Raw genomic sequence first — 72,089 nt, 5'->3', positions numbered from 1 at the left:
TTCTTACTCCATTATGACTTGTGAGACTACGAGATTATATCTTAGAAGTTAAATAATCCTATCCCTATCAAGCAATTCTTTATCTACTTGATCAACCTTAGAAGAACTAGGCATATATTTTATAATCGTGGGAGGAGGTCGATCATAAGCTGCTTCAAAATGAGTCATTTTAGTAGAAGAATGATAAGTGGTATTGTATCACCACTCTGCCTACAGAAGCCATTTCATCCATTCCTTTGGTTTATCACTAGTAAAACATCTGAGATAGTTTTCTAGACATTTGTTCACCACTTTAGTCTGCTCATATATTTACGGGTGATAGGCAATACTTATATATACCTAGATACCCTGCAAGTAGAAGAGCTCATTCTAGAATATTCTAGTAAAATCTGTCTCGATCACTAACAATAGAATGTGGAACTCTAAACAACTTTACTATATTTTTAGTAAAAGTATGAGTAATACTTATAATGGTATAAGGATATTGTATAGCATAAAAATGAGCATATTTTATAAGACGCTCTACGATTACAAGGATGGTGGTTTTTCCTTATGATGGTGGAAGTCCATCAATAAAATCCATGGATATGTTAGTCCAAGCATCATTAGGAATAGAAAGAGGCTAAAGCAAACCAAGGTTAGAAACTGTCTCGTCTTTGTGGCACTAGTAAACATTGCATTCTGCAACAAATTTCTTAATGATTTTTTTCATACCTTTCTAATAAAAAAGTTGACAAATGTGTTTGTATATATAAAAAAATCCAATATGACCTGTAGTTGATGATAAATGAAACTCCTTCAAAATTATATTCTAGCAAGAAGAATTTGGTGCCAAAATAATTTTTCCCTTGTAGTGCAAATCTATGAAATCCCAATTATAATTAGGAATAAAAGCTAGATCTTCTTCTAGCTTTTTAATAACATCTTGAAATTTAGGATATCTAACCATTTGTTCCTTATAAGCTCTAGTATTTTGTAAGTAAAAATAGAAATAACCACTAGTTTAGCTTATTTTAGAAGGCAAGAAAGTGCATCTACAATTAAATTCTCACTCCTCTTCTTATAAATAATCTTGTAGTCAAAACCCAATAGCTCAGTGACCCATTTTTGTTACTTTAAATAATAAATTTTTTGCTCAAGAAAATATTTTAAGCTTTTATGATCAGTGCATATTTGAAACCGTTAACCAATTACATAAAGTCTCTACTTAGTGACTGCATTAACAATGACTAATATTTTCTTGTCATAAATAGATAAACTTAAATGAAACGAGAAAAGTGCCTTATCAGTATAAGCAATTGGATGACCTTCTTGCATTAGTACAGCTCTAATACTCGCTCTAGAAGCATCAAATTTAATCATGAATAACTTATTGAAATCTGGTAAAGTGAGAATTAGCAGAGTAGTTATTATATACTTTAAAGAAATAAAATCTTGAGTAGCTTCTTTTGTCTACTTAAATGCATCTTTTTTCAAAAGTGATGTCAAAGAAGTACTGATTTTGCTAAATTCTTCACAAACTTTTGATAATAACAGTAAGTCCTAAGAATTCTCTTAGATCCTTAATCAATTTTGGACTTAGTCAATCTTTCATTACCTATATTTTGGAAGTGTTGACTTCAACAGCCTCATGAAGAAGGGTAAAGACAATCTGTAAATTGATTAAATTTACATGGCCAAGATATTCTATCCCAAATTGTGCAAAGTTGTATTTCACTTTCTTGACAAAAAGACAATGCTCATTAAGAAGGGTAAAGACAATCTGTAAATATAATCAATAAATTTTTGTAGATGAACTATATATCAGAATATCATCAAAGAAAATTAGAATAAACTAACAAAGATGAACTCGAAAGATATCATTCATTCAAATCTAAAAAGTAAACGAAGCATTAGTTAATTTAAAATACATTACCAAAAATTCATAGTAGTTATCATGCATTCTAAAAGTGATTTTTCAAATATCATCTTCATGCTTATGAATTTGGTTATAGTTAGACCATAAATCCAGTTTAGTGAAAACTTATGCATCTCACAATTCATCAAGTAACTCATCCACCATTGTAATAGGATACTTGTCTTTCATTATAATATTATTAAGTACTCAATAATCTACATACATTCACTAAGAATCAATCTTTCTTTCTTACTAATAAGACCAGAAAGGAATTTGAACTAATACTAACCTTTATGACTCTTGCTTCAAGCATATCCTTGATTATTTTTTATATCTCTCTTTTGAAAGTATGAATATCGATAGGACTGAATATTAGTTGGTGTACTCTCGAGCAATAAAAGATTTCAGTTATTATGTGATTGAAGAGGTAGAAGTCCTTATAGTTCTATAAATATATGCATAAATTCCTTAAGTAATGATTGAACACTTTTATCTTGTTTAGAATGCTAGTCATAGGTGCCCAGCAAGCCAATCACGTGAGTGATGGCACGTGTGACTTGATACAGAATCTTTTTGCTTATTATATTTTGGCGTATATCACTTTATAACTATTACATAAATGCATATATATATTGTGATGTCCTTGGATTTGTGCAATGGGAATCGGATCGTGATGAGATCACGATAATGAGATCGATTCACCTTTAAACACATATCCTAAATAATCCCGGTCATAGGTTACTCGAGAGGGACATCATGATAATCGGATAGACTGGTGTGCTATATACTCGTCCATATGATGGATGCAGCTGGTCTCATAGCTGCTCGTGTAGGGACACTAGGGATACAGTACAGGTGCTCATTGGAGAATGAGTTCACTGATTGATCCGCTTACGGAATGCTGGATGGTTGATGATGCCTTATTGTCAGACAGCGATTCCGTAGTCCTAGTGGTGTATCTGGTCCTTAGACTTGAGACACCAAGGATGTCCTGTATGAGTGCTCCACTCTTTGATACCAGAGTTATAGGTTTGACTGTCCCAGATCTAGTACAGCTAGTCATTGGGAGTGGTAGTCGACCTTACGAGGGCTATTGAGTGTCGACAAAGGATCATCCACTCTCGGCGTCATGAGAGGAATATCCCATGTGTTCTTGCTCAGACAAATCCCTGGCCAGGGTCATTCGGGTTGAGAGAGAAAGAGTTCTCCGAGAGAATCTGATTAGAGCGAGACTTGAGTAGAAACCTTATGGGTCTGATAGCACCATGCTCGATATACGGTCTCTGGGATATTAGATGGATGAGTGAATATAGGTATATGGTAACTGACGACAGACATGTCCAATGGATTGGATTCCCCTATATTGTCTGGGGACTACGGCGTAGTGGCCTAGTACGTCCGTAGTCGATGAGTCGAGTGAATTATTACAGAGATAATAATTCATTGAGTTAGAAGGAGTTCTGACAGGTATGACTCACGGCCAGCTCGATATTGGGCCTAGAGAGTCACACACATATGGTAGGCATTGCGATGAGTAGAGGTTCGGATATGAGATATCCGACGGAGCCCTTGTCTTATTGGATGCAGATCCAATACCCACTAGGGAAGGACCCATTAGGGTTAGACACGGGATCTCTATAAATAGGAGGGATTCACAGCCTCATAGGCTAGAGTCTTTGCTTGCCCTTCCTATTCTCCTCTCCCTCTCCACCTCAGAGTAGGCCTGGAGTTTTGAGGAGCGTCGTCGCAACCTTGCTGTGTGGATCACCGCTAGAGAGGAGGACGCTTGACCTCCTTCACCCTCTCCTAAGGATCTGCAAGGAAACAGGGATATACAATCTCCCTAGGTAACACAATCTCTATACGCAGTTTCATGTTTTGCGGATTTTTGCGCACCAATCTTCGCACGACGACGAACATCTTTTTGGGAATCGGGGATTTTTGTTTTCTTGTTCTTCCGCTGCGCATATGATGTCGCCCCCCATGATTTCCCAACATATAAGCTATAGTTTCATATTTAATACTCTGCAATTGTACTATAAATCCATGGTGTGCCTTTTGAAGAATCATTTCCATTTTATAGCTAGTAATAGTTGTGACCTTACAACTACGTTTTCCCTTTAGGATCACTTCCTTTCCACTAATAAATAAATTCATAATTAATTTAGAAAAAATTTAAGAGATATTACCTAGAATTAATAACCACTCAATTTTAAGCACAACCTCATAGACCTACAATGGTAGTAGGAAAAAAATCCATGAGTAATTCTTAGCCCTACATAATAAGTTTTACTTTGGAACACTTCCTATCACAATTTAAAATTCATCCATCAATAACCTTTATCTTGAATTTATCACAATGTTCAATGCGATAGGTCAATCGCGTAGTAATCTTACTACCCATAAAATTATTTGTGCTACTAATATCAATCAAAATAGTAACAAACTAATATTTCAAAAGTCTTTTAATTTTCATTGTTTGAGGATTAGAATAGTTGGCTAATGCATGAATAGTATATGTGATAGGTTTAATAATCTCATCATTATCAGTACCTTTATTATCAAAGTCTATAGTCTTAATCTTTGATTTCTCCTCAATTGATTCAATTATTAAAAGTTTTTCTTGTTTGTATTGATGCTCCCTACTCTACTTTTTATCACAATGCTAACACAAATCCTTTGTTATTCATTATTTAAGTTTCTCTTGAGTCAGTTTTCTAGTATTAGGATTTTGATTAGGAATGGTTGGAGTAGTTAACTTGCTAGTCACCTGTTTATTAGCACTCCTAGTTCAGGGATTTTCTAGATTAATTTTTTTTCTCATTAAATCATGCAAAAAAATTATAGCTATCATAGTGTGAGATTGGAAAGCCTTAACTTCACAACAAAGAGATTTATTATTTTCTCTTATAATTCTTTGAGGTTGGCGAGTCTTAACTTTAAATAGCTCATTATCTTGATTTCCCGGTATTCATGACTTGATATTTTTTTTATATGAATCAAGATCATTTACTTTTTGATCTCTTATCATTCTTTCTTTTTTGTTATTTATAAAAAAAGAGAATTGTCAAAATGAATCATGATCTTTCAATATTCATGACTTGAGATTTACTTCATATGACTCCTTTATAATAACCTATCATCAAATTGATGTCTCATGATTTGAACTTATCTTTGATATCTTTCATGTTATGATTGGAACATTGATATAAAAGAAAAAAAATTGCCTCATTATATCCTTCCCTTCGTTTTTTATAATGATAAAGGGGGAGAAAGAAGTGCTAACTTGCACATCTCAAAGAGAAGCAAAAACTTGCTAGCTTGCACATTTCAAAGAAAATCAAAAACTTGCTAGCTTGCATATTTCAAAGAGGAGTAAGAAATTTTACATATTTCTCCCTTTTGTTAATGACAAAGGGGGAGAAGTTGAATATACTCTTTGATGATTTTAAATTATGCATGTAATGATATCTTAACTCATATTATAATTTGGAATTGTGCATACAATAATATCTTAACTCATGATTTGATATTATGAAGCATGCAATGATATTTTAACTATAAAATGTTAGCATATGTCTTTTGCAAAGAAAGTCATTATCACTAAAATTGTTTCAACTTAAATTCAAATATTAGCATTAGAAGGTTATCATTTTCTGAATTTAAGTTTATATGGAAGGGGGAGTTTAGTTAAAACTTCGTCATCAATAGATTTCCATAAAAAAAGAAAAGGGAGAGATTATTGAATCTCGGATTTTGATAATGAAATCAATTGATAAGTCTGAATTAATGAGCATTTAAGAAAAATGATGCAAGACAAATTTTGATCATAGAAAGATAAATTATTAAAGCAAGAGAATTAGATATTAGGTCAAAGTTCATCATGTCAAAAATCGAGCATTGAGCTAGACGGATCGAACATTGTGCAAAGAAGATTAGATGTTGTAAGAGATCAACATGTCAATGGATCAAGTAATACACCGAAGGAAATGATGATGCGTCGGAAGTTTGAATGAAGTATCAGATGAACTAATGACTTGTCAAACAATATAGGCATCATGATTATAGTGTCAAGTCTTGATCGAAGTAGTTTAAGTGTCTAATTGAGTTAATTTTTAGGTGTAATCATGTCAACTTGATTAGGAGCCCATTGGGACATTATCAGGGTTGAATTGGGCCTATTGGAAGGCAAATTAAGTGATGGTACTACTTGTGAGTTGGAAAATATTAAATGTATTTGTTCGAAAAACCCGACGAGATATCGCTAGGGTCAATAATGGTCCTGCCCAGTGTCAAGTAGTGGTACTACCCATACTGATAGTGGTACTGCCAGAACATAGTCTCCTAGACTATGTTAGGCGACGGTACTACTAATATCCCAAGAACTCAAAAATTTAAATTTTGACACTATTTCTGAAGTCATTTGGGGCCTATAAATACCCTCTCATGCTTTCTTGACAAAGTTTGAAAATCTTATGATTTTAAAATATTATAAACTCTTAAAAAGTGTTAAATATCTTCCTCTTTGAGTCTAAAAGTTATTCTAAGAGAGTGAGAGTAATTTTGTAAAAGAGGAGTGTAAGGGTTCTCTCCTAAATTTATGAAAAGGAGAAAGAGTTGTAACAATGGTAATTGATCTTTGTCTATTGAAAGAAGATTGATGGTGAAAGTCAGTGACCTCGAAGGAAGAGGAATCGAGAGTGGATATAGGTTAAGATGATCGAACCACTATAAATCGGTTTATATTTCTTTTTTTTATCTTAATTTACTATTGTATATTGATTTACTTACTAAGCAATTCTTACTCGCACTTCTTGTTAATCATATTTTCGATATGGATTCAGTGATTGAACTTTCAAACCGAAATTTTTCGAAAGCACTAATTCACTCCCCCCCCAATGCATTTATGATCCTAACAGTTGGATTAAATTAGATCATATGAAATCAATATATATTGCTTAAATTAGAAATATCAAATCATATTTATAGAGATCATATAAATCATGAAAATTAAATCATATCCAAAGAGATCACAAATATCAAAGATATTCTTTCATATTTATGAAATGATTATTTACATATTAGTTGCTAATTCTTTACATTTATTCCTGATTATATCCATTAGTCTTTCATTGGTATCGTATCATATTATTGACTTTTATGTAAGTACAACATAGGTGAATGGTAACTCTTATGTTCTCCATGATTGTTTTTACATATTCCTAAGACATGGAGATATATTTTTTTATTTTTCTTGCATGACGTAGATGTAGAAGACGATCTAGTTTTGTTATGATTTGTGATTTTATCAAAACTAATATTGGTTTTAGATAAAATGATGTGGACTTTGTGATTGCATCATCACTAATATTATTTGTTGGACTAAATAAACATTGAAATGTGAAGCCTCAAATGTTAATTTTTTTATTATTTATATTGATTATTAAAAATTGATAGGTTGTTAAAAAAACACTATTGACATGATAGTTCGTAACTAATATTGTTTTTGTCTACATAATTATGAGTGATAAATTCCAGTAGTTATCATTAAAGTTTCTATATAACATTTTAGTGACCATCAATTCATCATTGAATTATCGTTATATTATTTCATCAATTTATTTATTTTCAATTATAAATTTTGAATATATTAGCCACAAAAATAAGTCGTCACTAAAATCTATAATTTAATGACATATGTGTCTTTTATTGTCTCTAAAACTTTTCATGGGACCTAGGCTAACAGAAGTTGGTGAACCTTGATGTTGTCATTTGTACAAAAAAAACCTTCTCATGTATGAGTCTCTTGGATACAAAGGCATTCATGTCTTTGAATCCATGACTTACATAATCATAGCTTAAGCCTTTAGGCATATAAGTTTATTGATATTCGAGTTATATGGTAAACTCTTCGACTTATTTTCATAATACTTCAATTTTTGTATCCTTTTCATTTTTTTATGATTGCATCATTTTTTCGCTACTTTGACGTTTACCCCTTTTAGTTGTTATAAGAAGGAAGTACTTTAAGAGTATAGTGAAACTTTGATACCGAATAGTGTAAATCAAGAGGAAGAGAAAAGAAGAAGGTGAGAAAATAAATAAGATATGGGAGAACAAAAGATAATTCTATCTTTTTTATGAGATAATTAAGAGTTGGTAGCTCAAAAATATAAAAGCTCAATAAGGTTTCAAAAGCTAGAATGCCACATCAATCTTTTTCCCCTCCCCTTTTATATATCTTTTATACATTAAATCATCAACCATCTCATTAATAAGTTATAATTTATTAAAAATTAAGTATAATTATAATATATAATTAATTCATTATGCTTTGTACTTGATGATTTGAAACTTCTAGTAAACACAAGGTGCAAATCATTTCTTGAAATTTAATGAACTTGAAAATTTATTATGTTAAAATTAGGAAACATTCGATGCTCACCATGCTGCAAGATGTTTGGAGTCTTAAAGTGCTCTTGCTTGGAAGTGGCTTCCACTAATATCTTCGACGTCGACTGTGGCATTTGCATTCCCTTTTCTTGGTACAAAATGTGTTTCCCGTTCCTTTAGATTATCGTAGTTATGTGACGCAGCTAACCGTGATCACCACGTACGGTGCTTCGCATGCAGCATTTGTTTTGATGCATATATTTATGTGCATGCTTCAGGATCCGTAGTCAAGTTAACGCCTTGTCTTGTTTTCTCCTTAAAGACCCTTCGTTGGGCAGCTCTTCAGGTTGGAGCTGCCATCCTCCATTTATTAGCTCTCCCTAACACGCACTGTGGCACAGACCACTAGTAACTCTCCATTTATGTGGTCTTTCCCTTGTCGTGTTCCAAACCACTCGATGTGTGACCAGGTAATTTGGTTTTCGTATTATTTGCGCCACCATATACTGTTTTTTCCCTCGAAAGTAACAAAGCAAGCAAAATGACTCCAGAAAAACATGTTTGATGGCGAACATAAAACAATGAATAATATGTTGTGCAGTAACCACGAGAGGAGGATGCTAAACCAGGAACCATAGTGCTAAGAACAACAAGGACAACATTGACACTCGTACCTATTCATTGTTCTTTCCACATTATAGATTGACAACTGCTTTAGGTTTTCTACTGTCTTTTCTGTCCACTGAATTATGTTTTCATCCATCTTCTGAGTCATATGTATAACCAAATGCTCATCCCTTGCAAGCTACTTCCTGAGTGTACTCCATTAGCTTTCATTTTCCCTGAAGATCGAGGAGAACCTGCACATACTTACATGACAGACACTGGTGCTCAGTTGACCTGAAGAAAGATCTGTAAGGGCTCAATAGCCTGCTGTCATTAGGGAAGAGCATGCCGCCAGCTATAATAATCCCATCACTCTTTGAAGTGATTGCTTTATCATTCCTGGGGAGGCAACACTGGTGCTTCTAAACTGTAGTGGAGACCAAAAGCAAATCAGTAACTAGAAAACACAGCAGGAAGCAATCCACTAATGAGGCTGTTGGATGTATCCAAACCTTGGATTTTATTGCCAGGGAAAGCAAGCCATCGACAGTGGAAGATTGCACCGATAGCAGATCCAATTGGAGGTTGCTTATGGATTCCACTATCTCGAACACCAAGCATTCCCTCCATGGACAGTGAATCTCTACCAAAACCTCTTTGTCCTTCATGGTGACGTTTACCTCGATTGGACCATCCTTGGTCAAGATCCAGAGGTGCTCGGCATTTGATCTATCGACGTCACATACTTTCCGCTTCTTTGCTAAAGATTTCTCGCCATTTACGATCTCTTTATTTCTGTAATTTTCAGATGATCGCTCTGCTACATCAGGATGCTTCCTGCTCTCTGCAATCTCAAGCTCCGCTGGCTCCTGGCTGGATTCCAACTCCAGCACTCTTCTCTCAAGATCTTTCAGATAATCTATGGTGTTACCAAGGACGGATGCCTTGTCGACCTGATGACAAAAAGAAAATTACAGCAAATTAAATTCTATAAACAAAGGTGATAGGTCAAAGATATATTTTCCCAAATAATAGGCAAAATATTTCTAGCTTATCACCAAAATTTTGGATTACGCAAAAATTGTCAGAAATTTCACATGAACAGAAATATATTGAGAAAACCATCTGATACCATTCTAGAAGTATATCTTCCCTCAGGAACTAATTCTACTACCTTGCTGATAGACGGAATAAGTGATCTCAAAACAAGAAATTTCTCCTTCAACTTCTCTCTTCTCCTCCTCTCTGATAAGACATGACGTACACCGGACTCTCCCTCTGGCTTGCAAGTTTTTTCCTGCATCCCATTTTCTTGATGACTCTGCAGGCGTCCGTCATGCAACCATGTTTTATCCACTAGAAGTTTCTTTAAGAGCTTCTGAGACATGCTAGTGAATGGTTTTGGTGGGTTCATATCAATTCTCCAGATTGCAAAACTGGATTTATGAGAAATCTTCGGGCAGCTTGAAACTGGTTTTACATGTTTTGAATTCTGTAAAATGACAGCAACTGTCTTTGCAGAGTGCGAATCATCACCATCAAGATCCAGTGGAACTATCCTGCTAAGGCTTCTCTGTTGAACACCGTCAAGAATCTGGTTGTCTTTTCTTCCTCCCTCAGTTCCAGAGACAACTCTCCGAGCATTAACGAAAGACATCGGTTCATGCACATCACAATCCAAATAGCCATGTAGGACATTGCTAAACTCATCATCCATAAACTGCCTACTCTGAGTCTGAGATATGTCATTTAGCCCATCAACTCCAAATGCATCTTCTACCTTTTGCGTGGGGCAGCCATCATTTAAACTACCATCTGAAGAACCTACAATTAGTTCTTCACGTATGCTTGTATGTAGCTCTTCGTCCCTGCATCGGACTGGTTCTGTTTGTTCGATAGAGGCATACAAATGAAATGGAATGTGTGTCGGACCATTGCCCAATTGGGTTTGAGGATCAGCGATCAGATTCTGGTCCTCCAAGCCGATACAGTCATCTATGTTATTATCAAGATTAGGGCATAAATTATCTTCGTCGTTCTCAGGCATTCGACGACCGGATATAGATTGCTCAGAGCAAATCGGATTTGGTAGCTCCCAGAGAGAACTTGTGATCTTCTCTATGATGGCAGGATCCTCCAAAATCTAAAGTCACATAAAATTAAAGGAGACATAGTTGTATGAGAAGTATAATAGTTCAGAATACCCTACTTGAAATCTTCATAAGAACAATAGAATAGAACTTACTAGATCATTTGTTCCGAGCTCTAGTACACCATCCATGATAGGGATGCACACCACAGTCTGCAAATAGACACCATGACAAATTATATTATAACTCGTCCAGACATATATTCACTTAAAGGTTGTCGAGAGAGACTGTCACGGTGTAATTGGTCAATTGAAACTAAGACCCTAACCATACCTGAATAGATGCACTCTAGATGATGTGTGACATGGTCCAAATTAAGCATTCCGCAAGTAACATATCAAAAATTAAAAAAGTCGCCAATTTTAGCTTCTTGTTCTAATTACATATTTAATTACAACATTAGAAAATCTAACTGGCTAGGTATACTACCTTTGCTAAAAGAGAGCGTGAAAACATCTTGCAATTTGCAAATTGAGCACCGTTCAACCAGATGTGTTGATTGTCCGCAAATGCTTTACCCGGCAATCTGAAGAATAATAGAAAATTAAGAGGTGTTAGAATTAAACTTATCAATGTGTCATAGAGAAGTTTATTATATCACATATTAAAGGTGTATTGAAGAATAAATCAAATTAACTATTGATTCTTTAAAGAGTATCTTGAAAAAAAGAGATTGATATTAAATATAATGAATATAATATGAAGAACAACATAAAACATTTAACTAAGATATGTTGGAATTAAGCTTATCAAGGCAGCACGAAGAAGTTTATTATATCAAGAGGTAAAACATAATAAGGGACCATAGAAGAATAAACCAAATTGATAACTATTAAAAGAGTCTCTTGAAAAATAAAAATTTATATTAAATATTATGAATGTAATGTATGTATGAGGAATATATAAGCCCCATGTATTGAGTCATGAAACATAGAGTGTTTTTAAGTGAAACATAGAATATTTTATCTTATCCTATTTTTTCTTTATATGATAGCTCTATCTCTTCTCCCTACATAGTTCAACATTTGGTATCATAAGAACAACAAAAAACAAAGTTGTGCTAGAATTAAACTTATCAAGATACCACAAAGAATTTTATTATATTAAGAAAAGAATAAATCAAATTGACTATTGATTCTTGAAATAATTTTTTGGAAAAAAAATCATATTAAATGTAATGAATGATATGTATCTATCGGAACTATATAAACCACATGTGTTAGCTCATGAGAGTTTTTGAATGAAACATAGAATATTTTATCTTGTCTTACTCTTTTTTTATATGATAATTTTATCTCTTCTCTTTACATATTTCAACATTTGGTATCTGAATTTAGATTAAGCTATGGCCTTTTCACCAAGCACTATCCAACTTAAAATCCCTATATTGACAAAAAAAAATTATGATATATAGTGTATCCAAATGAAGGTCTTTCTATACTCCCAAGATATATGAGAGCTTGTAGAAGATGGATTTATTGAACTAAATCTAATAGAAAATGGAATAATAAATATAGAAGCAAGAAAACAACTCAACGATAAAGGGAAAACGAGAAAAAAGCTTTGTTCATAATTTACCAAGAGCTTGATGATATAATGTTCGAGAATATCACTCCAATAAATACTTCAAAAAAGGTTTTAGAAATGATTCAAAAAGTATTTGATGATGTGGACAAGGTAAAAAAATTCATCTATAAGTTTTATGAGTTGAGTTTGAAAAAATACAATAATATACTTCTGAATTTATGTTTGTTTACTTCTCAAAATTTATTTCTATTATTTATCAAATGAGAATAAATGGTGAACAAATAAGTCATCAAAGAGCAATAAAAAAAAACTAAGATCTCTAGATTGATTTTATTACTATAGCAATTGAAGAGTCTAAAGATTTAAAACAAATATTTTTAGAACAATTAATATGTTTTCTTTTAAGTTCATAAATAAAGGCTTACAAGAAGAGAAGAAAAGTCTATTGAGCAAGCACTACTAACCAAGCTTACTCTTGAAAACAAAAATGAATCAAAATCTCAAAAGAGAAATAGGTCATGGACAAAAAGGAAAAGATGGCAAAAAATAAACCAATTAAGAATCTCAAAACAATGAAGGTGATAAAAAAAATTCTAGCCAAAGAAGCTAAGGTTATGGTCAAGGACATGGCCGAGGTCGTGGACATGGTAGAAATTCTAAATGGTCTGAGATATAATATTATGTTTGCAAAAGGTATATGTACTACTTTTTTAAATATTATTATAATATGAACAATCAAGGTAATAAGGCAAATTTTGTTGTAAAATAGAAAAATAAAAATCATATTTTGCTATTAATTTATGATAATTTGAAAGAATATCAATCAATGACGTGATATCTAGATAGCTTCAAATCACTTGTATGGCATCAAAGAATTATTTTCTAAAATAGATATAAGTTATTCTAGCAACATTGCATTTGGTGATATATCTTAAAAACTAGTAAAAGACAAAGGTAAAATTTTTCTTAGACTTAATAATGACAAAGAATTATACTTTTCAAATGTTTATTATGTTCCTTATATGAAAAATAATATTTTAAGCTTAGGACAATTACTTGAAAAAGTTTATAATATTAAGATAAAAGATATGCTTCTTTCAATTTATAATAAGAATAAAATATTAATCTAACATGTGAAAATGAGAACATAATGTTTTATCTAAATTTATATATTTTTTATTAGTTAGATTATTTTAAAACTAATATTAAAGATAATTCTATATTATGATATCTTAGATATGTTTACTTAAATTTTGAGACTTTAAAATTTTTAAAAAAGTATAATATAATAATATGATTACTAAGAATTGATCGTCCATCAAAATTATGTGAAGTATGTCTCATAAACAAGCAAAAAAGAAAGTCTTTTAAAATAACAAAACGAGCATGACAGACTTGATTTGATATGCTCAAATATTTATGGCCCTATTAATTCAATATCACTTCAATATCAATCGAAGGAAGTAATGTTTTCTTATCTTCACTAATGATTGTAGTAGTAAAACTTGGGTTTACATGTTAAAGAAAAAAAAAAGTTTTAAGTAAATTCAAATAATTTAATAATTTGATTAAGAGACAAAGTAGTTATAAGATTAAATATTTAAGAATAAATAGGGGTGATGAATACATATCAAATAAATTTAAAAATTATATAGAAATAATAGAATTTTACATTAATTCATCATGTTATATACATATCAATAAAATGGTGTTTTAAAAAAAAAAAAAAGACTATACTTAATATGGTTTGATGCATGTTAAAGGAAAGAAAAATTCTTAAAGAATTTTGAGAAGATACTATTGCTTATGTCGTTTATTTGGTTTCCGATAAGATAAATTAATAATGTTATACCAGAAGAAGTATGGAACTTATATAAACTAAGAATTGATCATTTAAGAATTTTTGAAAATATTATATTTGTCAAGATATCAAAAAAAATAAAATTTGAGGATAAAAATTAAAAATATATTTTGTTAAATTATACTGAAAATTTTAGTGGTTTCAAACTCTATAATATTATCATGACAAAATTATGATATAGGATTAAAGACTTAGTTCTTGAATCATATATACAAAGCCAACTTCTCACTCTAATGACATGTATATAAGATAAATTGCACTTGATAAAAAAAAAAAAAACTTGAAGTGTCTACGAGACAAAGATAAAATGACAGAGAAAGCTTTTAAGAAGAGAGAGTACCCTTGTCCTATATTGAATACGAAGGACATGCAAGTCAAGTAGTACCATTCTGCATCAGTCAAATCCTCTGGATACAATGCAGCACAAGCCCTTCTCATCTGCTGATTGCTATCACCCGATGAAAGTGATTCATACAATTCCCTCAGTTGCTCGCTCCTCTGAAGGCTCATTTGGTCAGCTTCAAGTTCTATTGGTTGAATCATCTTCCTTGTTTTTATTTGACCATTGTAAAATCCACCACACCATTCCAAGACGCTGACAAAACAAATTAACACGAAATTTGGGCAAAAAGCTCAAATCACATGAAACAATCAATTGATAAAATAGATTCACGAAGCAAAGACGAAAAGTAAATCTCACCAACCATATTATCTGGAGGATGGGACCAATGAAAGTTCCTCTTTGCTCTACCATTCGGTAGAAAGTCTGCACATCCTATTTTATTGATATTTGATAAGATGAGACATTTTATCTGTATAGTGTTATCTTGGCATAGGCCTCCTAAATGGCATTCGCCTGTACAGCAGTCTACGAAGAAAACAAGGTGAGGAATCTTATCTAATGTACTGTTCACTATCTTCGTTCTATGACAACCTGCTCTCGTTCCATCATTGCACACATTTAATGTAGTCGCTCGATGATTTTATCTAGAGAGAAAAGTATTAGGCTGACTACGAAAAGTATTAGGCAGACAGTCCACAAATTTAGTTCATAGTGAATTTTAATAATTTTTTTCTTATTTATTTTTAACTTAATCTTAAATCAAAGAGGTGTGGTGACTACGAAAATAAAGGAAAAAACTGTAACAATAAGATAGAAAATTATAGCATTATCTTGATTAAAAAAAAGGATAGAAAAATAAGAGAAAGAAAGGAAAAAAATAAGGATAATGCAAAGAGACTGTTCTCAATCATCTAGGTAATATTCTCATATCAGGTTATATCAGATCTATAGTAGATTCTTGCTGTGATTACTTGAGGAGAATTTGGATATTATATACTTGGGTTTTGGGCAAACAACTGAGATTTGTATATTCATTATTCTTATAGTGGATTATTTCTAGTTTGCCCCATGGTTTTTACCATTCATGTTAGAGGGGTTTTTCACGTAAATCTTGATATTCTATTTGATTGTGATTTCATTTAACTCCATTGCGTGTTACGACCTGCATGGATTTGTTCGTATATAAAAATTTGTTTCTCTTTTTATATCCCATCAATTGGTATCAGAGTAGAGTTTTGGTGATTTAATTTTTGCGTTTGAACATGGAGGCCGGTAATGTTTTTCTCATAATTAGCTTGAATGGAAATAATTGGATGATATGTAAATCAAGAATATAAAATCTCTTGTATTGCATAGACTTGTATGGACCTTTGCATGGGGATAGTACAAAGCTCATAACTATGACAAATGATAAGTAGAAGATATTAGATCGAAAAATAGTTAGGTTTATTCGATAGTGTCTTTCACCATGTTTCTACTGAAAGTTCTACATGTTCTGTTTGAAAAAAGTTGGAAGGTCTCTATCAAAGAAAAATAGTTGACAACAAAGTTTTCTTGATCAGAAAACTTATAAACTTGAAATATAAAGAGGGTGCTTCTATTGTTGAGTGTTTGAATAAAATGCAGAGTATCACTAACTAGTTATCCTCTATAAAAATATCTCTTGATGATGAGTTACAAGCATTGTTACTTTTAAGTTCATTACGAGAAAGTTAGGAGACATTGGTGGTTTTCCTCAATAATTCTACACCAGATGGTATTGTAACTATGAGTCAAGTAACAAGTAGTTTGTTGAATAAGGAGTTGAAAAGAAAGAACTCGGTAACATCTCATATTGATTCATAAGCACTTATATCAGAGAACGAAGGAAGGTTAAAGTCCAAGGATAGAAGCAGTTCATGCATGGGTAGAAGCAAGTCAAGATCAAGAAAAGATATTATTTGCTATAATTGTGGTGAGAAAGGTTATTACAAGAACCAATGCAAGAAATATAAGAAGAACAAAAAAAAGGAAAAAGAAGTGGAGTATATAAAGTCAAAAGATAATACTACAACTACTATGCATGGTGGTGATTATTTGATTTTATCTCCTTCTAATGATATTTTTTCTTGTGTGTGTCGGGATCTTGATTGGGTGACTGACATAGGTGCTTCTTATCATGCTACACCATAGAGGGAGTTTTTTGCTACCTATAGGTCTAGAAATTTTGATGTTGTCAATATAGGTGACTATGGCATGACAGACATCATTGGCATAGGTGATATCCATATAAAGACTAGCCTTTGCTGCAAGTTGATGCTTAAGGATGTGAGACATGTGGTTGACTTGAGGCTGAATTTAATTTTAATTGGAATTTTAGATGATGAAGACTATGATAGTAGATTTCACATAGGACAATGGAAGCTCAATAAGGGTTCTCTTATTATAGCTAGTGGAAAAATTATCACACCTTATATAGGCTGTAGGCCAAAGCTTGTGGTGAGTAACCGAATGCTACAAAGAAAGATTTCAGCATGGAGTTGTGGTATAGGCAATTAGGACACATGAGTGAGAAGAGGCTACAAGCTCTTTCCAAGAGAGAAGTATTGCTAGACCTTAAAGGTACACATCTGAACCCTTGTATTGATTGTTTGGTTGGTAAATAATATAGAGTTTCATTTGCTAGTCCTACTTTGTCTAGAAAAATACATATTTTAGATCGTGTTTATACAAATATATATGGTCCTTTGAGGACAAAAACTCATGGTGGATCTGTTAATATTCTTGGTATTAGTGGTGCACTTTATTTTGTCACTTTTATAGATGATTTTTTCAGAAAAGTTTGGGCCTATGCTATGAAGACCAATGATCAAATAATGGTAGTGAGTACATAGGATTGTTTAATGATTATTGCAGGTCACATGACATCTAACATGAGATGACAGTTCCTAGTACACCTCAGCATAATGTTATTACAAAGAGGATAAACCACATAATCATGACAAAGATCTAAGTGTATGCTTTCACAAGTCAAGCTACCCAAAAAGTTTTGGGATAAGGCTTTAAGGACCGTAGTTGATGATATTAACTTATTACCATGTACAGCCCTAGATGGTGATGTTACAGAGCATGTATGGTTAGAGAAAGATGTTTCCTACCAGCGTTTAAGAGTGTTTGGTTGTCGTACATTTGTACATATTCCAAATAATGAAAGGTCCAAGCTGGATAGTTAGACTAAAGAATGTATTTTTCTTGGCTACTTACATGATAAGTTTAGTTATAGGCTTTGAGATCCAGAAAAGCAAAAGGTGTTTAGAAGTAGAGATGTGATCTTCTTTGAGGATTTGAAGAAGAATGCATCAGCCATGACTTCTGCAAAAGGATTATCATATTGTGACCCAATTACTCCTTTAGTATATTAGGGTGATGGGGGAGATGTGTAGGAAGATGGTGTAGAGCCCAATATTGATATACCTGTAGGACATGTTGAGTAAGAAGAAGTTGGAGAGCAACTTTCCATAAAACCTCAATTGAGAAGATTTTCTAGACAACGTCAACCTTCTAGAAGATACTCTACAGATGAGTATGTGATGCTTACTAATGCAGGTGCACCAGAAGTTATCAGGAAGTAGTTGAAAGTGAATATAAAAAGAAGTGGTTAGTTGCTATACAGGAAGAGATGGATGCTCTTCAGAAGTACCACACATATGATTTGGTGCAACTACCAAAGGGAATAAAGGCATTGAAGAACAAGTGGGTTTTTAGGTTGAAGACTCAAGAATATTGTTCTCAACCAAAGTACAAAGCTAAATTGGTTGTGAAAGGCTTTGGTCAAAAGAAATGTATTGACTTTAAAGAGATTTTTTTACCTATTGTTAAAATGTCTTCTATTCGTGTTGCTCTTGGTATTGCTACTAGCCAGGACTTGGAGGTTGAGCAGTTAGATATGAAAACAGCTTTCCTTTATAGTGATTTGGAGGAAGAAACTTATATGGAGTAATTAGAAGGCTTTAAATTCAAAGGTAAAAAGAACTTTGTTTACAAGTTGAAGAAGAGCTTGTATGGGCTAAAGCAAGCTCCAAGACAGTGGTACAGAAAGTTTGATTCATTTATGATTGAGAATGGATACAAAAGAACAACTTCAGGTTATTGTGTGTATATCAAACGGTTTGGTAAGGATTTTATTATTCTCTTACTTTATGTTGATGACATGCTTATTCTTAGTAAAGATATGTCTACAATTAATAGGTTGAAGAAAGAACTGAGTGAGTCTTTTGTAATGAAGAACATAGGGCCACAAATCAAATACTAGACATGTAGATTTTCCGTGATATAAAAAATAAGAAGATTTAGTTATCACAGGAGAAATACATCGAGAAGGTATTGGAAAAGTTCTCCTCTTGCAGGTTACTTCAAGTTGTGCTCAAAACAAAGTCCGTCAAATGATGAGGAGAATAAGAAAATATAAAAGTTTCATTATGCTTCAGTAATTAAAAGTTTGATGTACGTGATAGTATGTATGAGGCAGGACATCACATATGCAATGGGTGTTACTAGCAGATTTCTTGCAAATCTAGGCAAAGAGCACTAGGTAGCAGTGAAGTGAATATTTAAATATCTCAAAAGGAGCTCTAAGGTTTGTTTAAGCTTTGAAGATGGACGACTTGTGTTGACAGGTTACACAGATATGACAAAAGATATTGATACGAGGAAGTCCACATCATGTTTTGTACTTACTTTTGCAGGGAGAGTTGTGTCATGACAATCCAGACTATAAATGTGTATTGCTCTCTCCACCACATAGGCATAATATATTGTTGCTACAGAGGTTTGCAAAGAAATATTATAGATGAAAGAATTCTTACAAGAATTGTGGCTGAAACAGGAAAACTATATGATGAATTATGATAACCAGAGTGTATCAATTTGTGTAAGAACTCAACTTTTTATTTCAAATCAAAACATATAGATATCAGATATCACTGGATTTAAAATGTACTTGAAGAGAAGCAATTACAGCTTTAAAAAATTCATACAAATGACAACGAAGCATACATGATGACAAAGACAATCGGCATGACTTCACATTAAGGAGTCATGTGACATCCTCTCTGAAGAGGGAGGTTGTTGGATTGATAGCCTACAAGTTCAGCCCATAGTGGACTTTAATAGCCCATAGCCCATCCCTTTTTTAACCTAATCCTAGATCTAATAAGAGAAGTGTGGTAGCTATGAAAATAGGCGAAAAACTATAACAATAAGGTAGAAAATTACAGCAGCATCTTGATTCGAAAAAGAGGAAAAAAAAAGTAAAAAAACAAGAGAAAGAAAGAAAAAAAAATAATGAAGAGAAACTGTTCTTAATCATATCGGCATTAGGAGAATTTGAATATTATGCGTACTAACATAATCTTTATATCCTAATTATTCTCTAGAGATAAAAAATTAATTTTATATTTATTATTTTTATAATAAATTATCTTTGATTTACATCGGGGGAGAGGAATTTTTCATCGTATACAAACATGTATACAAACATGGAGAAACCCCATCGCCGTCAATCATCTCGTTCTCCTGACGTGACGCGTCGCTGGCTGTCACGCCCCTCCGTCGGCTACTCCGTCTACGCTCGCGGGCACGGGAGAACCTCCTCATCCGATTGCTGCTGGCACGGTGGTGAAGGTGAAGGTAAAAGGGTATCTTGGGCGGACCTGCTTGCTGGCCATTCTAAGGATACCGTTCCGTTTCTTACTCATTTCTTTCGACGTTTGCTTTTGATCGCATCAAGATCTCCTCCAATGTTAGATACGATGAGGAGACTATGAGGCAGTGGAGACAGCAGCCCTGGGTCTTCAACCTTGTGGGAAAGTTTCTCCTCCACTGCACATCTTGAGGGACTTTGTTTGCAAAACGTGTAAAGTCTTTTCTATGCCTCTTGTTTTGAATTTAGCCAATGACTTCTTTCTGTTTCGTTTTCAATCTGAAGTGGATGTGATTTCAGTGGTTACTTCTGATCCGTGATCTTTCCATGGACAACTCCTGCGTCTCTTTTCTTGTAGGCTGAATTTGAACTTCGTATTTGAAACGTTGAAAACCTCCCTTATTTGGATCCAACTCCATGGACTGCCCGTGGAGTATTGGAGTAGACAAGGGGTATTGGGCATCATGAATGCGCTGGGTCGTCCATTAAAGATTGACGAATGCTCTCTGAGGATGGAGAAGGACAGGTATGTGAGGGTATGTGTTAGGATGATCCCACCATCCCTCTGTTGTAGGGCGTGTAGACTGGTGACTAACAAACCAGTTTCTTCCAGCCTTAACTCACACGAGAACCTTCCTATTGTGTGCTTTTGGTGTGGGCATGTCGAACGTCGTTTGAGCGAACGTTACTCTTCTTCTCGAGTGAGACATGTTGTAGGGGGAAGCTCAGATGTCCTTAAGGAAATCCCTCCTGCTCCCACGTGGAGTTCCCAGGGGCAGGGTCACGTCGAGTCCCATTTTTTAGGCTCCTGTGGCCTCCATCTAGCCCATTTTGACTTTCTTTACTCGTCCTTCTTTTCCAACTCCTCCCCAAGTGGATGATAAATCCATTGGGTTCCATCTGCTCCCATCTCGGAGAGCAGATCAGGGAGTAGAGCGATGACAAAGGCCAATATGAGGGCATTTGTGGAGAGAGTTAAGCCCCAAAGGGGCTGTGGACGCAAATGATTACGTTCACCATAAGTGTTAGAGTTTTACTTTCATTTATTATGAGTGTTTTAAGTTGGAATTGTAGGGGCTTGCATCGTAGGCCAGTGAAGGATGCGATACATTTTTGTTATCCAATCTCATAGATGTAATTTGGTTTTTCCGCAAGAGATGCACTCCGATGCAAATACTGCACATAGGATGGCATGTAGGCTAGGCCGTGGATGGTTCTGTGGAGGGTGCATCAAGAGGGATTGCTTTTCTTTGGAACTCCTACGTGATTTACGTCCTGGTGCTCTCTTCTCATACTTTTGCCTTCATGCCATTATGGAAGATGGGAGAAATAACAATTTTTACTAGGATTTATGCGAGTGTTTTCTTTCACGGTAGGAATTTATTAAGGAATGTGACAAATGTTGTGGTAGGGGTTTCTCTATGAATTCTTCAGTTCAAAACTTCAATATTAACGGATCTGAGATTTGTCGGTCTGAAATTTACTTGGTGTAACAGCTATCAAGGCAGTGCTCGTATTCTTGTATGACTTGATAGAGTTTAAGTTAATGATGTTTGGCTTAATATGTTTAGAGCATGGTAGTTTATCAGTGTCCCGTTTTATTTCAAGTTAATGGGCAAAGAAGCCTTTCTTCTCTATTTAAATTTTGTCAATTTTGGGCTGAATATGATGATGTGGCAATATTTTCAGTATATGTGAAATTCTCTACCTTTTAATGATGTCTATATGAATGGCATTTCCTACAAATTGGATAGGCTAAGGGAGTCTTGGTGGTCTTATAAAAATAAGCATAGCTTGGGAAAGATTGAAGTAGTCTTAGAATCGACTAAGTAGGATATCTCCTATCTTAAGATGAGCTTCGGTTTTCTTGTCTTTACAATAGATATAATACAAACTAATTTGAAGTAGTGGTCTTAAGCTAAAACCAAGTGAATTGGTGATGGGATCAAAACATAAAGTATTATCATGCTTTGGTCACTTGTTGTAGGAGGAAAAATTTTACTCACCATATCAAGACTCGGGGTAAATACTTGTTGACCTTATCCTTATTAGGAATGAGCTTGTTAAATTCTATTTCCAACTTTGAAAAGATGATGGGTGCGTTGTGCCTTGCCCAACTTAGTTGACCTTTCTTCTATAGGGTATATCTTTAGGTATCTTGAAAGCTCAAGACGAAATCAAGATAATTCACGTGGAGTCAAACTAAAAGACAAACTAAAAGACATCGGTGCAAATCATACCCCTTTATATTTTTGAATGCTTTGATTCCTTTCTTATGACAAAGGAATGAGATGATTAGCTTCACATACTAGATTGACCGGAGTTATATTTTTTTTTAGAGAGTAGAGTGGTCCTCTCGGTTTATCAGTATTTTATTTTTTAATCTACAAAACTCATGTAATTTTACTATTTAGCTAATATAATTTTGTTTGTTGAAAAAAAAAAATTATAGTCGCTTTATGATTCGTTCTCTGATGGGAAACGAATCAAATGCTGATAGAACGGTTTTTAAGTTACCGATCGACTATAATTATGGCATTTTTGTGACCGATATCATTAGCAAAGTGCAGATTTCTTCTGGTCTAGTGCATACTACAAAGTGCAGATTTATTCTGGTCTGGTGTGAGTGAAACGTACCGCAAAATAAAGATCAATGGACTAAAATATGTAAAGAAGCTGTGGTCTCCATGAATTCCAAAATTTAAGAACATTAACACAAGAATCAAAATTTAAGTATATACACACATGAAAAAATATAAGAATTTGAACGATTAAGTAAACGGAACAAGATAGTAATATATGAGAATAAATTTAAGAGGGAAAAAGAAGTTGGAGCAGCTTCCTTACCCGGGTTGCGTGGTGGAAGTAGACCAAAAGAACGCATAGCTCCAATGGATCTTCGTAACGATAGCAGCGAGCTGCTTCCTGATGTGCCTCACTAGCATTTCTTCGTGGATCTCGAGATCTGCGGTCATTTCTCGGCACAAGACCAGATCTCCACCAATTATATAGAAGAAGAAGCAATTATCTTTCTGTACCACGTCTTCTAACCTAATAAATTGCAGAACATCGTAATTCTGATCGTCATTCTCGATATGGACCCTCTCCTACCAAAAAATTTATTATCAGGATCGTATTCCATATTATTTTCGTTATGGGATAGTGACGACACTATCTCCAGTGGCTGCAGTAAAGAAAGACAGATCAGTCAAAAAACAGTAAAAGCTGGGAGGTCTTAAAATCAATAAGTGGGATTCTTGGAGCTTGATCTCAAAAGAAATCCTCAAGAAGTTTGTTTCCTTACGATTTAGACCCTTTGGCCCTCCAAAGTAAAAGACAGTACATTATAAACTAGTTCGCAACAGCCCACAAAAAATGACAAGGTTTCTAGTTCTCAGAAATACACTATTAGTCTGGTTCGCAACAGTGTGCAGAAAATGACAAGTTGTTCGAAATCTATCGTTGGTTTAGGGTTCGCAGAAGACCGCAGAAAGCGACAAGGTTTGAAGTCGTTGTTGGAAATTTATTATTGGTTTATGGTTCGCTACACTCCGCAGAAAATGGCAACGTTTCAAATCGTTAGAAATTTATTATCGGTCGGTAAAAATGACCAAGTTTTAATTTGTTAGAAATCTATTATTGATTATGAGTCTAAATGGAACTCGAACGCATGGTCGTCAAGCGTGTTTTGGCTTAAATATTTTTTTAAAATTTTTTTGTTAATCATTCAAATTAAAAATTTCAATTTACTTGTTTTCTTTTCATGAATCTTAGCTTTGAGACTATACTGCGAATTTATTATCGACTATGAGACTAAATCAGTAGTCAAAAATATGATTAACATATGTCGGACATCAATTCAATCCTTGATTCTTTCGATATTTATTAATGTAAGACTATTCTTTTTTTTTTTTTTCAATCTCTTCTCTTCTCATGTGAATATTCATGGTTCAATCAATACAAAGATATTTGAAGATATATATATATATATATATATATATATATATATATATATATATATATATATATATATATATATATATATATATATATATAAGGGTTTATGAGCAGAAAAAGAAAAAGGATAATAACAAACACAGAGAGAGGGAAAGAGGCGAATTGCACAAGTTGGTTTGAGGGACCAACCAAGAGGTAGCAGAGTACAGCAAGTTACACCTTCTCCTACCTAGCTTTTCAACCTTTTAGTTTCCTTGTTCCTCTCATCTGTCACAGTTGAAAGGAAAAGGAGAAAGGGCGGAGGAGACGATAGAGACAATTGAGAGTACCACATGACAACATAAAGACTACTTTCCCGGACATCTCGTGGCTGACACGCGAACACGCGGAGAGAGATGCAAGCCACAAATTTCGGTTTCCGCGGCAAGACTTCCAATCCTGAGCCCCAACTCCTCGGATCAATTCGAAGGCAGGCGGGAAGGCCAGCTTTGTTCGTGTACAGTCTTGTTCATTATTGTCTGTGTCGGAAAAACAGTTGGATGAAAGGCGGCGAAGGTATATATATATATATATATATATATTGACGTTGCAGTGCATACCTTTTGTCATCTCATGGGTGACGAACATGCGTTGGATGCAGCAACACAAGAACAATAATGACTCCGAATCCAATATGGAACCTCCCTTCAGATCTTCCGCGCTTTTGAATTCCCTGAAAATGTGTTATCTTTCAATCCATACATCTAAGCTCATCAGAAACCTCATTGTTGTTCATCTAAGCTCTTAGATCAATCTGCAACAACCAGCAATTGTCACAAGTTTTCTTTCTTGATAGTGGAGGAAGGTTTGTCGTCCGATGAACAAAATTAGATTTTCTCCCTGCAAGTACAACATCTGAATCCTAAGCCAAGTATTGTTTCATTGCGACCTAAAACATGATTAAACTTCAACATTGTCATCTGTATTCATTCTCCAGATGGTGATTTCGGCTTCTTTTTTTTTTTCATCTAATTAGGTTATCATTCCATCATCTGAGTCAGAAAACCGAGTGCAGGCTACTTTCCGAGTGATCTTCGACCTCCGTTGCTTTCATTTTTCGTGTCCAAATGTGCTTCACATGCCTTGGGATGTTTACGATGTCTCACAAATACTGTGATCACTGTGATTGTGCAGTACATGCACCTTCGATGCATGTCTAATTGTACGCTGCGCGATACGTCTCTTGACGTTACAGGAGCCGTAGTCAAGTCGATGTCTCCTTCATTGAACAGTCCTTTATGTTGCAGCTGTCGTCCTCTATTTATTACCTCTCCGAACGGCGGGTGGTCCAAATCTTTGGTCCGCAATTATTATTGTCACCCCATCTTTTGACGTCTATCTCACAGGCCACGAAGGAGGCGGGTTTCTGTCGTTCATGAGATCATTGATGCTTGTGAGATGAATATCGGGAGACGACACGTGGAAAGACTCCTTGCCTAGGCATTTATTGGCTGACATACGAAGACACCGAGAAATATGCAAGTGGCAGACGTCGGTTTCCATTGCAAGGCTTCGTTTCCTGAGCATAAATTACCGAGATTTCCATAGTATTTTTTACTTTTTATTTTGTGGAGGTTCATTAGCTATACATATCTATACGCAGAATCTTGTTCATTTTGTCTGTCGGAGGGGCAGATGAAGGAAGGTTTAATGTGTTCACGTTGCAGTGCACGGCTTTGTCACCTCATGGATGACGTACCGTGCATGGGTAGGGTTCGGACTAATTAATTAGGACGCAGTTTTCATCTGTGGTTAATGGGTAGGGTTAGGACTAATTATATGGAATTTTCTCTCCGAATATAATAAGAAGTATCAAACTAATTAAATTTTATATTTGTTATTTTCTTAATTTATATTTTTATTGTTGATTCTTCATATTATTCTGAAAGTATTCTTTCTTCTACAAAGTGATATTAGAACCGAAAAGATTCAAAAATAATTATAGATTGGACAAGAATATCACTAGTTGTTTATTTAGCTTTGGTTCGAAGAAGTTTGATGGAAGATATTTTTTGCTCTATGATAAAGAAGAATAAATGATCTTATTTGGTAAAGCATAGGAAAAATATTAAAATATGAGTAAATAAAAATAAAAAAAAAGAACGATGAAGATTAGAATGAGCTTGAGAGGAAGTATGCAAGTTTTTATTTATCTTTACCTCGTTGACAATTATCAATAACTACTCTATAAAAATTAATTTAGGATAAATTTGAATAATTTTATTTGACAAAATGTTTAATCGATAAATTATATATGGAACAAAAATTTATTTATAATGAGGATGGAGATGAGTGGAGACTTTATATATCATTTGAACATATTCAAAAAAATATTTGGATTAATAAAAAATATATAAATTATGGAGTAAATAATATATGGTTCCTTTTACATTACTCAAACATTTATGATAATTATAGGGACAGATTAATGATACTAGATTCTAGGGGCATTCGCCTCCTCATCTTTCCACTATTTAGATTTTTTTTCTTCACAAACGTTTGAACCCTTCAAATTATAAGAATAAGTGCGTACCATCCTCCATACAACCTTTTTCTAACCCATTTAGGGATTTTTCTTATCTTCTCCTAGACAATATAAACTTTGATATAATCCATCTTTGGACTATGTAATTTCAAGCAAAATTTAAAACCTCACAATTTGCTTTATAATTTATTCGATCTTATGTAACACCTTTGTTATTCAAATGTCTTCATACTTTTATTATTGATATTCATGACGCCTACCATTAAATCATTAAACAATTTTAACCTATTAGATAATTGATCCAATCAAAATATTTTTTTTATGTAAATAAGATTAATAAAAGCATAATCTAAATATAAATTATTATAAAAAATTAGTATAATAGAGTAATCATTATTTTCTTCTTTTCTCTCACTTCGTTAAAAACGAAAATGAGCTTTGTGTGTATAGAAAGATAAGTGAGAGCGTTATCACCTTCTTTGTGTGGATGACATCATAATCATTGGGAATGATGTAAGAATGTTCTTCACAATTAAGATTTAGTTATCTGGACACTTCTCCATGACATGAAGGACTTAGAGGAAGCATCATATATTTTAAGGATTCGGATCTATAGAGATAGATCGAAGAGGATGCTTGGCTTATCCTAGTCTAAGTACATAGACATCATTATCAAAAAAAATTTCATAAAAAATTTTCAAGAGATGTCTCATACCGATGAGATATAGAATATCACTTTCGATATGTACGTCCCCAAATATTCATGTAGAAAGGACAAGCATGGATAGGATACCCTATGCCTTTACGATAGGATTTAACATGTTATGCTATGTATCAGGCCTGATATAGCATATACTCTAAATGTTACAAGCAGATATCAAGCGGATATAGATTTGCAACATTGGAAAGTAGTAAAGTACACTTGAGAATGACTAAGGATATTTTACTGGTACAAGGAGGAGGTAGCCTCAAGGTTGAGAGCTACATGTACTCGAGTTTTCAGTTTGATATTGATGATAGCAAATCGAACTCAGGGTATATGTATACCCTGAATGGATGAGCAGTAAAATAGAAGAGTTCCAAGTAAGATACTATTGACTCGGCCATTGAGGCAAAGTACATTGTTGCGATAGAAACAACAAAGGAGGGAGTCTGGATGAAACTCGTATAAAAAATATGTATAAAAGATTTTTAATTTAAAGGTTTCGATCGATGAAACCCATATCGAAAAAACATTTAACTTAGAATGTAAGTAAAGGTAGTAAGCAACTAAATCAGTTGGTAATAGAAATGAAAAGCATAAAGGAAAATGTAAACTAGATTTATAGTAGTTCGATCATCCCATCCTACGTCCACTCCCAATTCCTTTTCCCTCAAGGCCACTAGCTTTTACTACCGATCTTCTTTTCAACGGACGAAGATCAACTACCCTTGTAGCAACTCATTCTCCCTTTCACAAGCTTAGGAGAGAACCTTTACATATCTCCTTTACAAAAGATCTTACACCTCCCTTAAAAAGACTTCTAAACTCAAGGAAGAAGAGACTAAATACTTTTTAAAAGTTTACAACACTTTTATCCTCAAGAATTCTTGCTCTTTTTCTTGCTACATCAAGTAAGTATGAGTAGGGTATTTATAAGCCCCAAATAGCTTCAGAAATGGAACCAAATATTTAAATCCCTAGGTTTTTGGGGTACTAGTGATACCACCGCCCACTACTTTGAGCACTAGCGATATCACCACCTATCTGGGTGGTACCATCGCTTGACACAACCTGGGAGACTATGTCTTAGCGGTACCACCACCTGACATTGGACGGTACCACTATCGAATTTTTTCAGAAAAGTACATTCTGTACTTTATGTATAGAAATCTTAGGGTGATATCACATGAAGAACAGAAAACAAAAGTCTCCAAATTTCCCAATGATGTGTTCCTCGTCGTGCGAAGATTGGTGTACAAAATCCGTAAAACAAAAAACTACATATATAAAAGATTATGTTTTACCTAGGGAGATCATATATCCTTGAATCCCTACAGATCTGTAGGAGAGGATGAAAGAGATCAAGCGTCCTCCTCTCTAGCGATGATCCACAAAGCAAAGCTACGACAATGCTCCTCAAATCATTACCCAAATCTCCACACCTGCTATTTGAGGAGGAGAAGGGGAGAGGAGAATAGGAGGTGGCAACCAAAAACTTCTATAGCGGTGATCCACTAGGCCCAATATCGAGATAGTATTGAGTCATACATATCAGAACTCCTTTTGGCTCAATGAATTATTATCTTCATAATAATTCACTTAACTCTTCGATTGCGGACGTACTAGGCCACTACACCGCAGTTCTCAAACGATACAGGGGAATCCAATCCATTAGACATATTTATCCTCAATTGTCATGTACTTATAGTCCATCATCCATCTAATATCCTAAAGATTATATATCGGGCATGCTGTTGTCAGACTCGTACGGTTTCTACTCGAGTCTCGCTCTAATAGGATTCTCCTAGATAACACTTTCTCTCTCAATCCGAATGACCCTAGTCAGAGATTTGTCTGAATAAGAATACATGAGATATTTCTCTTAGGACACCGAGAGTAGATAATCCTCTATCGACACTCAATAATCATTGTAAGGTTGGTTGTCACTCTCGATAACTGGTTGTACTAGATCTGAAACTTCTAAGCCTATTAGTTCGGTATCAAAGAGTAGAGTACTCATACATGACATTTTTGGTGTCTCAAGTCTAAGGACTAGGCACACCATTAGGATAACGAAATCACTGCTTGACAATAAAGTATCATTAACCATTCAACATTTTACGAGCGGATTAATCAGTGAATGCATTCTCTAATGAGCACTTGCACTGTAGCCCTAGTGTCCCCACATGAGTAGTTATGAGACCAGTTGCCTTCATCATATGGACGGGTATATGACACACCAGTCTGTCCTATTATCTCAATGTTCCTTTCGAGTAACTTATGACTAGGATTATTTAGGGTCTGTGTTTAAAGGTAAACCGGTCTCATTATCATGATCTCATCATGATCTGATTCCCATTACATAGATTCATGGATATCATAATATATATGCATATATGTAATAAGCAATATAAAGTGATAAAATGTCAAAATATAATAAGAAAAAATAATGCATATCATATCACATGTGTCATCACTCACGTGATTGGCTTATAAAGTACCTATGACTAGCAATCTCTCACTTGACCTAAAGCCGATCACCTATGTATATGATCCTCATCAAACCCTTGTGACGCTCAAAGAAAATCTGAGATAACGACTTTGTCCGTGAATCTGTGATGTTATTTTCAAATGGAACTCTTTCAACTACTATATCTCCTCGGGTCACAATCTCTCTAATAAGCTGGAACCTCCTAAGAACACTTCTGATGAGACCCGGGTTCCCTCACTTGAGCAATCGCCCCGTTGTTATCATAATATAAGAGAATCTACTCCTCGTTGCCCAATGCGACTCCCAAATATGTGATAAATTTCTTCATCTAGACTTACTCTTTTGCTGCTTTTACTATAGCATGTACTCTGCCTTTGTGGTTGAGTCAGCAATAGTATCTTGCTTGGAACTCTTCTAGCATATTGCTCCTTTATTTAGGGTGAACATATACCCCGAATTAGACTTGCTATATCGACATCGAATTGGAAACTCGAGTTCGGGTAGCCTTCAACCTTGAGGCTACTACCTCTATATACCAGTAAAAGATCCTTAGTCCTTCAAAAGTAATTAAAGATATACTTTACTACTTTCTAGTACTTCAAGCCTGGATTTACTTGATATATGCTCGTGACACTCAAAGCATAAGCTATATTAAGCCTAGTATATAGCATGACATACATGATAGAACCTATTACTGAGGCATAGGATATCTTATTAGGAATCTTTGGGGACATATTCTTAGAAAGCGATATCTCATGTCTCATCGGTATGAGACATCTCTTAGAATTTTTCATGCCAAACCATTTGACAATGGTGTCTATGTTTCTGGACTAAGACAAGCCAAGCATCCTCTTAGATCTCTCTATAGATCCCCCAAGATATAGATGCTTCCTCTAAGTCCTTCATAGAGAAGTGTCTAGATAACTAAGCTTTTACTGTTGATAGAATTCTTACATCATTCCCAATTATCAAGATGTCATCTACATATAATACCAAGAAGATAATAGCGCTCACACTTACCTTTCTATACACACAAGGCTCATCTTTATTTTCAACGACGTTATAAGATCCGATCGTCTCATCAAATCCTATGTTCCAACTTCGGAAAGCTTGCCTAAGTCCGTAATGGACTTAAGCAACCTACACACCCTATCTAGGCAGTCCTTAGATACGAATCTCTCATGTTGTATCATATACACCTCCTTCTCGAGGTTATCATTAAGGAATGTGGTTCTCATATTTATTTACCAAATCTCATAATTATAATGTTCTGTAATAGCCAATAGAATTCGGATGAATTTTAGTATGGCTACGGGTGAGAAGGTTTTGTCATAGTCAACACATTATCTTTGACGATACCCTTTAGCCACTAGCCTTGCTTTATAAGTCTCTACCTTTCCATCTACTCTGATCTTCTTTTTGAAGATCCACTTGCAACAGATGGGTACAATACCCTTAGGTGCATCAATTAGGATTCAAATCTTGTTGGAGTATATGGAATCCATCTAAGAATTCATGGCTTCTTACCACTTCCCAGAGTCTATACTCATAATAGCCTCTTTATAGGTTTGATGATCAATATCCTCAATATCCTCTCTTCTAATATGTCTCATATATCTCTCAAGATGATGAGATACTTTGTCGGACGTACATAAAGTTGAAATTTGTGCTGAGCACCTGAGTAGACTCGGGCTGTGGTTAATGCTTGAGTTAGGTTCTCCAACCTCGCTCAACTCTATCACGCTCCTACTATCTCCGCTAAAAATGTATTCCTTCTCAAGAAACATCACTCTCTTGGCTATAAAGACATTTTGGTCCTCCGAGTGATAGAAATAATACCCACAAGTTTCCTTGGGGTATCTCATAAACTTACACCCTCTATCCTCGATTTCAACTTATCGAGGTTGTGTCTTTTAACGTGGCAGGATAGCCCCAAATCTTAACAACCTTAAGATCGGGCTTCTCCCATTTTCATATCTCATATGGTGTAGACACCATCAACCTAGTTAGAACTCTGTTCAGAAGATAAGCTATGGTCTCTAGGGCATATCCCCAGAATGAGATGGGTAGATAGGTGAAGCTCATCATGGACCACACCATGTCTAATAGTATATGATTCCTCCTTTTGAATACACCATTGAGCTGAAGTATATAAGAAGGTATCCATTAGGATAGAATCTCATGGTTCTTGAGGAACTAGGTAAACTCTGTACTCAAATACTCACCTCCTCGATCTAATCAAAGAGTCTTGATACTCTTTCCAATCTGGTTCTCCACTTCATTCTTATACTCTCTGAATTTCTCAAATGCCTCGGACTTATAATTCATCAAGTATACATGTTCATACTTATAAAATCATCTATAAAAGTAATAAAGTAGGAGCAACCACCTATAGCATGATTTGACATAGGTCAATATACATCACTATGTATGAGTTCCAATAGCTCAGTGGCTCTCTCATCACTTCTACTAAAATGAGAGTTGGTTAGTTTTTCACAAAGGCAAGGCTTGCAAGTTGCATATGACTCATAGTTGAATGGATCTAGATATTCATCCTTTAGCAACTTTTGAATTATTTCCTCATGGATATGACATAGCCTACAATGCCACAAGTGTGTGCTGTTCACCTTATCTCATTTCCTCTTAGAAACATACACACATTCATGATATGTGGAGCAATGTCTAGCATAAACAAACCATTATACAATGTTTCTCTCGTAACGATCTCATCATCTAATAATATTGAACAACCATTGTTATAAAAAACTAATTTATATCCACTAATCGTCAAACATAAAATGGAAATAATGTTTATATCCACTAATTTATATCCCGAGCTAGAGGGCCTAATCACTTATATTAACATCTATGTATGCAACGATGCATCTCCATGTCCTGTGATCGTCTATCTCATCATTGTCGATTCTATCGGTATCTTGATACATCTTTATGCATCGTGATCGTCTATCTTGTGAGTCTCACTATCACTTCCATGCTCTCGCAGCACCTCCTCATATGATTACAACTTAATTATAGGCACATAGGCCTGATAATAAATGAGAAATAAAGTGGAAGCTTGCATGCCCTAATAATAATAATAATCATAAGTACACACATCACACGATCCATGATCATCCGTCTACATCATACATCACATATAAATATAATTACATAGGACTACTAGATAATAATAATAGTTGATTAAATCTTTTAATTAACTAATATTTTTTAAAATTAGGGATATATAAGAAATTTTCTGAATTATGAGGGGTATTTTCATAATTTGGATAAAAGGATATAATTCAAAATTTCTAAAAATTTAAGGGGCAAAACTATCTTTTGCCAAAAAAAAATATTATTGCCCCTTCTCCTTCTCCCCTGTGTTCTACAACTACCGCTACCTTATCGGCAACATCCCTTTGCGGGCGAGCGCTCTACTGCCAGCAAGCAATGTGCCTACGGGCAACGCCGCCGTAGCGGAGGGGTGCCCCCTTTGCTTATGGGTGAGTAACAACCTAGCTGGCGGGTTCCCCCATCCCCATGGGCGAGCATCGCCCTCAGCAGGTGGCTCACCACTATGGGTAGGTCGCTCGTGGGCGGCGCAGCTCTTGTGGGTACTGTGCACATAGGCAACGCCCGCAGGCTACCGACCCTCGCAAGCTGCTAGTGCTCATGGGTGTTGTTGTCTTCGCGGCTATCTATGCTCGCGGGTGCAACGTCCGTAAGCAGCCGACCATTGCCCGCCGGCCACCTGCACACAGGTGACCAAGACCTCTCTTAGGCTTTGACCGATATCTCATATCCGAACCTCAATTCGTTGTAATGCTTACCATATGTGTATGACCCTCTATGCCCAATATTGAGCTGGTTGTAAGTCATACCTATTAGAACCCCTCCTAGCTTAGTGAATTATTATCTTCATAATAATTCACTCGACTCATCGATTGTGAATGTACTAGGCCACTATGTCGTAGTCCCTATATAATACAGAGGAATCCAATCCATTGGACCTATCTGTTCTCAATTATCATGTACCTATAGTCCATCATCCATCTAATATCTCAGAGATCGTATACTAGGCATGGTGCTGTCAGACTCATATGGTTTCTACTTAAGTCTCGCTCTAATTAGATTTTCCCATAGAATTTTTTTTCTCTCATTCCAAATGACCTTGGCCAGGGATTTGTCTAACCAAGAACACATACGATATTTCTCTCATGACACCAAGAGTGGATGATCATTTATCGATACTCAATCATCCTTGTAAGGTTGGCTGCCACTCCCGATGACCGGTTGTGCTAGATCTAAAACTTTCAAACCTATAAGTCTGGTATCAAAGAGTTTGGTACTCATATAAGACATCCTTAGTATCTCAAGTCTAAGAACTATGTACACCACTAGGACAACGAAATTGTTATCTGACAATAAGGTATCATTAACCATCTAGCATTCTGTGAGTAAAACAATTAGTGAACTCATTCTCCAATGAGCACCTGCACTATATCCATAGTGTCTCACATGAGCATCTATGAGACCAACCACCTCCTTCATAAATATGAGTATACAATACACCAGTCTGTCATATTATCTCGATGTCTCTTTGAGTAACCTATGATCGGGATTATTTAGGATATATGTTTAAAAATGAATCGGTCTCATTATCGTGATCTCATCACGATCCGATTCCTATTACATAGATACATAGGCATCATAATATATTCATATAATAGGCAATATAAAGTGATAAAATGCTAAATAATAATAATAAGTAAAAGACTACATGTCAAGGCGCACATGTCATCACTCATATAATTAGCTTGCAAGGCACCTATGACTAGTAGTAGTCCCTAGACGATACAAGAGAATCCAATCCTTTGGATATATCTGTCATCAATTACCATGTACCTATAGTCCTTCATCCATCTAATATCCCAGAAATTATATATTGGGAACAGTACTATCAAACTCATACGGTTTCTACTCGAGTCTCGCTCTAATCGAATTCTCTTAGAGAACTTTTTCTCTCTCAATCCGAATGACCCTAGTTAGGGTTTTATCTAAGAAAGAACACATGAGATATTTCTCTCATTATAACAAGAGTGGATGATGCTCTATCGACACTCAATAGTTCTTGTAAGGTTGGCTACCACTCCCGATGATCGATTGTGCTAGATTTAGAACTTTCAGACCTATAAGTCCGGTATCAAAGAGTAGAGTACTTATACAGGACATCTTTGGTGTCTCAAGTCTAAGGACTAGGTACATCACTAGGACAAAGGAATCGCTGCTTGACAACAAGGTATCATTAACCATCCAACATTCCGTAAGTGGATCAATCAATTAACTCATTCTCCAATGAACACTTGTATTATAGCCCTAGTGTCCCCACACGAGCAGCTATGAGATCAGTTACCTCCATCATATGGACGGGTATTCAGCACATAAGTATGTCCGGTTATCTCGATGTTCATTTTGAATAACCTATGACCAAGATTATTTAGGGTCTGTGTTTAAAGGTGAATCGGCCTCATTATCATGATCTCATCACGATCCAATTCTTATTACATAGATTCATTAATATTGCATATATGCAATAAGCAATATAAAATGATAAAATATTAAAATATAATAAACAAAAAGAATGCATATCATCTCACACGTGTCATCACTCATGTGATTGGCTTGCAGGGCGCCTATGTCTAGCATTTTACAGCTCACAAGCAGTACCACTGCTTGGCCTTGTGGTGCCACCACTTAGCTCAATCTCAGGTCATTGAATTGGCCTTCCAATAGGCCCAATTCAACCCTGATTTATGCCTAATGAGCTCATAATTAAGTTGACATTATTTCACCTAAAACTAACTTAATTAAATACTTAAACTACTTCGATCAAGACATAATAATTATAATCATAATAATTATAACTTAATTATAATCATCAAGACACAACACTTAAACTAGCTCGATCCATCAACATGTTGACCTCCCGCAACATTCGATCTTCGTGGCGCAATACTCGATCCTTCTAGCCCGATACCCGATCTAATGACATGAAGTTCATCCTCCAACACGTCGACCAATCCTCTAACCTGACGTTCAATCTCTGACATGATGCTCTCCAACCCAACATTTGATTCTGGTTTAATGATTCAAATCCATGATCGAAGTTACTCCTATGTCACTCATTTTAAATGCTCATTAGTTCATAATTGAATCAATTAATTCAATTATCAAAATTTGAGATTCAAAAATCACCCTTTTTTTTATGATGATAATCAATTGATGATAGAGCTTTAACTAAACTCCCCCTGTCTATATGTCATATTGAAATGAACTTGAATTTAGAAAATGATAACCTTCTAATGCTAGTAATTAAAGTTGAAATAATTTTAATGACTTTTTTATAAAGGTTATATCAAAAATTAAAATAATTATTATATGCATAATTCCAAATCATCAATGTACATCATAATTTCAAAACATGAGTTAAGATATCATTATATACATAATTTCATATTATTAATATTTCAAGTCATCAAAGAGTATAGTTAACTTCTCCTCCTTTGTCATCAACAAAAAGGAGAAATATGAAAGTTTTTACTTCTCTTTGAAATGTGTAAGGTAGCAACTTTTTGGTTCCCTTTTAGACGTCCAAGCTAGCATTTTTGTTTCTCTTTGAAATATATAAGCAAGCAAGTTTTTGCTTCTCTTTGGAATATGTAAGCTAGCAAGTTTTTGCTTATCTTTGAGATATGTAAGTTAGCACTTCTCTCTCTCCCCTTTGTCATTATAAAAAAGAAGATAATGATACAATAGTGTAAAATTTACATCAATGTTTTAATCATAACATTAAAGATATTAATATGAAAGATAATTTTAAATCATGAGAGATCAATTTGATGATAGGGTATACATGTCATAAATACAAAGGAGTCATATAAATATCAAATTATAAATACTAAAAGATCATGATTCATTTTAATAAATCTTTTCTTTAGTAAATAAAAAAAATTAGGAGATCAAATAGTAAAAGATCTTGATTAATATAAAAAAAATCTCAAGTCATGAATACCAAAAAATCAAAAGAAAAATCATGATTCATTTGGATAAATCTCCTCTTTAGTAAAAAGAAAGAATCATATGAGAATAAATAGTAAAAATTCTCGATTCATGTATTTGAATAAATATTTTTCAATAATGAGAACACCTTTTGATATATCTATAATAATTAGCTCCTTAATATGTACATCTATATGCTTTTATTCCTTGGGTAAGGATTCGTTGAAAGTAGATGTATCCAAGAAAGGAATTCAAATTATAAAATTCAAAATTATCATCAAAATCATTTTCTTAGTTTAAGAGATTCATAAAAAAATATAAATAGATTTATCAATGACTAAGGATCTTTTATTGAATACTCAATAAGCTTTAGAGATTTTTTTAAAAAAAAATACATTCCTCTTACAAGTTCTTTAGTTTCAATTTGTATGATTGATTTCATACTAGCATACCCTAGTCTTATATGCTAAAGCCATATATCATAGTTTAAAATCAAAAAATAAATTTTATCACAAAAATCATCGAGATCAATAGTATAACCATTATCGCTCCTTATAGCAATCATAGATTTTTATGTGGTATCACTATGATGTAAGCATTAGACTCAAATTAACTTTATATCACTTATCACACAATTGACGAATGTTTAGTAAGTTATGCTTCAAATTATCTACTATATTCAATCAAATATTTGATTTGTTACCAATAATTTTAATTCCAATGATCTTTCTTTTATTATTGTTATTTCAGCTAGTGAGCTTTAAGAAGTGTATTTGATCTCTAGTCATATGCCTTGAGCATCCACTATCAAGATATCATTTTATGCTCTTAGCTTTCGATTGTAGATATATCTACAAGAAAGGGAGCTTTGTTTTAGATACACATTTAATTTTGTGTCCCTCGTGGTTAGATCTACCTATCTTGACTTTTGGCATTAAATCATTTACGATTCTTTTAAAAATCAAAACTAATTTATAAGAGCTATATTTTTTAAATAAATATTTATAAGCATAATAACCACATCTACCATAAAAATTATATTTAACTTTATGGGGAACAAATAATGTGGGTCAAATGTAGTTGGCTTTTGTTGAGTGTTACTGCTCACAAAATCGATTTCGTCCTTTCTACATTATTAACTTTTATTTGTGAGAATCATGCTTAATGATTTGTTATCAATTCTAAAATTTTCTAATATTTATTATAATAAATATATTTGTTATCAATTTTGTAATTGTTATACTCATTTTTTTAATTTATCAAATTCACTAGAGAGAGAAACATAATCCTTTGTTAGCAATTATATTTCTTATCAACTATTTTAAGTTCATCATATAAATCATGAAATACATCAAATAATTCATTATAAGGTAAAAATATTTCAATTGAGTTACATTCAATACTTAGTTTATCACTTCGTCATTATTGGTTTGCTTTTTTTTGATGCACTTGATTCGTTCCAAGTTGTCTTGAATACTTTCTTCTTCTTTAGCAGCTTCTTTTTCAATTGTGGATACTTATTTTTAAAATGCTCTAGTTTTTTACGTTCATAACAAACTATTGTATCCTTTTAAGTTCATTTTTAGCATTTTCTTAAATGATCTTCTTTGGTTCTAAGTATAATATCCTTCCTATTCTTTTGAAGGTTTTCCTAATGTTTGTCATGTGCCTTGCAAGTTATTTCATGGGTCATTAATTATCCTATGAGTTTTTTAAAAGAAAAATTGTTCAAGTCCTTTGCTTCTTGAATTGTAATTACCTTTAGATATCAACTTTTTAGAAGTGATCTTAAAATTTTATTAACCACTTCAAGATTAGTATAACATTTATCAAGGGTTTTTAAACCATTAACAACATCCGTAAAATTGGTGTATATGTCACCAATGGTTTCACTTAGCTTCATTCTAAATAAGTCAAAACTATATACCAAAAGATTAACCTTAGATTCTTTTACTTTATTTGTGTCTTCATGAGTAATTTTAAGTGTGTGTGTCAAATATCATGTATAGTTTCACGTATAGAAATTTGATTAAACTCATTTTTGTCTAAAGCACAAATAAAGTGTTTATAGCTTTAGCATTTAAAGAAAATATTTTTTTCTCAAAATTATTCCATTCATTTATTAGTTTATAGGGTTTTTAAAAACCAAACTCAATAACATTCCATAGATCAAAATCCATATAAAGCAAAAAAAAATTATATTCATGTTTTCTAATATGTGTAGTCCATCCCATTAAACATAGGAGGATGAGTAATAGAGTGACCCTCTTGATTGCTAGAAAAACTCATTTAATCTCTCTTAGATGTTAAACCAAATGGGAGAACTAGGCTTTAATACTAATTATTAGGATCATAAAGGCACTAGGGGGGAGGGGGTGAATTAGTGCTTTCAAAAAATTTCAATTTAAAAGTTTCGATCAATGAAACCCATATTAGAAATATGTTTAACTTAGAATATGAGTAAAGATAGTGAGCAACTAAATCAGTAAGTAATAGGAATGAAAAACATAAAGGAAAATACAAGCCAAATTTTTAGTAGTTCGGTTATCTCGACCTACGTCCACTCCCCATTCATCTTCTCTTAAGGCCATCGGCTTTCACTATTGACCTTCTTTTTAATTGGTAAATATCAACTAGCCTTATTACAATCCTTTCTCCTTTTCACAGGCTCAAGAGAGAACCTTTACACCCCTCTTTTACAAAAGATCTCACACCTCCCATAGAAAGACATCTAAACTCAAGGAGGATGAGACTCAATAATTTTCAAGAGTTTACAACACTTTTATTTTCAAGAATTCTTGCCCCTTTTCTTACTACATTAAGCAAGTATGAGTGGAGTATTTATAGGCCTTAATGACTTTAGAAATAGAGCCAAAAATTTAAATATCTGATTTTCGAGATACTAGCGGTACCACCACCTATATTGGGTAATACCACCGCCTACCACTTTGAGCAATAGTGGTACCACCACTTGACACAACTTGGGAGACTATGTTTTGGTGGTACCACCGCTAGTCTAAGTGGTACCACTACCAAACACTAGGTGGTATCACCACTGAATCTAGCAGTACCACCATTAGTTTTTTTGGAAAAATACGTTATGTACTTTCTAGCTCACAAGCGGTACCACTACCTGGCCTGACGGTGTCACCGCCTAACCCAACCTTAAGTCATTAAATTGGCCTTCTAATAGGCCCAATTCAACATTGATTCAAGCTCAATGGACTCCTAATTATGTTGACATAGTTACATTCAAAACTAACTCAATTAAACATTTAAACTGCTTTAATCAAGACACAACAATTATAATCATAAAACCTACATTTTTCAGCATGTCATCTTATTCATCCAGCACTTCGTCCGAACCTTTAGTGCATCGTCCTTTCCTTTGACGTATTGCCTCATCCTTCGACATGTTGACCTCCCATAGCATCTGATCTTCTTAGAGCAATACCCAATCCTTCTGGCCTAATGCCCGATCTCTTAGCATGAAGTCCATCCTCCAGCACATCGACTAATCATCTGGCCTGATGTCCAATATTTGATATTATGCTCTCCGACTCAATGTCTTATTCTACTTTAATGATTCAAGTATATAATCAAAGTTTCTTCTAAATCACTCATCTTAAATGCTCATTAGTTCATAACTTTATCAATTGATTTTGTCATTAAAATCTAAGATTCAACAACTTATAGTTCGAGAAGTTCTAAATCTAGCACAATCGATCATCAAGAGTGATAGCCAAACTTACGAGGGCAATTAAGTGTCAATAAAGGATCATCAACTCTCGGTATCATAAGAGGAATATCCTTTGTGATCTCGCTCAGGCAAATCCTTGGCCATAGTCGATCAGATCGTGATGGATCCAATAAATGTGAGATTCCAATGAGAGAGAATGAGTTTTCTAGAAGAATCCGATTAGAGTGAGACTTTGATAGATTTTGTATGGGTTTGATAGCGCCATGTCCTGTATATGATCTATAGGATATTAGATAAATGAGGAACTATAGATACACGATAATTGAGGATAGATAGGTCTAATGGATTAGATCCTCCTATACTATTTTGGGACTATAGCGTAGTGGCATAGTATGTCTGTGGTTGATGAGTTGAGTAAATTATTATGAGGATACTAATTCACCCAGTCAGAAGGAGTTCCGATAGTGCTACTCACGGCCAGCTCAGTATTTGGGCTTAGAGGATCATACACATATGGTGGACAAACACAACGAATAGAAGATCGGATATGGGATATCCGATAAGCCCATATTTTAATGGATTCTTGGGTGAGACCTGATAGGGGAAAAAATGGCGATGTGACATGCCGTGACAGCATTCCCCTGACACACTGCCCGAGGCTCGCCATACCCTGCAGCAGCTCGGCCTCCCACGCAGCCCCAGTGGCAATGTCAGACGCCAACATCAAACCTCCTCTATAAATACCCCTGAGTCCTAAGCAAAGGGGGGGGGAGAACTCATTCAGACACAAAACACTCAGAGGCTCTTCTTCTACCTCATCCACAATCCCCTCCACATCTTTCTCTAACTTGATCGTCGGAGGGGTCGGGCCGAGCTCCCGGCCCGACCTGTGTGCAGGTGCGAGACGGTGTTGCCTCTTCTTGAAGCTGCGGCGGAACTGTCTCCCGACCCGAACCGCCGACCCGAACCACCGACCCGAACCGCCGACCCGACCTCCCGACCCGAGCCATCGATCCGAACCACGGTGCTAGGCCGCCGGGAGACCCCGAGGAGCTGCGCTCGAGATCCCCGACATCCGGACCCCAGAACCAAGCCGTGTCGGCCCCGAGGCCACGGCTAAAAAAGTTACTTACCGTAACAAGACCTAATAGGGCTTAGAGTAGTTATTGGATGGGGATCGAATATCTATTAAGCCATGGGTTATTAGATAGAGATCCAATACCCAAAAAGAAAGATCCAACATGCTACACGAGGAGGTGTGTCATCACTTCATCTACTATGTGGATCACTGCTAGAGAGGAGTTTGCGAGAGCCCCTTCATCCACAGACTACGATATGTAGTTTTGGGGATATACGATATCTTCTATCTAAGAAGAAATGCGATTTTATCACTCTCGAGTTTTGCACTCTCAATCTTCGTATGAATTCGATAAATCTATTTTTGGGAAACCAGTTTTTGTTTTTTATTTTTCGTTGTGCATGTGATGCTCTTTGCAGTTTTCCAACACATATCTATCTTATGTATCTCAAAATCATAATGAACTAGTTATGACAATTCTTAACAAGTCCACTAGATAAATCAAAGAAAATATATCATTACGATTAATGCTTTCTTTATGGGTATCATATTTTATCGTGAGTTTGACTTTATATCATTTGATATTGTCCTTTAAGTAATATATAGTATTAAAGGCTCATATATAATAGATTTTTTTAATAATTATTAGGTAATTCAATGAGTTTTCAAACATCATTCTAGCCTATTGATTTTAACTTTTTTTTATTATATTGTATCACTCTTAAGAATCATCACTTTCTATAATTTATAAAAAGAATGAGCGATGCTTTTGATTCCTATATCATAATATGATTCTTTTATATATATAATATAATTATAAAAATAGTATATATTATTTCTTTTTATATTTTCTTAAAACCACTTATTATGGTTGTTCTATAAGTTTTGTTAATGTTATTTTGTTGTTTAGTGATTTGAGGAATAATTTTTTAAAGATAAAATAATAAAGAAGTATCAACTTATATCCCCTCACTATTAAAATTAAATTTTAAGATTTTTACTCATTGATTCATCATTTTCTAGAAACAACTCATTTAAATTTTACTTATCCTTTATTTCTATTGTAGCAAATTTTAAATAAGCCAAATTAAGAAGGAAGACAAGTAATAATAAATTATACGTAATTGACTCATTTATATTCATACCCAATATCTTTAAGTTTTACAACTTTATAAATCATAATGATGATATATTATAATTTTTTTAAATATTATAATATTGAGTTGTAATCAGTTTTTTCATTAAGGTGTGTATTAATGATTTATCAATAATTTTTAAATCAATCCTTTAACATTTCAATGCACTAGTTATATTTTATAATGAAATCTAAATATTATTAGTAATTATTAAAATCAGACCTTTTAGATATTTTTGAATCATTTATTTTAATTATTTGTCATACAATAGTTAAGTGTAATCCTTTCAACAAATAAGGTTAATTTCTAACTCGTAGTGTAAAATTCACATGCTTAAGTCATTCATAATAATTTAATCCAAAAAATATAAAGACATTTATAAGAATATAATGAATGAATTATTATTATAATAAAATAAAATAATATTAATAATTTGAATCTTTAAGTAAAAATTAAACTATTGATATCATCAATATTTCATCTTTGAGTAAAATATTAACATATCCAATGTTCACATAACATATTAATATCATTTTATTAAGTTTGAGTATACAATCTAAAACTATAAGGATATCCAAAATAATATTATCCTACCCATCATATAATTATTTAAAGTAAGTTCTCTTTTGGAATTATCTAAATCTCTTGATTATGTATTGCATTGTGAATATTATTATCTTTAATATAAATTTAAGATTAATTTATTTATTAGTCCAAATCATTTTGACGACTACAAGACTAATATAATTTAAAATATTTATTATAATTAATATCTCATAAATCTACCATCGTAAGTCATTTAGACATCTCCTAGTTAAATAAAACTTAGTGACGTAAGTTACAAATAATATTCATAAATTTTTTAAATTTAATTTATATAAAATAATTTAATAATAATAAAATAATAATCATAAAAATAATTAAATATTAATCAGCATAAAAGAAAACTCATGATGACTGTAATCATGATAAACATAAATCATGTCTTTATATAAAATAAATATTATTACATAATTTGAAGCATATACATGTGAATAACTACATAAATATCTGAAAATAATAATTAAAATTTAAGAGCCACACGTAATAAAATTTTATCAATATATCATATGAGAAAACTATAATAGAATTTTATAATTTATATATATATTCTAATTCTATCCGAAATATTAAATTAGGACAATCAACCCTATTTAAATGAACAAGTTGGGAATTGGGCTAAATATCAATCTAATTAGATCAATTAAAATTAAAGTTGACTAAAGTAAAAAAATGAGATTGATTGAATCTAAATCTAATAAAAAACAATTGAGAATCATCCAAAATTGAGGCTCAATCAAAATTAAAATTTGGCCAAATCAAGATAGTCAATACTTTAATTGAGTCAATAACCAGGTGTAATAGGTCAAAAGTAGGCATTGACTAAAGTCAAATTTTGATTAAAATTAAACTATTTAAAATTTAGTCAAAATAAAGTATCGATGAAGTCAAAATTTTGATCAGAATTAAATTAGTCAGAATTCCATCAAAATAAGATATTGTCCAAAGTTAAAATTAAACAATTGTCACAAAGTCAGAATCGAAAGAATAAATTAAAAGAATAGCCTCAGTACAGTGTCAAAAGTAGGGATTTTGGTCAAAATTAAGGTTTTGATGTTTTGTGTCAAAATCAAAAGAGTTGCCCAAATCACACAGCCCAATCGCTGCACGATTGTGGCTTCTCCGTCGTATATGGTCGACGGGTGACCTCAATGGCTATGCTCTCACCGACGAGCAGCATCATCGCTCATACCGCCCCTAACACTACACATCGTCGCTCCTCACCGGTGGCCTCATCACAGCCGGCCAGCCGCTGTTGCCGCACGACCTTCATATCGTGGCGTCCTCTCAACGCGACCAGCGACTGCCCGGCATCCCCTCTTCCTGCCTTACCGACATTGATTCGCACCGCTGCCGACGCTAATCGGTGCAACCAAGCGAGCCCCCTTTTCAGCTCCCTCATGGCAGCGTCTCCTTCGTGAGGGTCGTCATCCACCACCATGCGAAGCGATCTGCGGCGACTTCCTGCGCTGCGCAGTCTATGCCTGCGTCGTCACCGCTCAACTACGCAGTCTATGGCTGCCACAGTGCACAATCGTCCGTCGCTGCACTGCGAACCAGCAAACAACGCTACTGTGCGTCGCCGACCACTGCCGCATAGCCGAGTGACCGCTGCCCCTTGCTGTGCCGATCACTTTCACCGCTCATGATGTCCAGACGAGTGCAACTGAGTTATGAAATGTAATTTATCTAATCAAATTTATAATATATTCTATTTAATTAAATAAAATCATGTAATCTAATATATTCTTATTTTGTCAAGTCGATCTATATATCAAATACATAACCAAAATTGCTTCAACTATTACAAAAAGCAAAAGTGAGGTAAACATAGACTCGGTGACGCTTTTTGAAAGCATAGGATCTACGAGCACTCGACGCTCCAGTATGGTCTATAAATCTGTGCATATGTTATCTTGAATTTAAACTCAAGTATTTTATGTAAGTGATTTATATTCAACAAAATTGTATATCAAATCATCGTAAAATTCTATCAAATATTACGTTAAGTGGCCCAAATAGTAAAAGACATATAAATCCAAATCATCACGTGAAGTTATCACTTGAATGAGTCTTAAAATTATTAGGTGAAAGAGATTATAATACCCCAAGACTTCTAGATCGAAAGTGTATAAAAACTTCAATTAACTTACAAGAATATGACATTTTAAGTTAGTACCTCAAATTCAATAAATTATTGATCAATTATCCTATTGAGCCTAATTATGATAAATAATAATAATAATAATATACTTAGTATTAGCCGAGACATGTAAATATTAACAAATAACATATCACACTATAAATTCACTTTTAGGTTAGTCTCACATGTATAATACTAAAATTTGATTGTATTCTTAAGTGAAGAAAATTAAAAATCTTTATATTTCGTTCTACTTTAGAAGTGGGTGAAAACTAGCTTATAAGGACTTGATTTTTTTGGTTAACGATTCAAAATTAAAAAAAAATAATAGACCAAGTATCCTATCAAATCATGTTATAATAAATAGTACGAGAACTAACACAATATCAAATATGAAGAGCAATCCGAATAGAAAAGATAACAAGATCAATTAGAGACACATTATGGTATAGACTATCATTAAACTAAGTTTAATGTGTATCGTGTTATATTATGATTTGATTTTAAGCTATATTTAATTCTTAATGAGAATATAAAATCTTTTATTGGGGAAATAATACTCTCAAACTTAATCCTATATTCAAAGTAGATAAAAGCTTAAATTTGATGATAAGAGTCTATGGATGCAATGTTATTAAGTTGATGAGTTAATTATTGTATCCATATGATAGTTACACGGTTTTGTTGGCAAATCCTTTAATTTTCATATCTTGTGTATATTATTTTCTTGAGATAAGAACAGAAGACTCATTGTCACTGATTGCTTCCCTTTCTTTTTTCCCTAGTCACGTAATAAGCTTCTTCCCTCAAGCATATGATTAAAAGAAACCTATATATATATATATATATATATAAAAGCTAGTGGAAAGATCAAGAAGGCCTGACGATTTAAAAGAATGGCTTCTACAAGATCGAGCATTAACATTAGTGCTCGGGATGTCATGCTTGAAAGTTAGGGGCAAGGAATCATATGCCTTGACCTTTAGCAGTTGAAGAGAAAGGACTATTAAGTGACTAAGAATACAAAATAAACATATCATCTTGATGACTATTACTTTAACTAAACATTTTATGCATGTTAATTCCTTGGGTGATTAACATGTTTCTAGGTACCCATCGTGCCAACCTCTGTTTATAATCTCATTATTTTATGTTTCGGCCTTCAAGCATTAGGAATACAACCAAGTTTAGAAACAAAGGAACAAATAAGAAATTTCTTTGACTTTATTTTTGTCCTTTTTATTGGTTTAAGAATCAGAAGGTATATTAAATTATTTTTGACTTTATTTTTCTCTTTTTCATTTTTTTTTTGTAAAACTAGGAGCTGTTTTCCTTTTCCTCAATTTTTATTTTTCAACCTGAAGGCTAAAATGGTATCATTTCAAGGGGAAAAAAAAAAGGGAACTTATAAGAAGTTCCTCTGACTTTATTTTTTTTTCTTTTTATTTTCTTTATAAAAGTCAGAAGGTCTATTAAATTCATTTCAAACTTAAGAAGTGATGACATTTTAGGGAGATAATTGTGTTTTATAAACTTTTGACCTTCCATTTGTCAAAGCATAATTGGTATTTTTTTTAGCTAGAATACTTTAAATAAGAAAAAAGAAGGCACACATAAGAAATTCCTCTACTTCATTATCTTTTCTTTCTTTTATTTTTTTTATCAAATTCAGAAGATCAATTAAATTTGCCTCCAACTTAAGAAGATATGTGATCAACATATGACAATTTAGCAAGAAATTTTTTATCCATTTTATTTATATATTTAAAAATTCATCTGCCAGTTTCTTTCCTTAAATTTCTCCAATTCTATACTCTTAAGTGATAATTTCTAGCCACAAATTATTCATTTCAAATGTTACCTATAAAGGTTGGAAAAAAAAAAGGAATAAAAGAGAATCAGACTCATGGCTGGTCCAATTTAAATATTTGATCAAAGAGTTGGATCTCCTGATTTTTGCAAACCTAAAGAAATAACTCATGCAACAAGATTGAATGGGTTTTAAAATGCTTAGAAAATTACAATAATTTCCTCTCAGCCCTATTTGTAATAGTTACTAACCCAATAAAGATTTGTCCTTTAGACACTGGAAAATATCTAAAAGGATGTCAAGATCCTATCATTGTTATCATACGTATTTTCATTCCAAAACATTGTCAAATTAATCGAGGTTTGGGTGGGTGCACATTAGGCTACATCATTGTAATGTTGGAAAGTCTTCTAAGTTTAGTGTTTATTGTTATTGTAATATCTCTTTCTCTCTCGCTCTCTCTCGCTCTCTCTCTCTGTGCGTGTTTGGTAGTCTCGGACCCCATCAACATAAAACCTTGTTCGGTGAACTTGAATGGGTCATCTCCGTAATGATCAAAATGCCATATGATATGCACCACTACTTTGCATGACTCATTTCTTAAATACCAATCTAAGGCTCGTTTCTTGGGGAAGAATAATAAATTCACTTGCACACGGAAAAGAAAGAAACATAACCATGCAACTCAAATGAGTTGGATCAGCCAAGAGTTATGCGGCTCCTCTTGGCTACGACCATCTCATCACAAAGAACACTAAAACAGGACCAAATATAGCCAAAATCAAAGTCAACCACACTCTTTTCTCTTTTTTTATTTACGTTTTTCATTTATATTTTCATATTGGATGTAGCACATATATATATATATATATATATATATATATATATATATATATATATATATATATATATATATATATATATATATATATATATATATATATATATATATATATATATATATATATATATATATGAGAGAAACTTTGTAGTTATTCTGTGACAAATGCTTAGAATAATGTCATGTGAGCACTGCTCTTCGATAAGATTTTTCTTCATCGTGGGTTAGTGCTTGGCTTGTCTACCCACCAAATACAGAGAATATCGAAGGAGAAGAGATCGTGGGAAGCCACAAATTGATCACTACTCCAAGATTCATATATTTTATTCCTCTGAGAGTTCATCCTTTGACTGATGGAATTGTTTATGCAAAAGTATGATTGAAGCCACTCAATCTGAGGTGTGACATGCTAAATAAATATGTGAACACGACGTTGCAGGAATGTTTCCCCAGGAAAAGAAAATTATTTTGTAACCAACATTCCAAGTCTTCTGTGGATGAACCAACACAAGATTCAAGAAAGCTGTGGCCTGGCCTGGCCTGGAAAAAGCATTTTGAGACTTTTCGTCACCTCTTATCATGACCATAGATGGGAGGGACCCAGTAAAATGATAACAGAGAAGCAGCAGACCACCAAATCAAACACTCATACATAAGCCTAGTTCGTGATCTTTTTGAAGATTCACCAAAAGTGACGGTCTACTTACTGACTTAGAAGACCTCTAGAGGCATATTAAGTACAGGGTTCTTCCTACAAATCAACTTCTTGTTTTCTCCATTTTGGTCAATTAACTTTGAAGGTACAGAAGCCATTAATCAACTGATTTGTCAATATAAAACCATGTAATTTCCAGAATATTAAGTCCTTCGAGCCTCATTCTTCCATCAAGATAAGAGTTGGTCCTCCTCTAGCTCTTATATCATGACACCACCCTGTGCAAATACATCCCTTGACTAGGTAGTGTAGAAGCCATCAATCAACTGATTTGTCAATTTACAACATGTAATTTCCAGAATATCGAGTCCTTCGAGCCACATTCTTCCATCAAGATAAGAGGTGGTCCTCCTCTAGCTCTTATATCATGACACCACCCTGTGCAAACACATCCTTCCACTAAGTGCCATTCTGAAGGATTTGCCAACAGGCTATCACCTCCTGTCATCCACTTTCTGTCATTTGAATCCAAGATTTCCATAGAATCTTAGCAATCCATCTCCTCTGTAAAGAAAAAGAGCTACATACTGTGGAGAAGAGCTTGCAAGCACCAAAAGTTTATGCGAGGGAAAGGCTTCAAACTGATTGCAAAGCACAGAATTCTGGATTTCAAATAACAAAAGAAAGGTAAGTGATAATTCCTTTTCCCCAACGGCATGCTTTTTTCGATTGCCATGCCTGTTACTTTTTGTGTCCTGAAAAGAAGCAGCAGAAGCATCATGTTAGCCTTTGCCTTCGAAATTAGCAAACTGAGTTCTATGAATCTGCTCTAAGATATAGAAAACAAAAGCAAGCCACTTACCACAGCAGAAGCAGCAGTGCTGCTTCTCAACCTGTTGTGTTATCTAGCTTTTATGTAACTGGTTCCAATCAGTGTGGTGGATTCCTGGTTCTCATGAGCAAGGCCTTGCAAGAATAGCTTGGTGAGTTCAATCTGTTTCTTCTAGGATTTGTCAGTCTGCACAACACTGCATAGATCATTTTCATCTAAACTCCCTACAAATGAGTTTGTTCTTTTCTTTGTTGATTACAAGAGAACAGTTTTCCAAGATCTTTAGCATTACCTGTTGTTTCAAATATGGACCATCATAAACAACCAAACACTAAATACCGAGAGCTATTTTCCTTTTATTACCACCATATCTTGTACTTTGATTGCAGGTTTGGCAAATTGGAGTCACTGGAATTCTCTCCATGGATAGTTCCTCAGTGTCTGATGATAACTCGGAGCTGGATTTCCATCCCTCCTCAGATCGGTTGACAAGATCAAACACAGATATGGGATGCTCCACCCCTGGATGCAATTCGATCGACTACAGCCGCACAATCTCCACAGTCTCAACCTACTCTGAGGTCAACGATGAGAACAGCAGCCCATATGATCCCCCTCCGGTTGGATGGCCAATCTCTAAGCTTGTCGGACGGGCATCACCTGATTTAAGCAAACATGGAAGAAAGAAGACTGATGATATGCTCGACTGGAAACCAGGATCTCAAGATATATCACTTTCAGGTAAGTGTACCATATACCATGAATTAGAAGTAGCAACCGTTCCATGCCATACCTTGTTCTGATTTTTCTGTTACCACCAGAGCTTGAGATGATGAAGGAGAAGTTCTCAAAGCTGTTGTTGGGTGAAGACATGTCAGGAGGTGGCAAAGGAGTTTGTTCAGCTGTAGCACTTTCAAATGCCATTACCAACCTCTATGGTAATGATTTACTCACTGCAGTGTCAAATCTTCTTCTCTGTTGTCTCTGAGCCTACAGATAAAGATCTTATCTGCAGCTTTCTAATTTAGCATTTCCTCATATCACAGCTACTGTATTTGGCCACTTCTATAAATTAGAGCCTGTGTCACCTGAAAAGAAGAACATGTGGAGGAGAGAGATGGATTGCCTTTTGTCGGTCTGTGATTACATAGTTGAATTTTTTCCTTCTTCTCAAACCTTGCCAGATGGGACTACTCTTGATGTGAGGATCATTTACCATAAGCAGATCAGTTATCAATTTTCACTGCTAATTTGGCTTTATTTCTGATATAATTTTCTTACCTTTCCAGATCATGGCAACAAGACCAAGATCAGATATCTACTTGAACCTTCCTGCACTTGAAAAGCTAGATGCCATGCTTCTTGTAAGTTTCTGTCACCAATTTTGGTTTTTGATATTTATCAACAAGGAATCAATTAACATGAGAAGCTTCAATCACTGAAAACAGAAACCTTAAAACATGGATAGAAATTCAGACAACATAAGACTAAGAGGAAGAATGCGAGAGATTAGCTTATTGAAAGCTGGTATGATCATGCAGGACATACTGAACAGCTTTAAGAAAACAGAATTCTGGTATGTTGAAGAAGGCAAACAATCACCAAGTGCCTCCTCAAGGTCCTTCCGTCGGGTAGTTCAAAGAAAAGATGAAAAATGGTGGCTGCCTGTCCCATGTGTTCCTGACTCTGGCCTGTCCGAGGAAGCACAGAGGGCATTGCAGAAAAGGCGTGATTGTGCAAATCAAATCCACAAAGCAGCCATGGCCATCAACAATAGCATACTAGCTGAAATGGAAGTCCCAGAGTCATACATGGCATCCCTTCCAAAGGTAAGGTGATCCTTTCAAATTTGCAAATTCACATCTGCATCTAAGAAGTACTAAGTGGATTCTATTGTGAAGATGTAGAGTCTCCAACACCTGCTAACCTTATTACCATTAAGCGCTGGAAGAAAGATTCCCTACCTGCACAAAAACAAAGATTCGAAGAAAGTCACAGAAACACATATTTCTTTCATGTTTCGTTTCAAATTTGCAAATTCACATCTGCATCTAAGAAATATTAACTGGATTGTATTATGAAGATGTAGAGTCTTAACACCTGCTAACCTTGTTACCATTAAGTACTGGAAGAAAGATCCCCTCCCTGCACGTAAACAAAGATTAGAAGAAAGTCACAGAAACACATTTCTTTCATGTTTCCTTTCAAATTAGCAAAATCACCTCTGCATCTAAGAGATATTAAGTAGATTTGTATCATGAAGATGTAGAGTCTCAACACCTGCTAAACTCATTACCATTATGTGCTGGAAGAAAGATCCCCTCCCTGCATGAAACAAAGATTAAAAGAAAGTCACAGAAACAAATATCTCTTTCATGTTTCCTTATTAAGATTCAAGAAAAATAGACCCTCTTGACAGATTGTGATGGAGATGAAACATGCACCTGAATAGGCAGTAAGACCAAAGTTTGGTTCGTCAGTTAATGCTGATGGATATCTGGTTTTCATTCTTCAGAGTGGCAGATTAGGTGTAGGAGATTCAATCTACCGCTACATGTCAACAATAGAGCCCTTCTCTCCAGATCATCTTCTTGATGGCCTCAATATATCTTCAGAACATGATGCACTTGAGATAGCAGACCGTGTGGAGGCTTCAATGCATGTATGGTGGCGAAAGGCAAGCATGCATACTTCCAAGTCATCATGGGATATGGTCAAGGATCTGGTGGCTGATGAAAACAAAAATCAGATACTTGCATCTAAAGCAGAGACTCTCCTGCTATGTTTGAAACAAAGATACCCTGGCCTGTCACAGACAACTCTAGATACCAGCAAAATCCAGTACAATAAGGTAAGGACTTGAGGCTCATCAAATTTATTGCACCTAATAATGTTCACAGTTCGCATCAGTATCATAGTAGCTGTTGGTACAAAATGTGGCTAGCATCATCTTATATATAACTTAACTCATAATCATCAACCCAAATATATTGTGCACAATAAGCATTAAGATTACTATGTTTTGCTTTTCTTGCAGGATGTTGGACAAGCAATTCTTGAGAGTTACTCAAGGGTACTGGAAGGTTTAGCATTCAACATTGTTGCATGGATCGATGACGTTCTTTTTGTGGATGCATCTGTTAGAAAACGGTTAAGAGCAACTCAACAACGAAGTCAAAAAGAGAGTCTTCTTTAATACTTTGGCTATTCGTTGACTTCATAGATGTAGTACTGACCATAGAAGTAAAGGATTTCTTTGACCCTGAAACACCATAACTTGTAATGGTATAATCATTTGTTGTCTGACTGACAACATTCAAAGAACTATTATTTTCATTTTGAAGATTTGTATCCTATGACTAAATTCAGTATCCAAGTAGGATTAAAATGTATCTCACTTTATGTGTCTTGTACAGCATGTCTCTGGTTGCAAACACAATGGAAGCACATTGAACTGGAGTATGAATTTTAGTTCTGGGAACTAAGGTTCAAAATTATAAAAATCATACTCCTGATTCATTTATGACTATTAAAGTTATCCATTTAAAGGAAAATAATCAAACATGAACCAAAAACCAAAAATAATCATAGCGATTCAGGGGACAATGTGGCCTCTTTCATTAAATTGCATGTAAATTGCCTAAATTAACCACAAATCAAGATTCCCATTTTAAAACTTGCTGAAAATGGATACTAATATGTTCGAAACTATCACACCACTATTACTAATAAGTTCCACACAGACATACAAAACATTTATCTTAATATAACTGCAGAAATGGCCCTAGCTATAAAATGTATTTGGACAAAGTTTCTACATTCGGAAAAAGGCAACAAATTGAACTGCACAATGGCCTTAGATATTCAATACAACAAACCTCGGGTATCTTCAATCTCAAACATCCCTAGTGGGCTCTCAACTCTGAAGCTCATCTTCTTGCTAACCTGAACAGGACTCACTATTTCTGCCATTTTTAAAGAGCTCAGGACTCTAATTCTCTCTCTACTTCTGTTGTAATTTCTCTTTTTGATGGTTAATGATTAGTGCTCTTTCTTTTTCTAAAAAAAAAAAGAACATTAAGCATAATTTTAGTAACCAAAATTAGGAACAAAATCCTTTTTTTTCAGAAAGAGAAAACTATATTAGGATTTCAAAAGTCTACAAAAGGACTTATTAAGGTCACTACAAAAAATGGATGTAAGATCCGAAGGAAACTGCTCCTTCCAAAACATGTCATTCTCCAGCGTGCATGACATAAGCAGGCATACGACCATAAGTGTGCCTTAAAGCAAAGAGCTTTTTGTCCAGTGTGCATGCCTGCAATATTTGCGGAGCAAATGAATGTGGCAGCCAGTGATGCAGCATAACTCTCTTCCACACAATGAATATGTTAATTTACGTTTGTTGAGGTCTGTTTTAGGTCAACATAAATCAGAGGGTGCTCCTATCAGAATGAGGGTCACAACCACATGCAGGGGTGGCAATTTCAGAGACTGAATGAATCCCGGGACATTGAACGCATTTGCTGCTTAGTGTTTTCTTTTGACTCTTTTCTTGATTGATTGCCAGCCCATGACGCATAAAAAAGGAAATTGGTGCCTATTCAGCTCAAGAAAACTAACAAAACAAGACAAACAACACAAAATGCAGTCCAACTCAAGAAAGGAGGTCGCTTTGCTCCAGGAAAATCTCAGACTACAAACAAACCGATGCGAAACGAATTCCCAGAGAAAACAACATCTAAATTCCACACTAAGCACATCAACCAGAAGGCCCAGAACACAAACCAGCTTAAACAATCACTTCAATTAACCTCCAATTCCGGTGCATAAAACCCAGCTCAGCGTCGAAAATATTCAATAACAGGAAAGCTAAGGACAACGACGAATAGAACAAGAGCCTCACCCGGTTTAGAACAAGAATCCCTTTTCCTATTCGCCATTGCGCGGGGGATCAACCCAAAGAACCAGAGCCAAAACTTCAGCATCTCAGAAACCCTTAACTCGACGGAAAACGAATTCAATATATCGACTTCAAAAGTGTTTTTATGTTTTCCGAAGAGACGCCATCCTTTTCGAGTGTAGTTTGGCATTGTTGTCAAATACAGAAACGAGGTGTTTTCAATTTCTGTTCATGGTCACCTAATAATTAAGAAACTTTAGAAATAAAAAATCGAAAAAGAAAATAATTAAAAACAATTGCGAGGATTATTCACATAAAACAAACAACATTTTTAGGGGTTGTGGGCTTAGCTGGGGAAATTTGCTGAAAGTGATTTGTTTCAATGATTAGCAAATAATGGAACTGGTTATATTGTACTTCTCATTTGTAAGTTCTTTAAATTGATCTATATTTCCATTAATGATATTATTTTGAAGCTCGAGGAAGATTTCATGGTGGATGAACTTTCATGGAGTGGAAGTTTGCCCTCTTTTCCAAGCCCCACGAGTTGCATGGGATTTTACGGCAATGCAGAAAACATCACATTCCATAGCCTTGAATTGGATGTACCAAAACATCTGAATGCATCATACAGTGGTAAATTTACCTCTTAGAATGTCCAACTTATATTAGCTGTTAAACCTTTCTACTGACTAGTGGTACTTGGAGGCCTTGTATCTTACTTTGTCTTTTAATTTCAGGCACTGAAACTTGGAATCCAGCAGTACCTGCGTCTCTTTGTAGGCAAGCAAGTGAAGGAGAAGATCTGAGCTTGTGGTTGCAGGAAGACATCTTGGTGAAGTGATATAATGTAAGGTGTTCTGTTCTAATGGCCCTAATATTAAGAGGCCATTAGAGACGTTAATACAGTTGGTTGTACAGGGGCAGCCCTATCAGGCAATGCCTTTTAGTGTTTGCACTTGGAGGTACAGTGGTGCCAAGAACATCTGCATGGAGGCAACCCACACCAAACATCTGTGCCTGGAGGTGGAAGGATACAAGAATTATACTATCATTTGCATCTTAGCTAGCAATAATCTGGTGTTAATTGGGAGTAATTGTTCATTGATGCATTATCTGATGGTGGGTGATAAACGCGACCACAGAAAATATGATAACTTTGCAAGTACTTAGATGAAACAAAGAAAAAGAGGTATAATTATGGCAACTGACTAATTCCCATAGTATAAAAACACAGGCTTTTAAAAGAGGTATAATTAGTCAGAAAGAAAGAATATTAAGAATGATGCAAGAGTTGTGAAGAAAGAATATAAAGAGAGCACATCTGATCCAGGCACAAATTTTACACCAGTGCTTTTCAATTTGTGATCCTTTCCAAAACAAAAAGCACATATCAACTCATAATTTGTGATAAATGTATGTTTCTAAACCAATATACAGCTGGCACTGGTGTTCTTGGAGGAAATCTTAGGTAGTAACTCCAACTCCAGGTATTTCCAGATTATTGCCAATGGTATTACTTACAAAAGTAATTACAGACACTTCAACTCCTTTCAATCTTCACAACAATCTGCATTAAAAGAAGAACCTAGAAGTACAAATAACTATGAGGTCGCTATGTGTGAACCTCTAACTGACATGGGTGGAAAACACCCCAATCTTTGCTAGAGATCCTAGAGGTCTTCCAATCAGATTCCAGTAACAACTTTAACTGCATACATTTGTGTGTACTATAAAAAGATGAAATGCCCAAAGAACCTGGAGTTCAAAACCACATGTCGTAAACAGTTTCTTCGATTAGATCATCTAAGATGGAATCGCATATCTCACACGTCATGTTCTTGGTTTCAGATTGGAGGTTCATCCAACTTCTATGCTCCAAATCTTTATTTATTATTTGATCTAATGTGTTCAGGAACTGCAAATGAAGATGCCGATCAACACCCTTATAAACTTCTTGAATTAAGCTTTCCCCCAGAGGAGCAAGCAGAAAATTTCGCTTGATAAAAGATAGCCCTGGGGTATAACTTGAAAACTTCTCTTGTATCTCGACAAGGACTTCATTGATGCAATCAAAGAGAAGCTTAGAATTGTCTTGCGGGAAGAAAGAAAAGATCTCCACTCCATCAAACAAAGATGGTTCGAGTAAATGGTCTGTTACATCCCATCTCTCTAAGAGTTCGTTCATCAGGCCTGAGGCTCCCAAGATAACTCTTATATAATCATACATAGCTTGATTGACATGAAGACGATCTCTGTCCTTCACATCTGGCAAGGTTATAATTCTCAAATAATTGTCACTGTCTTCATAACTAATTCGTCGATTTTGTTTTTGCATGACATCTGCAGATGGGCAAGAAATTCAAGTTAATCCAAAAGGATAAACCAAAGATGTGTGAACAAATATCTTAATACTTCTCAATATCTGTCAGATCATACAGTGTTCTAGTTTAGAGGACTCGGGGCTGGTAATATCTTCCGACAAGAATGTGTCAAGAATGGATACTGAATTTAGTTGATCTGGTTTTTCAGTGGTGCTTTCAGAATCTGATGAATTTTCTCCAACAAAGGAACTTGGCAGGGTTAGTGACCTCTCTTCAGATGAACCCTAGTAAAATGATGGTATAATTTTAAAGAATCAACATTTTTAATTGAAGGTGGTGTTATAATGTATTTTATTAAACTCCTTGCTTACCATTTCTTGTAATGTATAAGACTCTTCTTCTTCTTCACATATTTTACTTACAACAATTGGCTCATTTGTCTCCAATGGTACATCCATCTGCTTAATGTTCGCAATGCTCTTGGTAGCAGCTGCTCCCAGGATCTCTCTGCTTCCTGTAAAGCAATTTGATAAACAATAAATTTCATATTATAAAATTGCACAAAACCTATCCTCAGTGGTTCTCATTTAAATATATGGAAAAGCTTTCCAGGAAAACTACCTTTGTTGTTCAAGTCTTCTCCAATGTATGATATGTCCTGCATATTGGTATCAATGAGATCTGTATTTAAGACAATGAACTGTAAAACATCAGTTGGTATGCTCAGAGAGCAAGATGAAAAATCCAACTTTGCTCTTGACTGGCCTAAAGTATTGGCAGCACCTTCTTGCTTCAAGTGTTGTAAGGAGGAATCTCCTGTCTCCTCAGGTGGCATAGTGAGCTCATTGTCTCTTTGAGGATTGGATATAGGACATAATTCATTGAATCTTGAGAGAGAAAGTACTCTCTCCAAAGATTCTAAAACTTGGACCTTAGGCAAACTGTCTACTTTGGTGTCTAGCATCTCAGCAAGATGCTTCTTGGCTTCTTCATATATCAAAGACTGTGATCTCGAGGAAGAAACACAACTGTTGATTTTAACTTTACATTGTTCTGAATTGTTTTTCTCATCTTTTCTCTTGTCAATGGAATAACATCCAGATAGCTTTGTAATATCAAAAGAAGAACTGCTTGCTGAGCCCGATATCGTTGTTTCACTATTCATCATTTTACATGTAGCAACAGGAATTTTGTGAAGAATACCATCCATGGATATTATGTGTCGTGATTTTTTGCTCTCACCAATTATACGCCGGAGTCTTCTTTTGATTTCTTGAAGGGAAAAATGAAATCTGTCTTTATCATGCATTTGAACATCATGAGATTGAGTTGAAGTGCTTGTACTTATAACAGAACAATTTTGATTTCGTACTGCATATGGCTTCAGATCAACAATTCTGTTTAAACCATTGGAACTTGGACTTTCATTGGATGTTCCCATTGACTTGACTTTCTTCCAGGAAAAACTGTATTTTTTCTGTTTGTGGAACAATTGATTTCTGTTTGATTCTTCGCATTTCCCTTTACTATGATCCTGTTCCCCTGATGACTGAACATTCTCTAAACATTTATCTGATTCCAGTTTGGATACTTTCCCTACCTGAGTAATGTGAAGACATTGTATATGTTTAAGCAAAAGTGATTCTGGATCTTCAAGAAGCTTCAGAAACAACTCCTTATCTGAATTCAAGGTGTATAATGCATTGATGAATTCTTTGGAATGGATAATGCATCGTCCATCAAGTTGGTTTTCAACCATTGACTTCTGACTTATAATGGCCTGCGCAACATCTGCTAGTGTCTTTTGAAAGAAAGAGATCTTTTGATCAAGATGATCATCAAGTTCATCAAGATGGCTATCAATCTTTTGACCAATACTTCCTGAGGCAGGAAGAAAGTAAAACTTTTTTTTCGATTCTGCATGAATTTCTTGACATGTATAACTGTATAACTCTATCAAAAATGAAGCAAGGTCAAAGTTGAGCAAAGATTTTTCAGTTAGATCCATACTATCAGACTGATGACCAACAAAGCCAGGAGAATCAGCCAGATTGTTCATCTGAGCATCTGAAATTACCTTCAATTTCTCGCTTCTCTTATAATATTTCTCAGGATGGAACTTATTTTGCAATTTAGATGTTACTCTTTGTGCTTCTTCATTTGTAATCTTCTTTTCGGGACGTTGAAACATCTCTTCCTCCATATGTACTTTCACACTCATTTTACCCAAATCAACCTGATCTTCTCTGATTTCATCAACAAGCTGAAAAATATTGGTTTCATGGATAATTGTCTTCAATCTTGGTTTCTCTAAAATTAACATTTGAAATCTTGAAAAAAATAATGTAGCATCCAGTACTCAAAAAATTCATTTCTCCAAGTTTTTATCACAATTACTTGCAAAGATTCTTGGCAGTCGATACTCAAAAGGTTTGTTGTAGAAACTTAACGAGATTAATGTCTCATTTTCTGGAGAAGGTCTTATAGAAACAACACATTGAGCTTCATAAGAGATTCTTCATTTGCTTTCCAATGATTTCTAGTATATTTTTAAGTACAAAGGGAAATATTGTAAAGTTTTATAAACAATGAAGAGATTGAATAAAGAATATTAATCTCATTAGGTTGATTCAAATTGGTGAGATCAACATTATTTTTATGCTTCAAGGCTCAAGCAATTGCCAGCTCCTTTATGAACTGAAAGTACCTTCTTCGGAAATTTCCTAAATCTAGCTTTTCACCAAGTTTTTCCAAAATATGTCATTCAGATTCCATTTTTGGTGCTATTTAAATGATTTCTCCTTGTCATCATCTTTACGAGTATATACATACTTCATGAGATTATTAGTCTATTATTTTCCCAAAATTTTCCAGAATATGTCAACAAAAATGTATTTTGAGAATTTAACCACTAGATACGCTTTGCAGTTCCTATTAAAATGAAAAAGATAACTGATTAGACATATTTAGAAAGTTTTTATATATTCCTTATAGACAACCAGATTTAGTAAAACATCATTTATTTAATCGCTCATGGAGTATCTAATAGATGTCATAACTAATGAAAATTTTAATATATGATTAATTATTAACTTAAAAAGATATGAAAGGGAAGCTAAAAGGTTTTATGTTGCAAGGTTTGACGTTTCGAAGCATACCACTCAGTATGGATAGTACATACCGGTTTGATAGAAGATTGATATGGGCGGTACATCGATACATCCCAATGTACCATATGTCAGTATGCTGGGTATAACTCGGTACATACCATACCAACAGCTGGTCGGTACACCGATACAGATTGGTAATGCGAACCATGATATGTGGTAGGAAAAACTAGACCCGATCAACTGCAGTATCTTGTATGATGTCAAATCAAAATAAACAAGTGAAAAATGATGGAAAAAAATGAACAATAAGGATATTTAACATATCTTAGTAGTAATTGGCATGGAATGTTATATTATCTAAAGAAAAAAAAAAATCCTTAACGAGTTTCTTGATTGGAAGAGGAGAATCTTCTGCTGTGGGACAATTCCTTAAAGTTAGTATGCAATTTCGAACGGTACCGCCCGATACGGGCAGTACGTACCGGTCCGACGGCATACCGGTACGCGGACCGCCCGCTACCGGACGGGCCTGTAATAGTGCTACAATGCTACAGTAAGAGGAAATTGCTCGGTAAGCCCTGGTGTACCGTTTGGTACGCTCTGGTGTACCGCTCGGTATGTCGATACCGTACCGTACCGAGCCAACCTCGAAACACCGGTACGGTACAGTATTGCATACCTTACCTTAAATATCATCTTTTTGTGATACATGATGTAATCATAACTTGGATATTACAACACCAGAAAAAGTCACACCGATAAAATGATAAGAATCTCTTGGTTATGTGGTTCAAGAAAATGTCATATAAAGATATTAAAATGAAATTGATGGCTGACGTAGGCAATTGCCTTCTTTTCATCAAGCTAAAAGACTGAAAACTTCTAATTGTATCTTGTCCCAACTTATTCGGTACTTGGTAAGTGACAGTCCCACATCGACCCTTTGGTAGCAGGCAGCTAAGAGCCTGATCCATCCCCTCACCATATTGTATCAGAGAACATGGTTTGATTTGGACAAGTTGTGGCGGAGTCCCATAATTAAGACAAATGATATAAAACTGGTTTTCTGACACAACAGCTGCTACCTTCTATCCCATGTATTTAGAGCAAAAACCAATAAGAAAGTATGATAACTAACTTCCAAGTTTGCATAATAGAATTGATAGCATGTGCTATGTGGTTAATGAAAACTTCAAGGTGGTCTGAGCAATCACATGGAATGCTCACATAGGGAACCATGATCAAATTCCTGATGCACTGGTCACTATCTTTGGATGCATTTAAATGTTGTGATCAAGTTCTTACAATTGCACAAGGGAAGTTGCTAAATACCAATTTGTGAGTGAGTTGACGGTCCAACATGAAGAAGTTGGGGATGGTAAACAACTAGTATATACATGAAGGACATGAAGATTTGATGGCTTAAGTTTGTGACAAATAATGTCCTTATGTGAGTGAGCCTTTGCTAGCAGGCTAACAAGAGATCAAACAAAAGCAAACAAACCGAACAGAATTAAAATGACAAATGAAGGGATCACCAATGCAATTAGGACAGACTGATTCTCGTTTTGTCAGCAAGCAGATCTAATATACAAATATGGGTAACAATGAAGTCATACACAGAAAGTCTCTTAAAATCCATCGGAGAGCATGCATTTAGTCTCCATTTGTAGTCATTTTCTGTTCCAAATATAGTTCTACAACTTCTTCCAACCCAATCCTTGATTTGGCTTAGTACAAATTGTGCTAGGTAAAGCATCAAAGTAAAAGGATTGAAAGGTTCCCTCAATAAGAGAAAGGATAGAAGGTTGTAGCACAAACATTATTGCCCAATCTTATTAAAGTGAATTGTATCTAGCTATACACTGAATTGAACACCTATACCTGACTAAGTAATATTGCTTCAATTTTCAGACCTTAATTATAGACAAAAATTACCCTACAGAATTTGTAACATCCCCTGGATTTTGTATGACAAAACAATAAATAAATTATAAATTGTCAGAAAAGTATCACGAAGTAAGCTTAGTTTAAAGATAAGTGCCGTCCACAATTTCTATAGAATGACAAATTTACTGAACTTACACTGCCTTTGTGTCTATTCTGGAAATTTCTAAGTGAATCAAGTTTGATTTTCGAATATCCACTGCCTGCACAAGATAAAATAACAGTTATAACTTCCTAAATTTTAATAATATAATAATGTCACCATTGGAAATCAAACAATTTTATCTGCATCTTGTACAAATAAATATATATGAGTGGAGACCTTAATTTTTATTATTGCTCAACAATGTAGAATCATGTAACAGTAACAGAGCCTGTGTCCCTGAGAACTTAAAATTTATCACATGGTGAGTCAGAACCTTTTCTAGAGGCACAACATAGAGCAATTATTTGTAAATGCAAGCATTGTTGCACTACCAAAACAAGAAAAGAATTCAGATAAATTATTACAAGGCATTGACTAACTAATAAACAGTATATAATTCGAACTTTCGAAGATTCTTGAGAGCTTAGAAAATAACATATTCTGTTAACAAAGCTGTCTTAAGAAGAAAATTATTACCAGCATTTCTGATGTTCCCATGTTTCTTATCTGAAAGGAACTTTTGAGCTATCAAACCCCACATACATCCAACATTGTCCCTTCGAGATTGTGATTGTCTTCTATAGGATGTTTTTGTCATAATTGAAGTCCTGATTTTGCTCAAAGAAGATGGCCCTCTAACATTGAGGAACTAAATGAATGAGTCAGAAAGAAATAAAAGAATGAGATTGAACAGATTTTGCAACAAAGAAATTAGTGAAATAAATGCATATGAAGCAACCATTAGTTCGAAAAAAATATTGATGGACTCAAAGCTCATGTCAGGTCAAGAGTCAAAATATTATTGACTTTCAGAAATAACAAGGTGAACCTATATTTACTAACCTAATAACTGAAAATATTAGCAAGCGTTCTCCTAATATGAGAAAACCAAAGAATTTTCACATCTTTGTGAGTCAATACTGCTATCTTGAAGAAGTATTTGGAATGTTCATAATGTTCTATTCAGTGAATACAAACCATGCATTCCTTTTGATAGTTAATGACAAAAGCTGGTTATACTACATAACCTTCATTCTGAGATGAGCTTCCAATCTTAGACTAGTGTTATAACTCATCAAAAAACACAAACTAACACAATTGCTATAATTAAAAGAAAAAGTACCTCAAATTAAGCACCAACTCCAAATTGGGCAGAACTGTCAGGATGGCAAGTCTGAAAGGAGATGAAAGCTCACAATTTCCAGTTTCTAAATTTCACCCCTTCAGAACTTCCAGAGTTGTCGAATATGATCTGTTTTAGTTCTCCTGTTGAAGAAAGGAATAAGATCTTGCCCTACCGACGTGCCAAGCTCCACATGTCAGCCCTGTAAGCCAAATTCCTTTTATTCTGGAAAGGACCCGTGAGCCAAAACTGTAAAGTAAAGCAATTGAAACCTCAATCAGGTTATTTCCAGTTGAAACAAATTTCAGTTTGGAGCTTTTACAGAAAAGAAAACTGCATATTGTACTAGAGATCCAATCTAACCCAAAGTGAATCTCTACGTCAGAGAACGACATATGTAAATTGTTGGAACAAAGTTTCTTTTCTCCTCCAACTGGTCAAATTCAAGAAATTTTAACATGGGATAGGTTGAAAGCAGGCAAAGTTGCCATCTTTTCCCGGCTCAAAAAACCCAAGTTAAAGAATACACGAACGAGGATCAAACTTCGCCTCTTTCCAGCTCTGTAGCTGATAAAAGCGTCATCCTTGTGCTTCTTCCGCGATTCCTCTACAATCGAGATGACGAGGAAAGTGTAAAGAACCTAAACAAGTGCTTCACGGCCAACACTTCATGGCGACCCGCGGCACCGCCATAAGAAGCGTGGGAGGACGGGTGGCGGAGCGTTCTGGGAAGATACAAGGAAAGAAAAGCGGAAAACGTTTCTCTCATTGGAGGAATCGTCCGGGTCGACGAAAAGGTGGCAAAGCATCCACCATCATTCCCGTTTCCGTTCCTTTTTAATGGGCTAATTAAATATTATTTTTTTTAATTAATTATTTTTAAAAATTATATTAAGATCTTTATATTTATAAAAATAAAATATTTTATTTTATTTTTCTTAATACTATCGGCTTTATAGATAAAAATATCATAAGATTTACTATTGAGCACGTATTGACTCTGCCTCGTTTCAATTTATTATCTCATATCTAATTATAAAAGATAAAATATAATTAATCTCATTTTCTCTACGATGAATATATTTAGAGTTAGATTAGTATTATTATCATTTCTATTGAGTTAGACGTTTTCTTTTTCTCCACGAACTTGTCTACGATATTATTTTTTCGTAAATTCTATTATTAATATTTAAATTATTTTGTTAATAGTCTAAATTTGTATATCACGCTACTTCTTTAAATAATTCTTTGGTGAGATTAATAAGTACCAACTACTCTGCATTAGAATTTTTCTACCATCGAAACTTATGAAAAGGAATCATTTGTTATATTGAATGAGGACGAAATGGACATCGAAGATTTTGTTGCTTTGGTCATTAATTTTTGGCAGTCTGTTCCTTCCATGATTATTTTTGTCATCTATGTCTCTTTCTAAATATGTCTTTCAACGAGGCAAGATTATATTAAATCAGATAAATGATGCGTACAGGATTAAAAACGAAATAGAAAGAAACAAATAAAGAAAGAAAGAAAGAAACGAGTTGACTATTCTCACCACTCGCGCAAAGAAACATGCACATACAGATTTCTATCGATGGTCGCCATGTTATAGCCATTAAGATAATTTAAGACAATGATGACAAACCAATAGTAGACCTGTTTTACCTTTTGGTAAGTAATGTTTATCACAATTGTGTAATATAAGCATAGCTTGTGCACATGAATCATTATAAGTGAGGGAATTTTGCATGTAAAGACATAGTAGAACAAGTAAAATGATCATCAGTCATGATTGCATAGATGATAGTATAATTAGAAAAGGTAAGACAATTAGTCTTAATAGTGGGAGCAGAAGTAGAGAGACATATAAAAAAACTGTAATAAAATTTAAATTCTTTAATTTGTAGGTATCTGTTTGATATAGCCAATCTTAAATAGTCGGGACAAAAAACATCTTTTTCAAAGTATAGTGGATTTCTCAAAAGAACAAAATAGAGCTGCTGTCCATGAAGAAACAAAGGTGTTGCAAAGAGTTGGACCAACATGAGCTGCTGACGCTGATTTGACCTAATCCATGGGCGTGCACCCTTAGAGGGTTGCAAAAGCCTACCCCAGCCTTGCAAGTGCCCAAGTGCAAGTCAGTCATGAATGGGAGATTTGGGAGGTTAGCATCTCACTGTATTAAGAATCACTATCAATCAATCAGATGTTGCTACTTGTCTATAGGTAACGTTTCACCATCTTGTTTGTACGTTGAGATACTGTGATGTAATGGCCGTAGAGATTATGACAATGGTTGAAGTTTGGAGGTTACCTACCCTATTGTTTGTAGCATTTGATTATATATCTGCGTTGGAATTATGTTTCAGATTAGGTTAACAGAAGTGTGTCTTCTTGCTTGCAGGCAATTTAAAATAAATCCAAAGATTGAACCCATATCAAGTTTCATGATGCTTAAACACAGTAAATATCGCTAGTCCTCATCATCTCTTTCGATTAGGCCTTCCCCACCATGTATATCAGCTTACAAGATCAACCAAGCAAATATGTCACCTACCCCAGCCTTTTTTAGACAAAGTTAAGTGACTATCGATATTATTTCTCTCTGATAGGAGCAAGTATGTATGGATCAATAATATAAACTTCTACAATTATCTATATAATCTATCGTAGGAGTAGATCCGACTAATTAATCACTTTGAAGCATTTATCGAACATATATTTATAAGCATAAAAACTATAATTATATTATTATTATTATATAAAAAATTTTAATATCAAGAACTAAAATAAAATAATGATAGATCAAGATGAGAACTATATACCTTTTGATGTTATTCAGAAAATCTTTATCTGATCTACAAACATACCATCATCCGATTTAAAAGTTATAGCGATATTAATCGACAAGAAGAATTAAACTTGTCTTCTCTTCTCTCCCTATCCCATAGGACTATTATAAGCGATGGAATAAAAACTTAGATTAAGAATAGATCTAGCATCATGTGTTGTCTCTAAAAGGTCATATCTATTTATAGGTGAGAAGAAAGGGTTTAGGATAAAAAAGTATGGGAATTCCTCTCATTAATGTCATCTCCCGAGGAATCCTACGATAATCAGACTTCCTTTATATTAGTTGATAATCGTAATCAAAATTCAATCAAATTTATAATATATCTTACATAATTAAATAGCATCACATAATCTAATATTCTCCCACTTGGTCATTAATTCGTAAGATATAAAAATTTTAAAATTAAAATAAATAACATAAAATTTTATTTAAAAATAATTTTACCTAATTAGATTTTAAAAATTTTTAAAGTATTCTATATATTACATTGAATTTTAAAATAAGCTAATAAGTCTAATAAATATAATAATACTATATTAAGTCTATTTGCAATATGAGTCATAATGGTTATATATCATCAATGTTATACTTCTTTCTATGTACCATAATACCATTAATTTTTTTAATGTAGTCTATAATGACTCCTATAATTTATTTTGTCATGATCCTATTATCACATTTAACTATAATATATATATATATATATATATATATATATCTAAATAGGATAGTGAAAACAAAAAAATAATTAATTAAATAAAATAAATAAATAATAATATTACTTAAATATGCATCAGTATATTTTTATGAGTTGCTTATAAATCTCATTCTAAGAATATATTACTTAAATGCTTTATATTGCAAGGCTTTAGTCAATGCATCAAGAATCATCAATGTTAAGGTTACATTTATTATTTCTAAACTCTTTTAAAGTATTTTATCTCATTATACTCAAAACCATTAGAGTCTTTTATCATTCTTAAGAAGCTATAATATTATCACAAAATATCTTCAATTGATTAATAATTAAATCAGCCACACTGAGCCTTTGTTAGGATCTTAATGGCACTAGGGAGGCAATGAATTAGTATTACAGTAAATTTTAATTGACTTTGGATCTTGATCATAAAATCTATATTAGAAATATGATTAACCAAATATTGAGTGTGAATAAAGGTTGTGACTAAAGTGAATAATAAGTAATCATAAACAAAAGTCATAAGTAAGATAAGGAATACAAACCAATTCATGGTAGTTCAGTTTTTTCGACTTATATCTACTCTCGATTTCTCTTCTCTCGAGAACATCAGCTTTCACTACTGATATTCTTTCTAATGGATGAAGATCAACTATCCTTATTAAAACCTTTTTATTTATTACAAGCTTAGGAAAAAACCTCTATTCTCACTCTTTTACAAGAGATCTCTGACCTCCTATAACTTGGTATCACAACTAAATTCAATGAAGAAAAAGAGACTCAAATAATACTCAAGAGCTATAATACTTCACAAACTTCGGAATAGATACCCTATCAATTAAGCTTTAAGTGGGATATTTATAAACATCAAAAACATCATGAATGGAGCAAAAATTTTAAATCTATAAAAATTTTGGGATATTGGCAATATTACTGCTAACAAAAATATGAATCTTTAAAAAGACTTCCTACTATTAAGATAATATATAAAATCAACATCTAAATATCTTTGTAGCTTCCTAATGTTTGATTCTTGGGTTAATCTGTATCTATCCAATATTCCAACTACAAAACTGATATATGATCTTGCATAAGTTTAAATATATAATATACTTCCAACCATGTATGCATAAGCAATATTTTTCATTTGATTTATTTCTAAGTCATTTTTGAGATATTAGTTTTGATTGAATCTTTCACCTCCGATAATATGTGTATTATTAGTTGAGAAAAACTATATACTAAATCTCTTCAAGACTTGGTCAATATACTTTTTCTAAAATAATCCTAGTAATCTTTAATATTTATTTTTAAATATCTTAATACCAATAACATAAGATACCTCATTCATATTAATTATCTTAAAATTCTTGATGAGAAATATCTCGATTTTATGTAATAAACAAAAGTCACTATTGGCAAATCAATATATCATTTATATATAATACTAATATAATAAGCTTACTTCATTAACCTTTAGATATATACATTGACTAATAATATTTTTTTTAATTTGAAGAAAGTAATGATATCATAAAACTGTATATACTATTATCTAAAAGCATGTTTAAGGTCATAAATGAATTTTCTAAGTTTATAATTTTAACTTTTCTTTTCCTTCTATAACTCAAAATTATAATGAGCTACTAATATCATGACAATCCTCAACGAGTTTGTTTTAGAATCCGGAGAAAATGTCTTGTTATAATTGATATATTTTTCTTAAAATAACTTTAGCCACAAGTCTAGCTTAATATTATTTGATATTGCCCTTTAAGTTACTTTTTGTCTTAAAAGACTAATTTGTAATCAACTTTTTTACGATTATTAAGTAATTCAATGAGTTCTCATATATCATTCTGGCCAATCTTTTTCAATTCTTCTTTTATTGTGTCATACCATTTTTTAAACTTGACACATTATACAATATTATTACAAAGATTTCAATCATTTAGGTTGTTCTATAAGATTATTAGCGATAACATCAATATCATGTGAGGGTTCATCAATGTTATTTTATTATTCAATCTTATTTATTTAATGATTTGAGAAACGACCTCTCGAATATGAAATAATAAAGAAGTATAAACTTGAATCCCCTCTATATCAAATTTAATCTTTTGAGATTTTTCACTCCAGCTAATTTCACCATCTTATAGGAATCCTGTATTGTTAGATTCTACTATCCTCATACTATAATTATAGCAATAAATTATATATCTCTTAAAATTTTTTAGATAACTAATAAAATACCCAGAAATAATTATTGGATCTATATTTTTTTATATGGATTGAAGACTCTTATCTTTGCATGAGTATCGCAAATAGATAGATATCTCAAACTAGATTTTTTACTAATTAATAACTCAAATGGAGTTGATGGAACCGACTTGCTAAGAACCTTGTTCAAAAATATATATAGTTATCTTGAGAGCTTCACTTAGAAATAACTCATCATACTCCTAACCATGTTCACAATACGATGTTGCCCTTTCAACAATGTCATTCTATTATAGCACACTTAGTATACTAAGTATAAATATTTTGCTTTTCTAAGAAACTAACAAAAGGCCTAGAATTCTAACGTAATTCATTATATTGGTCATAAAACTCACTACTCCTATAATATTTAATAATTTTAATTTTTATCTAATTTTCTATTAACTTTATTTATGTATACCTAAAAAATGTCAACAACTTAGGATTTTTCATATATTAGATACACAATTATATCTTGATAGGTCATGTGATAAAATTTTTTTCTCTACTAAATTAAAGAATATGAAGTGATTTACATATATTAGTATAAATAATCTTAAGAAGTTCTTTAATTATTGTGATATTTTTCTTTGTATGCTTAGTTTACTTTCCCTTAATGCAATCTATACAAATATCAAAATTAGTGAAGTCTAAAATTTTAAAATATTATCATTTATTAATTTTTAATTTTTTTCTTGGAGATATATGTCAAACGTTTGTGACACAATGTAGAAGATTTTTCATTATTGAAATTATGTTTCAGTCTAACATTTGATTATAGGGTCATCAATGTCTTTACAAAATTCTAGAATTAACTTTTATTGAATCATAAAATATATTGAGTTTACCATTACCAAAAGAAAAACATAACATATGTCTTGAAATAGTAAAAACGTAGTATGTGTCTGTAAGATCCATAAGATGACTTATCTTTAGGCGTAATTGATAAGTTCTCATTGCTATCACTTTCGCTTTGAGATGATCCCCATAACTATAAATCTTTCATATTCTTTTGATTTTTGGGTTGAAAGAAATCCCTATATATTATTCGTAACATGAGTTGAAATATCAAAATCAATTTACTAAGCATTAGAAGGAGCCTCTAGAATATTTGATTCAAAATATATAAAAGTCAAGTATATATCTTTTATTTTAAACCAAGTCTTATGTTTAACATAGTCCTTTTTCATATCTTTTTTTACCATAAAAAAATTATTTTATTGTGAAGTCTTTCTTTTTATTAGTCTGCTTAGCATTTCTATATTCAACAAATTTATTTTAGTGAATGACAGTTTAACTTTTTTTTTATTATCTACTTCTTGAATAGTAGTCAAAATATTTTGATATCTTTCTTGTTTTAATCATGATTCTTCCTAAACACACATACTAATCAACTTATTCAAATCTCATTTATCATTATTTGTATTATTTTTTATGCTTTCTAATAAATTCCAACAAATCTTTCTGTTCTTGGTTGTGTTAGGTATCAGTTTTCTAGTTTGGAGGTGATGTAATGGGTAGTTCTCGGCACACTATAATGTCTCTTTTTCTGAAAGTAGATTGTTGTTGTTCTTTCTTCTCATGTGATAAGGCTTTGCTCTTTTGTGCTGCCATTCAACAATGGGAAGCCCAAAAGCTAACACCCAGTTGAGACAATAGAGCATCCATCGAAGTTCCCGTTGTTACAGCGAAGTGCCCAACCGTTTCATCATTGAAATGATCGTAAAGGTCACGATTCTTAGTGTGGCTAAGACACTTTTGGCAAGTTGACACCTGCTCTTATCAAACTCCCAACAAAGCTCTCAATATCTTCTTCGCTTTTGACCTGCCACCACCTCTCTGAACAAAAAGCAAACGCAGCCATAGCTGATGCATCCACCACCACTGCCTGAAAGGTACCGGTGGGGCATAAAAAGATAAAGATGACATTGTGTTTAGGCGTCCCGAGAACAAGTTATCCAGAAACACAAGTCCCATTGTCTCTGTTGATTCAGATAGGAACCACTTTGTCTTTTCTATTTCTCTGCTCAACTCAACACCTCTGGTGGATCCATTAGAAATGTCACTAGGAGGCAGAACGACTAGTTTAATGTGCCAGTGTTGGAAGAGATCAAGTTTTCTGCTTCTTTTTCTTCCCACCATAATTGCATGCTTAATGACAATAAGGCACTGCTCGCTGCTCTGCCGACACTAATTCTTGGGCTAGGCAATTAAAATTTCTGGCCGGGTAGGATTTTTACTCTAGAAATCAGTCATTTGATACAATTTCCTTGAACTAGCCAGGTTCAGGATTTGCATGTGTACGTGCCTTGGCTTTTGATGTTTGAGTTCTTATACCGAAAGATGCATACAATCATTGCCCGTAGTTGTGCATCAAGAGTAGCTGCAACCACTTTTCTACTGGGCAAAAGGTATATCGACAAAGCACTTGCAGCTATTTTCTTCACAATGACAAGAGAAGAAGAAAGCATCTGCAACGACTAGGAAAAAGATACTATTCACTCTTATGAAAGGATATGAGCTCAATGGATTCGTGAGCTTTGGTTGGAGGGACTGATATGATAGAAGTCTATTCTTAGGAGAAGCAATCATGCCAAAAGCACAACCTGCTTTCTTCCTCAGAGCATGGAAATGCGAGGTCCACCATCAATCATTCCTAGCAAGACGACCCTAACCCATCCTCGTACGACTAGTACAGTCATTCTTATAAAAAATTTAAAAGATAAGAGAGATATCACTGA

The 72,089-nt window shown here is 34.0% G+C and overlaps 3 protein-coding genes across 9 annotated transcripts; 1 reads left to right on the top strand and 2 right to left on the bottom strand.

Annotated features, from left to right (window-relative positions):
- Window positions 1-8,850: 8,850 nt before the first annotated feature.
- On the bottom strand, window positions 8,851-23,527 carry LOC103985932 (anthocyanin regulatory Lc protein-like). The gene is made up of 8 exons (XM_065185380.1): window positions 23,305-23,527; window positions 14,775-15,029; window positions 11,476-11,572; window positions 11,320-11,334; window positions 11,142-11,198; window positions 10,071-11,039; window positions 9,409-9,849; window positions 8,851-9,323 (listed from the first exon to the last, which is right to left on the bottom strand). Exons 1-8 carry the CDS (start codon window positions 23,430-23,432, stop codon window positions 9,252-9,254), a joined length of 2,034 nt encoding a protein of 677 aa, XP_065041452.1. The 5' UTR covers window positions 23,433-23,527; the 3' UTR covers window positions 8,851-9,251.
- A 25,952-nt stretch (window positions 23,528-49,479) lies between these two features.
- LOC103985659 (rop guanine nucleotide exchange factor 3) lies at window positions 49,480-53,383 on the top strand. Of its 2 annotated transcripts, none has more exons than XM_009403424.3 (8): window positions 49,480-49,841; window positions 50,376-50,727; window positions 50,808-50,924; window positions 51,033-51,187; window positions 51,276-51,350; window positions 51,528-51,815; window positions 52,502-52,837; window positions 53,024-53,383. In XM_009403424.3, the coding sequence occupies exons 2-8, from the start codon at window positions 50,409-50,411 to the stop codon at window positions 53,180-53,182; spliced, it is 1,449 nt and encodes a 482-aa protein (XP_009401699.1). In that variant the 5' UTR covers window positions 49,480-49,841; window positions 50,376-50,408; the 3' UTR covers window positions 53,183-53,383. The 2 variants fall into 2 exon arrangements, with proteins under 2 accessions (XP_009401699.1, XP_009401700.1); XM_009403425.3 differs by lacking the exon at window positions 49,480-49,841 and adding an exon at window positions 49,868-50,137.
- A 2,860-nt stretch (window positions 53,384-56,243) lies between these two features.
- LOC135584535 (uncharacterized) lies at window positions 56,244-64,329 on the bottom strand. 6 transcript variants are annotated; one of them, XM_018826588.2, is made up of 9 exons: window positions 63,902-64,329; window positions 63,539-63,787; window positions 62,893-63,064; window positions 62,409-62,473; window positions 57,997-59,476; window positions 57,835-57,894; window positions 57,585-57,727; window positions 57,329-57,497; window positions 56,244-57,232 (listed from the first exon to the last, which is right to left on the bottom strand). In XM_018826588.2, the coding sequence occupies exons 3-9, from the start codon at window positions 63,011-63,013 to the stop codon at window positions 56,655-56,657; spliced, it is 2,616 nt and encodes an 871-aa protein (XP_018682133.2). In that variant the 5' UTR covers window positions 63,014-63,064; window positions 63,539-63,787; window positions 63,902-64,329; the 3' UTR covers window positions 56,244-56,654. The 6 variants fall into 6 exon arrangements, with proteins under 6 accessions (XP_018682133.2, XP_065040172.1, XP_065040168.1 ...); XM_065184100.1 differs by having other exon boundaries at window positions 57,997-59,459; XM_065184096.1 differs by having other exon boundaries at window positions 62,893-63,050.
- Window positions 64,330-72,089: the final 7,760 nt, after the last annotated feature.

The sequence above is a fragment of the Musa acuminata genome, chromosome BXJ1-5 (assembly GCF_036884655.1).
Source record: "Musa acuminata AAA Group cultivar baxijiao chromosome BXJ1-5, Cavendish_Baxijiao_AAA, whole genome shotgun sequence".
In the NCBI taxonomy this organism is placed as follows: domain Eukaryota; kingdom Viridiplantae; phylum Streptophyta; class Magnoliopsida; order Zingiberales; family Musaceae; genus Musa; species Musa acuminata.
This window is presented reverse-complemented; position numbering and strand designations above follow the sequence as displayed.

Bases quoted from the DNA above. Each gene is read 5' to 3' on its own strand.
- LOC103985932 (XM_065185380.1), bottom strand. From the start codon at position 23,432: ATGACCGCAGATCTCGAGATCCACGAAGAAATGCTAGTGAGGCACATC. The intron at 11,040-11,141 runs GTAAGTTCTATT...ATGTGACTTTAG, and splicing joins AGCTCGGAACAAATGATCTA to ATTTTGGAGGATCCTGCCAT. The intron at 9,850-10,070 runs GTAGTAGAATTA...TTTTGTCATCAG, and splicing joins TTATTCCGTCTATCAGCAAG to GTCGACAAGGCATCCGTCCT.
- LOC135584535 (XM_018826588.2), bottom strand. From the start codon at position 63,013: ATGACAAAAACATCCTATAGAAGACAATCACAATCTCGAAGGGACAAT. The intron at 57,895-57,996 runs GTGCTGCCAATA...TCTTAAATACAG, and splicing joins ACAACACTTGAAGCAAGAAG to ATCTCATTGATACCAATATG. The intron at 57,728-57,834 runs GTAGTTTTCCTG...ATTGCTTTACAG, and splicing joins AGAAGACTTGAACAACAAAG to GAAGCAGAGAGATCCTGGGA.
- LOC103985659 (XM_009403424.3), top strand. From the start codon at position 50,409: ATGGATAGTTCCTCAGTGTCTGATGATAACTCGGAGCTGGATTTCCAT. The intron at 50,728-50,807 runs GTAAGTGTACCA...TGTTACCACCAG, and splicing joins TCAAGATATATCACTTTCAG to AGCTTGAGATGATGAAGGAG. The intron at 51,816-52,501 runs GTAAGGTGATCC...TTCATTCTTCAG, and splicing joins ACATGGCATCCCTTCCAAAG to AGTGGCAGATTAGGTGTAGG.